Raw genomic sequence first — 68,136 nt, forward strand, 5'->3', positions numbered from 1 at the left:
ACGCGTGGATCTGCTGCCCCTCGGGGGTCTCTTCCAAGTGAATGTTGCAGAAATAGAGGTGGATGTAAGGAGCTCCTGGCCCTTCCTTGGGATGTCCCCTCTTTTCTCTGCCAGCTAGTGACCAAAGGGCAGGGCCGCCCATTAGATAATAGTTAACTGGGTCTGAGGTCCCATCTATAAGGAGGCCACCGAGCTGGCCAAGATTCCACAGGATGCAGTGGGTGAAGGTGCTGGGAGGGGTGGTGGCGGCCGCTGCCCTCTTGGGGCTGGGGATCATTGTGGGTCACTTTGCCATCCCCAAGGGGGCTGACTCACCAGCCCCCAGTGCCTCAGCCTCCCAGGACGTGGACCTGAAGATCCTCGAGACTGTCATAGAACAGCTAGATGCCAACAGGATCCGGGAGAACCTTAGGTGAGAGGCCTGCCTTTGCACCTCTCCCGTGTGCCAGAGGCCCCTCCCTGACCCTGGACCCACCCCTCTCTGGCCCACCCTGCAGAGAACTCTCCAAGGAGCCACATCTGGCCACCAGCCCCCGGGATGAGGCGCTGGTGCAGCTGCTGCTGCAGCGCTGGCAGGACCCGGAGTCAGGCCTGGACTCAGCCAGGACCACTGAGTACGAAGTGCTGCTGTCCTTCCCCAGCGGGGAGCAGCCCAACCGTGTGGATGTGGGTGAGTCCCGGCCCTGGCTCCGGGATTCCCGTGGGCTGGGGGAGCCGCCGGGCCCCGCTCCGACACCGCCCTCTCTCAACAGTGAACTCCACTGGGGCCATCCTCTTCTCCTGCCGACACAGTGAAGAGAACCTGACTGGGGAGCAGGGGGGCCCCAATGTGGTGCCGCCCTATGCTGCCTATGCTCCCCCCGGAACCCCACAGGTGGGCCTGGGATGCCCTCTCCCCACTGCCGGCCCAATTCCCCCTTGTTCCCACCTCAGCTGCTCCCATCCTGACCCCAGGGGCTGTTGAGAAGTGCCTCAACTGGGGCTCAGCCCCCACCCAGAATGTACTCGCTTCCACACTCCATTACTACTCCTTTTGCCCATTGCTTAGTCATTCAACAAACACTAACGGGCCCTGCTCCAGGCCTGGCCTGATACAGGGTACCTGGACACAGAGCGCAGAGAAAACCAGGTGTGACTTGGTCTTGGAGAGCTGAGAAGCTCTGGGTGAGGTGGGGGGCACGGGATCTAAACCCTTCATCCCGCCCTTCAGCCTTTCCCTCTCTTTCCTGGGCCTGGCTTCAAGTCACCTTCTCTTGGGAGTAGGGCCCCCTCGTCTATGCCAACCAGGGCTCGGAAGAAGACTTCAAGGAACTACAGAAAAAGGAAGTCAAACTCCAAGATAGCATCGTCTTGACCCGCTATGGGGGTGTAGGGCGCGGAGCTAAGGTAAGCAGCAGCCCCCAGTGCAAGGGGCTGGGTGGGGAGAGGGGCTGGCAGTGGACAGGAGGAGTGAGGGAAAGGGGATGAGCAGTGCTGAGTGGGGCACCAAGCCCTGGGCTTGGGGCAGAAGAAGGGGGTGATTCCTCCTTCCACCCACGATGGCTGCTATGGACTCCGCCCACCCAGATTCTAGTCCATGGGTAGGCCCAAAGAATACTTCTGTGCTAAGTAACCATGTAACCATGGGTGCCTCCCCCAACATCCCTGAGCCTTGGGAAATAAAGGAATTGGGGAAAATTTTCAGCTTTCATATTCTGGAAGTCTAAGTCCTCCTGTAAATATCTCCTGTGAAGTTCTCCTGAATATCTGACTTAAATCCCTCCTGTTGTCCCCTCCCACCCACCAGTTTGCTTTGTGTCAATACAGAATTTTGACAGAGGATTCCATGCCTATTGCTATTCATTATTTTATTTATTTATTTATTTATTTTTAGCTGCACTGGGTCATGGTTGCTTGGTGCTGGCTTTCTCTAGTTGCGGGAGCAGGGTGGGAGGCTATTCTTCATTGCGATGCACGTGGCTTCTCCTGTTGTCTAGCACCAGCCCCAGGGCACTCGAGCTTCAGTGGTTGCAATGCATAGGCTCCACAGTTGTGGCTTAAGGGCTTACTTGCCCTGCTGCACGTGGAATCTTCCAGACCAGGGTTTAAACCAGTGTCCCCTGCATTGCAAGGCAGATTCTTAACCACTGGACTACTAGGGAAGCCCTGTCTATGGTTTTTAAATGTTTATTTACTTACTTATTTTAAATATTAAAAGGTATATAACAAGAGATGGGACTAGGGAATTAATGTTTAGTGGGTTAAGAGCTTCAAATTTGCAAAATGAAGAGAGTTCTGGAGATAAATGGAGGTGATGGTAGCACAGTAATAGAAATGTGCTTAATGCCACTGAACTGTACTTTTTTTTTTCCTTAATATTTATTTGTTTGGCTGTCCTGGGTCTTAGTTGTGGCACTCGGTACTCTTTAGCTGCAGAATGCGAACTCAGTTGTGGCATGTGGGATCTAGTCCCTGAACTGTACACTTAGATACTAAATTTTATGTTATGTGTATTCATCACAGTTTTTTCTACAATAGTAAAGCATATTTATCAGTTTTCAGAATCAATAGCTAGGAAAAAATAAAAGATTATAATTGCAAGCCATAATGAGAATATGATTAAGCTAACAATATAAAGCATCTGCCTGCAATGTGGGAGACCTGGGTTCAATCCCTGGGTTGGGAGGATACCCTGGAGAAGGAAATGGCAACCCACTCCAGTATTCTTGCCTGGAGAATCCCATGGACAGAGGAACCTGGTGGACTACAGTCCATGGGGTCGCAAAGAGTCAGACACGACTGAGTGACTTAACTTTCTAAATTTCTAACAATATAAAATAATTACATACAATTTGGGGGGTCAAGCAGAGTGATGTGGTAAGAAGAAGTGATGTGGTAAGACCCAGCCAGTCTATATCTCTTGGTTGGTGCATTTAATCCATTTACATTTAAGGTTATTACTGACATGTATGATCCTATTACCATTGTCTTAATTGTCTTGGGTTTATTTTCTGTAGATCTTTTCCTTCTGTTGTGTTTCCTACCTAGAGAAGTTTCTTTAGCATTTGTTGTAAAGCTGGTTTGGTGGTGCTGAATTATCTTAACTCTTGCTTGTCTGGAAAGCTTTTGATTTCTCCATCAATATGAATGAGAGTCTTGGTGAATATGGTATTCTTGGTTGTAGGTTCTTCCCTTTCATCACTTTAAATGTATCATGCCATTCCCTTCTGGCTTGTAGAGTTTCTGTTGAGAAATCAGCTGATAACCTGATGGGAGTTCCCATGTATGTTATTTATCAATTTCCCCTTGTTGCTTTTTAAAAATATATATATAATATTTATTTATTTGGCTGCCCCAGGTCTTAGTTGCAGCACATGAGATCTTCAGTCTTCATTGCAATCTATGGGATCTTTAGTTTCCATGTGCAAACTCTTAGTTGTGGCATATGGGATCTTTGTTCCCTGACCAGGGGTCTAACCTGGGCCCCCTGCATTGGGAGCGAGGGGTCCTAGCCCCTGAACCACCAGAGAAGTTCCTCCCTTGTTGCTTTTAATATTTTATCTTTGTCTTTAATTTTTGTCAGTTTGATTACTATGTGGTTCAGTGTGTTCCTCCTTGGATTTATCCTGCCTGGCACTCTCTGTGCTTCCTGGACTTGGTTGACTATTTCCTTTCCCATGTTAGGGAAGTTTTCAGATATTTTCTCAGGTCTTTTCTTTCTTTCTTCTCTTTCTGGGACCCCTATAATACAATTGTTGGTGCCTTTAATGTTGTCCCAGATCTCTTAGGCTGTTTTCTTTCTTTTTTTTTCATTCTTTTTTCTATATTCTATTCTCTGGCAGTGATTTCCATATTCTATCCTCCAGATCATTTATCTGTTCTGCCTCATTATTCTGCTATTGATTCTTTCTACTGTATTATTCATCTCTATTTCTTTGTTCTTTCGTTCTTCTGTTTCTTGCATCTTCTCCATTTTCCCAAGATCCTGGATCATCTTCACTATCATTATTCTGAATTCTTTTTCTGGAAGGTTACCTAACTCCACTTAATTTAATTGTTTTTCTGGAGCTTTATCTTGACCCTTCATCTGGGATGTAACTTTCTGTTTTTTCATCTTGATTAACTTTCTGAAATGTGGTTTTTGTTCTAACCAATTGTGGTTCTTCTAGCTTCTTTTGTCTGCCCTCTGATGGAAGAGGCTAAGAGTTTTGTGTAAGCTTCCTTATGAGAAGGACTGAGTCTTGCTCTGATGGGCAGGGCTGTGCTCAGTAAAGCTTTCAGATCAGATCAGTCGCTCAGTCGTGTCTGACTCTTTGCGACACCATGAATCGCAGCACACCAGGCCTCTCTGTCCAACACCAACTCCCGGAGTTCACTGAGACTCATGTCCATTGAGTCAGTGATGCCATCCGGCCATCTCATCCTCTGTCGTCCCCTTCTCCTCCTGCCCCCAATCCCTCTCAGCATCAGAGTCTTTTCCAATGAGTCAACTCTTCACATGAGGTGGCCAAAGTACTGGAGTTTCAGCTTTAGCATCATTCCTTCCAAAGAAATCCCAGGGCTGATCTCCTTCAGAATGGACTGGTTGGATCTCCTTGCAGTCCAAGGGACTCTCAAGAGTCTTCTCCAACACCACAGTTCAAAAGCATCAATTCTTCAGTGCTCAGCCTTCTTCACAGTCCAACTCTCACATCCATATATGACCACAGGAAAAACCATAGCCTTGACTAGATGGACCTTTGTTGGCAAAGTAATGTCTCTGCTTTTGAATATGCTATCTAGGTTGGTCATAACTTTCCTTCCAAGGAGTAAGTGTCTTTTAATTTCATGGCTGCAATCACCATCTGCAGTGATTTTGGAGCCCAGAAAAATAAAGTCTGACACTGTTTCCACTGTTTCCCCATCTATTTCCCATGAAGTGATGGGACCGGATGCCATGATCTTTGTTTTCTGAATGTTGAGCTTTAAGCCAACTTTTTCACTCTCCACTTTCACTTTCATCAAGAGGCTTTTGAGTTCCTCTTCACTTTCTGCCATAAGGTTGGTGTCACCTGCATATCTGAAGTTATTGATATTTCTCCCAGCAATCTTGATTCCAGCTTGTGCTTCTTCCAGTCCAATGTTTCTCATGATGTACTCTGCATATAAATTAAATAAGCAGGGTGACAATATACAGCCTTGACGTACTCCTTTTCCTATTTGGAACCAGTCTGTTGTTTCATGTCCAGTTCTAACTGTTGCTTCCTGACCTGCATACAAATTTCTCAAGAGGCAGGTCAGGTGGTCTGGTATTCCCATCTCTTTCAGAATTTTCCACAGTTTATTGTGATCCACACAGTCAAAGGCTTTGGCATAGTCAATAAAGCAGAAATAGATGCTTTTCTGAAACTCTCTTGCTTTTTCCATGATCCAGCAGATGTTGGCAATTTGATCTCTGGTTCCTCTGCCTTTTCTAAAACCAGCTTGAACATCAGGAAGTTCACGGTTCACATACTGCTGAAGCCTGGCTTGGAGAATTTTGAGCATTACTTTACTAGTGTGTGAGATGAGTGCAATTGTGCGGTAGTTTGAGCATTCTTTGGCATCGCCTTTCTTTGGGATTGAAATGAAAACTGACCTTTTCCAGTCCTGTGGCCACTGCTGAGTTTTCCAAATTTGCTGGCATATTGAGTGCAGCACTTTCACAGCATCATCTTTCAGGATTTGGAATAGCTCAACTGGAATTCCGTCACCTCCACTAGCTTTGTTCGTAGTGATGCTTTCTAAAGCCCACTTGACTTCACATTCCAGGATGTCTGGCTCTAGGTCAGTGATCACACCATCGTGATTATCTGGGTCGTGAAGATCTTTTTTGTACAGTTCTTCTGTGTATTCTTGCCACCTCTTCTTAATATCTTCTGCTTCTGTTAGGTCCGTACCATTTCTGTCCTTTATCGAGCCCATCTTTGCATGAAATTTTCCTTTGGTATCTCTGATTTTCTTGAAGAGATCTCTAGTCTTTCCCATTCTGTTTTCCTCTATTTCTTTGCATTGATCACTGAAGAAGGCTTTCTTATCTCTTCTTGCTATTCTTTGGAACTCTGCATTCAGATGTTTATATCTTTCCTTTTCTCCTTTGCTTTTCGCTTCTCTTCTTTTCACAGCTATTTGTAAGGCCTCCCCAGACTGCCATTTTGCTTTTTTGCATTTCTTTTCCATGGGGATGGTCTTGATCCCTGTCTCCTATACAATGTCACGAACCTCATTCCATAGTTCATCAGGCACTCTATCTATCAGATCTAGGCCCTTAAATCTATTTCTCACTCCTACTGTATAATCATAAGGGATTTGATTTAGGTCATACCTGAATGGTCTAGTGGTTTTCCCTACTTTCTTCAATTTAAGTCTGAATTTGGTAATAAGGAGTTCATGATCTGAGCCACAGTCAGCTCCCGGTCTTGTTTTTGTTGACTGTATAGAGCTTCTCCATCTTTGGCTGCAAAGAATATAATCAATCTGATTTCGGTGTTGACCATCTGGTGATGTCCATGTGTAGAGTCTTCTCTTGTGTTGTTGGAAGAGGGTGTTTGCTATGACCAGTGCATTTTCTTGGCAAAACTCTATTAGTCTTTGCCCTGCTTCATTCCGTATTCCAAGGCCAAATTTGCCTGTTACTCCAGGTGTTTCTTGACTTCCTACTTTTGCATTCCAGTCCCCTATAATGAAAAGGACATCTTTTTTGGGTGTTAGTTTTAAAAGGTCTTGTAGGTCTTCATAGAACTGTTCAACTTCAGCTTCTTCAGCATTACTGGTTGGGGCATAGACTTGGATTACTGTGATATTGAATGGTTTGCCTTGGAAATGAACAGAGATCATTCTGTCATTTTTGAGATTGCACCCAAGTACTGCGTTTCGGACTCTTTTGTTGACCATGATGGCTACTTCATTTCTTCTGAAGGATTCCTGCCCTCAGTAGTAGATATAATGGTCATCTGAATTAAATTCACCCATTCCAGTCCATTTGAGTTTGCTGATTCCTAGAATGTCTACATTCACTCTTGCCATCTCTTGTTTGACCACTTCCAATTTGCCTTGATTCATGTAAAGCTTTAATCCAATTATTTGCTAATGGGTGGGGTTGCACTCCCTCCCTGTTAGTTGTTTGGCCTAAGAGGACCTAGCCCTGGGGCCTATGGGCTCTATGATAGAGTTAATGGCAACCTCCAAGACAGCTTATATGAAGGGGGGCCTTCCAGGAGTGCTCCTGCCAGCGCCCGCATCCCTTGGTGACCCCCTGCTGACCATCGCCTCCACAGGAGACCCTGCAATACTAGCAAGTGGTTTAGTCTCCTGTGGGGTCACTGCTCCTTTCCTCTGGGTCTTGGTGCCTACAGATTTGGTTTGTGCCCTCCAAGACTGGAGTCTGTTTCATCCAGTCCTGTGGAACTCCTATAATCAAATCCCACTGGCCTTCAAGGTCAGATTCCCTAGGGGTTTCCAGTCCCTTTGTCAGATCCCCAGGCTGGGAAGCCTGACGTGGGGCTCAGAACCTTCACAACAGTGGGAGAACTTCTTTGGTATATCGTTCTCCAGTTTGTGGGTCAACCACATAGCGGATATGGGATTTGATTTAGTCGTGATTGTGCCCCTCCTACCCTCTCATTGCAGCATCTTCTTTGTCTTTGGAAGCAGGGTATCTTTTTTTGATGGGTTCCAGCGTCCTCCTGTTGATGGTTGTTCAACAGATAGTTGTGATTTTGGTGCTCTAACAGGAGGAGATGAGTGCATATCCTCTACTCCACCATTTTGAACCAGAAGCCCTCTCATCACAATTTTAAAAGAAGTAAAAATAAATACATATGTACATACATACATAAAAGAAGTGCCCTTGATAAGAGCTGGTGGGGAAAAAAAAAGAAAGGAAAGGGGAACAGGTGTGGTAAAATGATACAGACAATGAAACTCTCAGTTTTTAAAAAAACATATAGAATGAGAAAAGTTTTCTCATAATGCTACCCTCCAAAGAGGTAGCTTTGTTTGTTTGTTTATGGAATGTGATCCAGAGTTTCCTTGGGAAGAAGAACATATGAAGGTATATTCTTCTTTCTCTTTTTTTATATAAAAATAGTGTACAATACCCACTGTTCTGAACTGTGCTCTTTTCATATTAATATATCTTAGAAGAAATTCCCTGGTGGTCCAGCAGTTAGGACTCCTTGCTTCTACTTCAGAGGGCCCGAGTTCCATCCCTGGTTGAGAAACTAAGATACCGAAAGCCACTCAGCCTGGCAAAAAAAACAAAAAAACAAAACCAACCCCAAACCAAACAACCAAACAAAAAGTCATCCTGGTGATCATTCTCAAGTGGTACATAAACTCTGTCCTTGATCTTCTTTTTTAATGTACTGTTTTGTTTTCATTGACTTAAAATATATGTAACATAAACTTTACTATGTTAACCATTCTTTAATGGGCCTTTGTTGCTGTGAGGGCTTTTCTCTGGTTGCAGTGAGCACAGCTTCTCATTACAATAGCTTCTCTTATTGCAGCTCCTGGGATTTAGGGCACAGGCTCAACAGATGTGGCACACAGGCTTAGTTTCTCTGAGGCATGTGTGATCTTCCTAGTTCAAGGATTGAACCCGTGTCCCCTGCATTGGCAAGCAGATTCTTTACCACTGAGCCACTAGGAAGCCCAGTGAACTGTTTTTTAATGTATGTTGCAATTAAGAACATTCACAGTGTCAAAAAAAAAAAATTCACAGTGTCGTGCAGCCATCGCTATGACCCATTTCCAGATTGCTTTCATGGTTCCAGGTGAAACTCTGTACTCATTTAACACCCTTATTCTCCCTCTGCAGCCCCTAGTAACCTCTATTTGACTTTCTTAGCCTATTCTAGGAAGCTCACGTAAGAGGAATCATGCAATATTTGCCTTTTCATGTCTGGCTTCCTTCACTTAGCACAGTGTTTTGAGGTTCATTGATGTATCAGAGCTTCACTCCTTTTTAAGACAGTAATTTACGTTTGCATGCTGTATAGTAGGTTTTGCTTATCTGTACATCAGTGACGGATAGTTGAGTTGTTTCTATCTTTTGGCTACTATGAATAGTGCTTATATGAATAGGGGTGTAGGAGCACATTCTCCTTCCTTCTTGCAGCTGCATGTTACTCCTCTGCAGGGTACCTCAGTCTAACGGCCCCACTGATGAGCCGTTGTCTACACTCAGCAGTCTTCTGCTGTCTCAAGCAGCACTGCAACAAATGACTTGCATAAGAGTCATCTTGCTGGTAGGAAGGCAGACCTGTACTGGCTTCCACAGTGATGAAGGGAAGAAGAGGAGCAATGTGAGATGTGCCCCCCTTTCACCTCCCTTCCCTAAACACAGCCTCCTCTGCTTCCTGCAGGCTGTGAATGCTGCCAAGTACGGGGTGGCTGGAGTGCTAGTGTACACGGACCCCAAAGACATCAATGACGGGAAGAGCTTGCCAAATGAGACCTTCCCACACTCCTGGTGCCTGCCTCCCTCGGGCGTGGAGCGAGGCTCCTACTTCGAGTATTTTGGGGACCCCTTGACTCCTTACCTTCCAGCTATGCCCTCCTCCTTCCGCCTAAACTCTGACAATGCCTCTGGATTTCCCCCAATTCCCATTCAGCCCATTGGCTTCGAGGATGCACAAGTCCTTCTCTGGTGAGCTTGTGTCCTGGGGTCTCCTGCCCACTCTCCGGTGGTGGCCCCCAACTTCAACCCCACGTCCATATTTGCTCTGAAGGGCCTCCCCCTCCTCCCCAGTAACCTTGGAGGAAACCTTGCGCCGGCTGACTGGCAGGGAGGACTGGGCTGTGACTACAATTTGGGGCCAGGCTTCCGGTCGAATGGTATCTTCCCAGAAGACGGGTAAGATGGAGCCCCCTCCTCCCCCAACACTCCCATTCTCTTCCCTTGTTATACTTTCTTTTTTTTTAAAAAAATGTATGTATTTATTTTTTTATTTTTGGCCGTGCTGGGTCTTCGTTGCTGCATGTAGACTTTCTCTCATTGCAGCAATCAGGGGCTGCTCTCTAGCTGTGGCGTGCCAGCTTCTCATTGTGGTGGCTTCTTTTGTTGCCAAGCACAGGCTTTCGGGCATGTGGGCTTTAGTAGATGCGGGCTCAGTAGTTGTGGCTCACAGACTCAGCTGCTCCATGGCACCTGGCATCTTCCTGGACCAGGGATCAAATCGGTTCCCTTGCATTGCAAAGCGGATTCTTGACCGCTGGACAACCAGGGAAGTGGGTTATGCTTCCCTGACCCTAGGCTTCCTCGCTGCTCACTTCGAGGCCTGGTCCTTCCCTTTCTCCTCTCTCCCAACCCCTCCTTGATTCCAAAACACCTGTCTTGTCCTGGGGAAGCCTGTGAATCAGTTGTGTGCTCCACAAGGCTCTGTGGAGTCCCCCGACCTCACCTTGGACCTCCGTTCTCCAGCCACCCCCTCTCTTGAACGCACCAAGCTCCTTTCCAAATCAGGGCCTCTGGACTTGCTGTTCCGGCTGATGGAACACTCTTCCCCAAGCTCTGCCATTCCTGGCCTGACCTAACACCCCACCTGCCACCAGGCACCTTGTCAGTGTCCCCCCAAGCTCCCTCACTGCCTGCAGTTGCTCACTTCCTTGGGGTCTGGCTGCTCCAGGAGAGGGAGATCAGACGAGGGTGGGGTCCATGTCTGTCTCAGCCATTGCCCAAAGCTGGTACGATGCTGACATACACTAAGTATCCAGTAACCGAGTGAGTACAAAGAAGACTTGGAGTCAGAAGAGCTGGGCTCTAGCCTCGCTGTCTCTCCTGGTATTTCCAAGCAGGTGACTTTTCCAGGTTCCTTTCTGACTCTGGGCCTCAGGTTTTCCTGCATTTTGGAGGGGGAGTGGGCGGTGCCGAGACTGCTGTCCCCCTCCAGCCAGGTGAACGTGAGTGTCCACAACCGCCTGGAGCTGCGGAACTCCTCCAATGTCCTGGGGATCATCCGCGGGGCTGTGGAGCCAGGTGAGCGCCTCCTCACGGCTCCCGGCGCCCCCAGGACCCCGCCCAACTCTTGGCGCCGCTGACCACGCCCCCTCGGCCCCGCCTGGCTGCCCCTCCCACCCACGCTCCTCTGAGGTTTCTGACTCTGCTCCTCCTGCCAGACCGCTACGTGCTATATGGAAACCACCGGGACAGCTGGGTTCACGGGGCCGTGGACCCCAGCACTGGTACTGCCGTCCTCTTGGAGCTCTCCCGCGTCCTGGGGACTCTGCTGAAGAAGGGTGAGCGGCCCGCCCTGCCTCGGTCCAGGGACTCGCTCCCCAAGAGGGCACCTAAACCCAGTGCTCCCTGAATTTTGGGCGCTGACACCCCCTCCACTCTTGCATTCGCCTGTGCCCAAGCCTAAGGGCCCTCGGGACAGACATTCATGACACTAGCCCTGGCTTCGCTCAAGCAGCCCAGTGCGGTACAGGGAACTCTTGCAATACCTTCTGAGGGTCTTCTGCACCCTTCCAGTGAAGCGAGATCAGGTGTGGTCGGGAGCAAGGCTGTGCCCAGGCTCTGCCCTCGGGGAGTCTCAGCTTGGTTGAGGCAGGGGGACAGACAGTCGTTAACTCTACAACCACTTAAGCCATGCCTACTGTGTGCCAGGCCAGCTCTAGGCACTGGACGTCCCCCCAGAGAACCCCAGAATTGACTGTAATGACAACTATGAAACATGCTATTAGGAAAAATATCTACCAGGCTTTCCAGGTGGAAGCCAGAGCTCAGGGAGGTGGCAGTTCCAGGTGGGGGTGGGGGTCCAGGTGGGAAAGAGTGGCTGCACCAGGTGGCAGAACTGTGTATTTCCTAAAAATAGGGACATTTTCTTTCATAACCACGCTACAATGATCAGAATCAGAAAATTAAAATTTTTTCCAGTTGTTCCAATAACTTTCAAAAATGATTTATTTATAGTTTGGCTGGTCTGGGTCTTCACTGCCCCTTGAAGGCTTTCTCTGGTTGCAACGTGCAGGCTTCTCTTGTTGTGCAGCACAGGGCTTAGTTACACTGAGGCATGTGAGATCTTAGTTCCCCGGCCAGGGATCGGACTTGTGTCCCTTGGAAGATGGATTCTTAACCACTGGACCACCAGGGAAGTCCTTCCTTTAACATTTAGAGCAAAAGAATGTTCTGGTCCAAGAGTCAATCCAGGAGCACAGGTTGCCTGTGTAGTAATCGCATGGGTCATCTGTAATAGTTTCTTAGCTGTTCTTTCTTTCCTGATCCTGATTATTTAGTTTGTTGACTGTCTCTCAATTTCGGTTTGTCGGATTAGATTCAGGTTATGCATTTTGGGCAGAAAAAAGCGTGGGAACTTTCCACTGCAAGCATATAATCATTTTATACTTAAAAAATTTTTGATTTAAAACAAAAAGATGAGAAATGATCAAAGGGGACTGAGTTGCAGCCAGAGATGGGAGTACAGCCCAGAGCACACAGTGCCATGGAGGGTGAGGGGAGTCTGAAGGAGGTGAGGGGCAAGCAAGGACCCCGAGGCTCCCAGGAGGTGACTGAGGACTGTGGCAAGAGCAGTGAGAGCATGAGGCGGAGATGGGAGCCAACCTGCAGGAGGCTATGAGAGCGATATGGGGCATTGGTTAAGCCCCTGGATTCTGGAGCCAGATCCTGAATTTGAACTCTGGCTCTGCTGCCTACCAGCTGTGTAACCCTGGGCAAGTCATTAAACCTCTTTGTGGCTCCATTTCGTCAATGGAGACAATGAGAGTCTGTCTCTCAAGACCTTCTTGTAAGGACTGGCTCAATATGGATAATGCTCTAAGGACAATGTGTGTTTCATCACCAAATGAATAGGAGTAGGGGCCGGTTTTGCATAAGATGCCAGGAAGAGAGTTAGGGGATCCAGAGAAGAGGGGCAGGGCATTCTGGCAGAACGGACCACCGGACTGAAGGAGATTGTTGTCGGGGGTGGGGGCCAAAGTTGAGGTGTCACAGCAGAGGAGAGGCCCTGGTAAAAAGAGGGCGAAGCCTCAGCGAAGGTTTGGCCGGGGAGGTGCCAATACCTAACTCCAATGGCCAGCTGCCCTGTGGGTTCCAGCCCTCTCTCCCTTCACATGCCCAACCTTCCCCCTAAGCCACCCCGAGATCTGGGGGATCTTGCCCTCCAGCACTTTATCCTTCTCCCCAGGCACCTGGCGTCCCCGCAGATCAATCGTGTTTGCGAGCTGGGGGGCAGAGGAGTTTGGTCTCATCGGCTCCACAGAATTCACGGAGGTGAGTGAGCCCCGCAGCTGGGCACTCGAGGGGATTCCCGGGGCGGGCCGCGCGGGGCTGACGTGGTCGGGTCCACCTGCAGGAGTTCTTCAGCAAGCTGCAGGAGCGCGCCGTGGCCTACATCAATGTGGACATCTCGGTGTTTGGTATGAGGGGCGGCGGGGCTGACTCGGGGAGCGGGGACACGAAAAGGCGGAGCCCGAATAGTCTTCCTTGGATCCTCTCACAGCCAATGCCACCCTGAGGGTGCAGGGCACGCCCCCGATCCAAAGCGTCGTCTTCTCCGCGGCCAAACAGGTGGAAAGGGGAGGGGCTGGGAGCGGGGTGGGAGGAGGCTTGTCGGGGGCGGGGCTACACGGGGTAGGCGGAGCTGATACTTCGGAGAGGGGCCGGCGGTGGGACTGAGGCTGCGGGGAGGGCCTTGAAGAATCTAAAGGATTGCGCAAGGGCCGGTGCGGAGGACCTGCCTGGCTGTTGGACCTGGGGAGGAGCCAGCGGCAGACTAGATTCCCCTCCACTCAGATCTCCGCACCGGGCTCCAGCGGTCTCAGCATCTATGACAATTGGATCCGATATTACAACCGTAGCAGCTCCGTGTACGGCCTGGTCCCCAGGTGAGCCCGGGACCGGGATGGGGACTCCAGGCTGGTGAGCTGGCCCAGCGCCCTGCAGCCTGACCATATTTCTTCCCATAGTGTGGGGACTCTGGGCGCTGGCAGCGATTATGCCCCTTTCATTCACTTCTTGGGCATCTCCTCCATGGACATCGCCTACACCTATGACCGGGTAAGCAGGCACCCCTTAGTCCCCAGCCCGGGACTTAGCTCCACTAGCCCCCTCCTCTCTCGGGCTGCTCCTGTGCAAATGCATCCATCACTCAGTAGTTGTGCTACCTCGACCAAGTTTCTTTACCTCTCTTAAGCATGTTCATCCTCATCTATATTATTTTATCAAATTTAAGACACCACTGAGTATAAGATGCACTGTTGTGATATGCATTATTCAGAAGGGAAAAAATACACGGTCAGTTGATTGCAGGATGACATTGACTGTAAGAAGCATCCTGATTTCAGAGATCTTAAAATGTGAAAAAAAGTTTGTCTCAGAGTACATTAAAAAACAGTATAAAACGGGTGATTTGATGGTAAAATGAGATAAGGGCTGCAGAGTGCCAGACTGTTTCCCTGTTTGATGCTCCAAAATACCCTTTCTCCCCTCCATGGCCATTCTGCTCCTGAGTGGTGGAGCTGGGATGTGAATCCTCCTGTTTGACTGCAAAGCCTCAGGTTCTTCTCCTTCATGCAAAACAGGAAGCTGGCACCTGACCCAGCTCTGCCACTTAGTTGTGTGATATCAGGAAGGTTACTTAACCTCTCTGAGCCCATTTCCTCCTCTGTAAGGTGGGAACCCTAGAACCTGCCTCACAGGTGTGGTGACAACTGACTTGAGATAATGGCTCTACATTGAACTCCTCCTTCCACTTCTCATCCCAAGCCTGTCACCCATGGGTCTTGTTTCCTCAGAGCAAGACCTCAGCCCGGATCTACCCCACCTACCACACAGCCTTTGACACCTTTGATTACGTGGACAAGTTTTTGGACCCTGGTGAGGAAGGGGGCAAGGGGTCTCCTGCGGCGGGAGGAGGCAGGGCTGAAGGCTGAGCCTGGCCTCATCACCCTCCCCACCAGGTTTCAGCAGCCATCAGGCCGTGGCCCGGACTGCGGGAAGTGTGCTTCTCCGGCTCAGTGACAGCCTCTTCCTGCCGCTTAACATCAGTGACTACAGCGAGACCCTCCGCAGCTTCCTGCAGGCTGCCGAGAACCTCAGGGTCCTATTGGAGCAGCACGGCATCAGCCTCGGTACGGAGACCCCGATATCGAGGCATGGGGAGCCTTATGCCCCCAGGGCTAAGATGCTGGCTGTTCTCCCACAGGACCTTTGGTGACTGCGGTGGAGAGGTTTGAGGGGGCAGCCACGGCATTCAACCAACGCATAGCAACACTGCGAGAGGGCACCCCTGAGTAAGCAAGGGTTGCAAGCAGGTGTCTGGGAGGGCAGCATCCAGGGCAGGATGCAGGCTGGCAGCTGGGTGGTTGTAGGGTGACCAGAGGGTCTTGTCACCCTCAGTCCCCTGCAGGTGAGGATGATCAACGACCAGCTGATGCTCTTGGAGCGGACTTTCCTGAACTCACAAGCCTTCCCAGAAGAACGCTACTACAGGTGAGCCTGTCCAAAGCTCTTGGGAGGTGCGGTGAGATGAGGCTGGGCAATGGGTACCCATCCAAGGGAGGAGAATGTCACTTTTTCTGGCCTTTAGAGCACAACCCAGTCCCTTGAGATGGCTGGGGAGTGAGGCTCAAAGATGGGGAGGCAAATCAGTTAAGGTCACCCTGGGACTACAGCCTACATCTCCTCCTACTACCAGCAGAGAGGTGCATTTGTCCCTAGCTGTATACAGGAGCTGTTGCAGGCTGAAGCTCTGCTCATTCTTGGCCCCTGCATGACCTTGATCCTCCTCCATTTCTCCCTTCAGCCATGTGCTCTGGGCACCCCGCACCGGCTCTGTGGCCACGTTCCCTGGCCTGTCCAATGCCTATTCCCAGGCCCAGAACGCAGGCCACGAACCTGCAGCCTGGGCTGAGGTGCAGAGACAGCTCAGCATCGTGGTGGCAGCCCTGGAGGGCGCGGCAGCCACCCTGAGGCCTGTGGCTGACCTCTGACCCCACCCTCATTCTTCAGCTCCCACCTACTCTCTATCCTACTCACTCCCCCTCCAGGTTTCTTTGACTATGTCCCCATCTCCCTTCATGCTAGGAAAGGGCACGACCACAGGACCCTCTCAAACTTCGGAGGGGTCCCACAAGTGTGGACGCTTGAAGGGAGTGACAAGCCCCAGATGAAAATTTCCCTCTTGCTGGATCTTGGTTGGCAGAGGGTGAACAGGAGACAGGGATGAGGGGAATGACAAAACCACCAACTGCTCTTGGTAGCAGATGAGTGAAGATGGGACGCATAATGCCAACCTTAAATGTCAACTAAGAGACACCAGAGCCACCCCCCAGTGATCAGCAGGGAAACTAAGGCCCAGGGTGGACAGGGCATAGTCCAATTTGGGTTCCTCTTCCCCCACGCCCCCAGCACGTCTCAACTCCTCCCTGCCCTCCCCAAATAAATCAATCCGAGCTTTTGTTCCTTGTACTGTGCGGGAATCATGAAAAAAGAAACCCGAGTGGTTCAGCCCCAGTCTCGGGGCTCTGGGAGACCACACAGTCCTCTTCATACCTCTGTTGTGGGTCTGTCCACAGCCTCATCTTCCTCCTCTGCCATGACCACGTCTTCCAGAGTGCGCCCTCCAAGTTTGTTCCCCACCAGTATCTGGCAGGTCCCGGCAGGTGGCAGCCCCTCCTCAGTGTAACGACCCCTCAGGAACACCACTCTCTCCTGTCCATCTAAGGGTAGTCCGTGGGCCTGGCACAGGTCCCGTGCCTCCTTGGGCCCATCCAGGGCCAGCAGGTGGACCATGAAGCCCAGGGGCAAGGTCTGGCCCTTGTGGGTGCTGAGTGCACGAGCAAGGCGGGCCAGGGCTCCCCGGCGGGCACGGCCCACGTGGCACTGCACAGCGCAGCTCTGAAGGTAGGGCAGCATCCTGAGCAGGCGAAAGAGGCGGGCGGCATTGCCTTCCCGGAAGGCAGAGTCAACTGCCAGGGCGGTGCGCAGGGCCGGGCAGGAACGCAGAGCTGCAGGCAGCCGCAGAACCTCGTGAAGGGCCTCTACCGAGCCTGGAAGGGCGAGAAGCGCGAATGAGGATGCTGAGTCCGGGACCAGGCCCGCCTTCCGTGCCATCCCCTTTCAGTGGTGTCTGACTCTTGGCAACCCCATGGACTGTAGCCCACCAGGCTCCTCTGTCCATGGGATCCTCCAGGCGAGGATACTGGAGTGGGTTGCCATGCCCTCCTCCAGGGGATCTTCCCAACCCAGGGATAGAATCCCTGTCTCTTACATCTCTTACATTGGCAGGCAGGTTCTTTACCACTGGTGCCACCTGGGGAGCCCATCCCCTTAGGTTTCCCCATCCCCCTCCCACCTTCATGAATCTTCAACCACCTTCTCTGGCCTTCTCCCACCCCCAACTCACTCCTCCTCCACCAGCTCCTGCTCTGGCCACGCCATATCCCAAGCAAAGCCAACCCTCCCTACCCCTTAAGGTGAAGTCGCTCAGTCGTGTCCGACTCTGCGACCCCGTGGACTGTAGCCTGCCAGGCTCCTCCGTCCATGGGATTTTCCAGGCAAGAGTACTGGAGTGGGTTGCCATTTCCTTCTCCAGAGGATCTTCCCGGCCCAGGGATCGAACCCAGTTCTCCCTCATTGTAGGCAGACGCTTTACCGTCTGAGCCACCAGGGAAGTCAGCCTACCCCTTAGCCCATTCCTGATCCTTATCGGAATTTGTTGCCAGTGATTCTAGAATCCCATCAAATAGTCTGGGTCCTCATAATAAAGTGAGGCTGTGTTTACAGATGAAGGAAAGAGGCTGTGATCATTTAATGACTTGCCTGAGACTGTCCTAGAGCTCATGTATATTTAAGAAGGTGACCCAATCAAATCCAAGTTTTCTGACTTAAAGCCCAGCCCTTTCTCCACTGCCCTAGCTGCCCCAAGGTTTGGTAGTTGGCTCTGCCACACCTTCTGCTGTCCACCTGGTAAGGCAGTTTCTTTTACAAATTCTGCTTCTCCCCTTCCAAGGAGAAAGACAACACTGGGACCTTGGGTAAACCGAAGCTTCTGACCCATCTGCTGTTCACTCACTGTTGTGTCTGACTCTTTGTGACCCGGAGGACTACAGCACACCAGGTTCCTCTGTCTTCCACTATCTCCCAGAGTTTGCTCAAATTCATGTCCATTGAGTCTGTGATGCTATCTAACCATCTCATCCTCTGCTGCCCCCTTTTCCTTCTGCCTTCAGTCTTTCCTAGCATCAGGGTCTTTTCCAATGAGTTGGCTCTTCACATCAGGTGGCCAAAGTATTGGAGTTTCAGCTTCAGCATCAGTCCTTCCAGTGAATATTCAGAGTTGATCTCCTTTAGGATTGACTGACCCATTAGTGGGCCGTTAACTCAACAGCATTTCATTAAATTAAGTAGAATTAATTCAAAAGCATCATCCATCTATAGGAAAAAATCTAGTCTTGAACCTTCTATCTCAGATATATTTGTTGGCATATGTGTTCTTGGCTGTTTTGCAATACTGACTGAAATGGAGATTTAAAAGAAAAAGCTTGAAAATCACTGCTGCTACTGCTGCTAAGTCACTTCAGTTGTGTCCGACTCTGTGCGACCCCATAGACGGCAGCCCACCAGGCTCCCCCATCCCTGGGATTCTCCAGGCAAGAATACTGGAGTGGGTTGCCATTTCCTTCTCCAGTGCATAAAAGTGAAAAGTGAAAGTGAAGCCGCTCAGTCCTGTCCGACTCTTAGTGACCCCATGGACTGCAGCCTACCAGGCTCCTCCATCCATGGGATTTTCCAGGCAAGAGTACTGGAGTGGGGTGCCAGTGCCTTCACTATCTAGGTTCAATTGTCACATTCCAACTCTATCCCCTCCACTTTCATAATGAGAAAGCCGAGACACAGAGAAGGGAAGGGACCGGTCAGAAGGTTCATGTAGGGGCTCAGTGGATCTTGTGCAATGGCTGAGATACACATTTAGGAGACATTTAGGATGGAGAGGGAGCTAGTGGTGAGGTTTGAAAGCTTCTCCTTCCTTTCTTGGCCTCCACTGTCCCGGCCTCTGCTCTGCCGCGGGGACCCTGACTCACCTAGGTTATACAGCAGAAAGAGGCCCTGGAAGGTGGCCTGGCGGGGGTGGGGACCGGCGCCCAGCGCGTAGCAGCGGCGCAGAGAACCGAAGCTCTCCTGGACCTGGGCTTGCAGCAACATTGGGTCCACTGGCCCGTGCGTCGCGTTGGGTCCGAGCCGCGCCACCACGGCCAGCAGCACAGCCAGAGCCGATTCCAGCACCAACGCCGTCTCGACGTCGCTCGCGCTTTGCAGGGCCAAGTCCAGCCGCACCGCGCGCAGCCGGTCCGCCACGAAGCTGGCCACCTCCGCGCAGGAAGCATCGGTGCGCTCGGCCACCTCGCTAGCCAGGTAGCGCACGGTGGCCAGCAGCACGGACGGCGGACGAAGCTGACTCGGAGGGGGCCGGATCTTCCCGGCGGCCGGCCGACTGTACTCCTTCACCGCGCGCTGCGGGTCGGCTCGGGGCCTGTCCCCGCGGCACCCCGGCACCACCTCGAAGCGGTGCAGGCGGCGCTCCTTTTCGCGCTGTGCGCGCTCGGCGGCCGGACACATGTCCAGGCACGTGCCCACGGGCAGCTCGTAGCCGGGCATAGGTGGGCTGGGGGGAAAGGACGGGCTCTCAGCATCCGGTGGACAGCGGCGGCCCCTCGCCCCATTCTGCGGGAGAGCACGCCAAGGCTGGCGAAGGCGGGGCCAACCCCTCTCGGCCCGCCTCCCTGCCCTGGTCTGAACCTTCCCGCCGCCCGTCTGGCCGCCGCAGTCCTCACCGAGTCCTGTCGCCTCCCACAGATCTCCGTGCAGGCCTCCCGAGATCCTCTGCGTTGTAGTTCAACGTCACCAACACTGTTCCTCACGTTCAGGTCCCACTAAAGCCCAACCACAGTGCACCGCTATAGTCGGACCACTCCCATGATGCACCACTTTTTAGTGCCCTTCCGCAACCAATCGCTTTGCAGGAGAGGCGGGGCAAGTGTGGAGCCACGCCTTCCCGGGCTCCCGCCCTCTAATCCCATCATTGTTTAGCTCTGAACCAGCTGACCCAAGCGGGTACACCCACTTTGGTTCTACACCCGATAACCTGACTCAGTCGGCCTTACTGCCGTTCTTTTCTGTTTTCCTTGAGGACTCTTCTCCCTGTTTTCTAGATCAGGGGTCAGCAAACTTTTTCTACAAAGAGCCAAAATAGTAGTTACTCTTGGATTTACAGGTCACAACCAATCACTCAGCCTTGCCGGTCTAGTGAGAAAGCAACGGTCGACAACACTAAATGAAAAAGCCTGGTTGCGTTCCTATAAACTTTTATTTTTTAGATACTTAAATTTCATTATAATTTTCACCTGTCACAGAATATTATTATTTTGGATTTTTTCAACTATTAAAAAACAGTAAAAACTCTTCTAGTTCATGGGCCTTACAAAAAAAGGCAGTGGGGCATATCCGGCTGTGGGCGGTAGTTTGCAGACCCCGGTTCTAGATGGATAAACAGATGGCTTACGGACCAGAGCTGCAGCCTCCCATATCAAGATAGAGACAGGCAGGATCAGACATGTGAGTCCCTGATTCCAAGGTGGCAGGTATTGTCAGGGAGCTGAGAATTCATTATTTTTCTCATTCCTGGTCCAGTTACATACAGAAATAGCCAGTTACAGGACCAGGAGATCAGGCACCAGGGAGAGAAGAGGGTGGCTGGCAGTGCTGGAGCCAGAGTCCCGGGAACGGGTCCACTCCCATCTCGGGGTGGGAGTTAGGACAGATGCAGATGCAGGATTTCCTCTGCCCGCTTCAGGTACTCGGCCGCCTTCTTCTTCACACCCTCTCGGCGGGCAGGTGATGGGTCACCTGGGAAGACAGAACGGCTCAGCGGGTACCTGGATTCAGAACCCCTGGTCTAGCTCTTTACTGTCCACAGAACATCACCATGTGTCTTTCCCTGTTCCTTGGGAGTCAGATATATGCTCCCCATTTTACAAATAAGAAAACTGAGGCCACAAGAGATAAAGCAGCAGCCCAAGGTTACACAATTGGTCAGTGAGGAGCAATTGTGATCCTTGTTTTTCACTTTCCTCTCCCTTCACTGTACCATCCAGGATCCCAGGCCTGACCCTCCAGCCTCCAGTCTTGCTCACCAGGAACTCCCTGGAGCAGGATGTGCACGCCGTCCCGGTAGCCCTGCAAAGCGGCAGGGTAGGCGCCTGCCTTCTCGTCCCGTAGGGCCTGGGTGATGAGTTCTGTGGCTTGGCTCAGATAGGCAGGGGCGGGCTCTCCGTCCTCGTCGTCCTCCTCTGCTTGTCCGCCTGGCTCCCAGGGTTCCTGGTCCGGCCTTCCAGATTCTGCTTCCAACGCTGCCAGCTCCCCTATGTGGGTAGGACTGGGTCCTGCACCTTCTGTCATCAGATGTGGAGGACTCAGGTCAGATGGGCCCTCTTTTACCCTGGGCCTGCTGCCCAACCCCAGACCTCTCTGGCCCACCAACCTGCCCTGGGTTTCTCAGTGCCTGAGCAATCCAAAAGCCACTTGTGCATAGCACACTAGCCATGATCTATTTGGTTGGTGGAGTTTGTGTGCTTTTGTAAAAATAGTCTTACTTCCCTAATTCTTTGTTTATAGTGAGATAGAGTTGATTTACAATATTATATAAGTTTCAGGTGTACAACGTAGCCTAACTCTTTGTGTGCGTGCATGCTCAGTTGTGTCTGACTCTCTTGAGACCCCAAGACCCGCCAGGCTCCTCTGTCCATGGGATTTTCCAGGCAAGAATACTGAAGTGGGTTGCCATTTCCTACTCCAGGGGATCTTCCCAACCCAGGGATTGAATCCAGGGGTCCTGTGTCTCCTGCATTGCAGGTGAGTCATTATTAACATTTTACCATTGAGTCATCATTAACATTAATTTGCAAGCTCCGGGTCACTGGTTCTACTTCCCTCCCGACTACAACAAATCCAAGAATTTCCTTCACAAAGTTTAATTGAAGGATGCTAGGCCAAGCATGCCAGGTCAAGGGTAGAAATGCTCCAAGCTTTGGAATCTTAGAATAATGGATCCAGAGAACCTCCAGGCTTTTTAAAGTCTTTCAATTTCAGCTGAGGCCCCAAATGGGAAGAAGTGGGTGGAATATATTCACACATTCCAGAGAGAAGGGCTCATATATCCTCTAGGACTGGCAAGGAGATGGTCAAAGATTCCCTCTGTAGATTCCACAAAAGAAGGCTAGCGATCTGGTGAACCTTGGATAAAAGGGCCTTTAAAGGGAAGGTGCAGGACTAGGAACCACCACTGCACACCACTGGCCTGGAGAGGGAAGGGTGGGCCTCTCTAGAGCCCCACCAGAGGGACCCCATGTGGAGACCAGGGGCCTTATAGGAAGGTAAGGTGACATTTCACTTTACAGTTGGGCTACAGCCCTTCCTGTGTTGCTCATGAAGCAGAAGACAGAAGAGATCTTGGGACACCCTAGTACTTGAGTTCAAGAGCCTGGTGTATGTGATGAAGAGAGAGAGAGATGAGTGCCAGCCCCTCACCTGGAGAATTCTGATGGTAATAGGTTGGCTGGACGAACCCACAAAGTGGGGCAAAGACAGGAGGCAGCATCTGAGCAAAGTGCCCCTCCAGCTTGGTGGGGGTGAGGATTTAGGGGTTTTTCCATGGGCCGAGGGAACATCTTATGGGAGCTGCCTTTGAAGAGTCTTGCCAGGCTCTTGCCTAAGTACCTGGGCACTGGGCATCCCAGAAGGCTTGGCTGGGGCCAGGCAGAGTGCCTGGATCCTGCCTCTCTGTAGCTGGGTTCATCGGCCATGGTGACATCACCCCTGCCTTTCTCCTCCAAAGGACATTCCTCACACCCTGGTTACCATGGCCGGGGGCCCAGCCACCAATCAGGCCCGAGTTGCGGGGGCAGGGGGCGCAGGGTGAGGCTGAAAACTGGATGCAAGACTGAGGTCCTGGTTTGGATCGGACCCCAGAGCAAGAGAACTCAAGTGCCTGAAACAATCAGAAAGCCAAGGGGCTGCCCAAGAGGTCACCAAAGGGTAGAGAAGGCAAGCCAACAAAACAGGCTGAAAAAGACAGCTGAGGAAGCCAAAATGAAACTGTCATGATGATCCAAAGTGCAATTGACCACTTCAACACCCTAGCTGCAGTAATAGCATAAACTCAGAGAATTTTAAAATGAAAAGATCCTGAGTCTCAGAGCTGGGGACTGTGAAGCTCCTGATCTGACAAGGAGCTCAGGACCAGGGCCTCCATGGGGGGCCCTTCCACGTCTGGTGCCCTCACACGCCAGAGGCTGCCCCAGGGGCTTCCTCTGCTGTCCTTGGAGCCCAGACCTCACTGCCCTTCACTGACAGGATCTACAGCCTTCAGATCTACAGCCAGACCCTGAGCCAGCCAGGAAACCTTCACCTCGAGCTTCGAGTGAAAGAAGTCAGACCCTCCCAGAGCAGTGTGACACCCTGCTGGTTCCAAAGCATTCTCAGGGAGAGGATCCATGGTGGGAAGCGGCTCATTTCCTCTACAGTTGCTCACTGTGCTGGAGTACCCAGCTGCCCAGGGCAGCAACAGCACCTGGGAAGGGGCAGTTCAGTTCAGTTGCTCATTCATGTCTGACTCTTTGCAACCCCACGGACTGCACCACGCCAGGCTTCCCTGTGTATCACCAACTCCCAGAGCCTACTCAAACTCATGTCCATCACGTCAGTGATGCCATCTCATCCTCTGTGGTCCCCTTCTCCTCCTGCCTTCAATCTTCCCCAGCATCTGGGTCTTTTCAAATGAGTTGGTTCTTTGCATCAGGTGGCCAAAGTTTTGGAGTTTCAGCTTCAGCATCAGTCCTTCCATGAATATTCAGGACTGATTTCCTTGAGGACTGACTGGTTTGATCTCCTTGCAGTCCAAGGCACTCTCAAGAGTCTTCTCCAACACCCTCCTTGGGAAGGGGCACTGCTTCTAATTCTCATCAAAGCCACCTTTCGCCCACAGGGGGCGCCTTTCTCGGATTTACACAGGCAAGGTGCAGCTGGTGGCTATGCCTCCCTATGGTAAGGACCTCCTGCCCAGCTCCAACCCCTCACCCTACCCCGACCCGATTCATCCCAACTTGTTACCTTCCTTGGAGAAGGGGTCGAACAGGGCAAGCTCAGCCTCGGTGAGGGGGCCTCGGGCAGGGGAATTGGATGCCTCCTCCGTGCTCCCACAGTTAAAGAGGAGATCCAAGGCCTCCTGAGCAGGGCTGGATGGTGGCGGGTCCGCTGAGGAACAGATCAGTGGGGACATTCATGCCTGCTTTTATTATTTCCCAGCTTTCAAAATGTCATTACCCGCTTACTGAAGCCTTGCAGCAACCACGGGCATAGACAATTCCATTCTTAAAGTTTGTGCCCATTTTACAGATTAACAAACTATAGCCCTGAGAAGGAAAATGACCTGGGCAGAGTTCACCAGCAGGATAGTGGTAGAGGAGTCGGGAAAGGCTTTTCACTGAGGACAGAGTGGTTCCCACTCCCCATACAGACAGGCTTTGGACCCTCCACCCTGGCTCGCTCTCCCGCCCCACGTACCTGGCACCTCCAACTCCTCAAGGCCCCTTCTCTCTGCAGGAAGCGGCTGGGGCAACCAGGTCTCATGAGGCTGGACCCGGGGCTCGTCAGGCGGTGGTGTGGGAATCAGAGGGGGGGGCAGGATGTGCAGGTCTCTGGACACCTCGGAGGGCCGTGTCACCTCCCCACCCTGCACGAGAGAAAGACCAGCTGGGGGAGTCACAGGGGACAGCCTGTGGGCAGGTACGCTTCCCAGGTGCTGAGGACCGGGGAAGAGCAGGCGCACATACCCGGAAGAACTCCTTGAGTTGGGGGCTGTTGTTGAGCGCGGGGATGTGCACAGTGAAGCGAAGCAAGTCCTCGGCCCCCTTTCGCCGCTCCTCAATCACCGAGGCTTCAAACCGGCCTGCACCCGCCAGGACAAGGGACAAGGAGACAACAGTGACCCACGGGGACTTCTGGCCTCCAGGCCACTTTTCCTGGTCCTGCCTGAGAGGATCTGAGCAGCCCCCTGGCCCCTACCCCATTCTCCCAGAAATCCACCTTGGCTCTGCCTGGGGCAAGGGTCTCGCAAGGAGGGACCTATCTCCCTATTCATCCATTTACCAGATGAGTATTAAGCACCTACTATGTGGTTGGTTCAGGAGGCAAATGAGAGCAAAGCGAGGTCTCTGCCCTCATGGTTATTACATCCCATACAGGGGGAAGCAGGCAACCAACAAGAAACAAATAATTTCAGATGGTTTCAATGTATTAGGGAGGAAAGTAAGACTCAGAGCGGGGAAGTGACTTGCCCAAGGTCACACAGAAAGTAGCCCCGTGTTTACAGCTTCTCTGCTCGGTTCCAGGCATCATGTAGAGTTATTTAACGCTGGGCTAGTTATCGTGCTGCCAGGGGGAGTTATCCCACTGCCTGGCATAATTTGCTAGCGAGGACCTTTCACCTTGCTACACAAGAACATCTCCTGTGAGTCCAGAGACACAACTAACAGACCAGCCCTGTCTGGGAGAAATATAATATAAGCCTCATATGTAATTTACAATTTTCTAGGAGCTGCATTTAAAAAAAAAATTAAAAGAGACAGATTAAATTTTAATTATATATTCTGTTTAACCCAGTATATCCAAAATAGTCTCATTTGAATATATAATCAATATATCAACTATTGAGATAGTTTACACTGTTTTTTCAGTGTATTTGACCCATAAACACATCTCAGTCCAGACTAGCCACATTTCTGGTGCTCCTCAGCCATAGGTGGTTCATGGCTGCTCTTTCTAGACAAGTGCAGATCTAGAAGAAACACCAGGTTGTGGCTTGGAGTTCTGGCTCAAGCCCCTTCATCCTGAGCCTTAGTTTCCTCATCTTGAAAATGGGGCTAATGAGGACAGGAATTAATATTAAAGGGCTCAACACACAAAAAGGGCAGAGCCATTTTCCCATGTGTAAAATGAGACCGTCTCTAATGATCCCTGGGTCAGGAAGGTCCCTTGGAGGAGGGCATGGCAACCCACTCCAGTATTCTTGTCTGGAAAATCCCATGGACAGAGGAGCCTGGCGGGCTGCAGTCTATGAGGTCACAAAGAATCAGATACAACTGAAGTGACTTAGCACACACACACACAAGGGCCCTTCCAGTGGTCTGAAACACATCTTTGCCAGGAGTTTCAGACCCGTTCCATCCAGCCCTCAGCAGCAAGTGTCCCCTTTGCCCAGTGCTGTCTCCATCTTTGGCCTGAATGCCTGAATCAAGACTCACCAAACACCTGGCCGCGGGGGAAGGCTGGGAACTCCTCGAGGCGGCGGAAGAGGTTGCGGTGGGTGTAGGCCAGGTCTCCGTGCAGCTTTCGAAAGTCACTGTACCGCTTCCAGACCACCACCTAAGAGGGACACGTGACTTGACTGGGCTGAGCAGTGGTGGGACGCGGCCTTCGCCAGCCCCAGCCGGGCTCCAGGCTGTGTGCGCGTTAGGGCACAGCAGCCCCTCCTCCCAGGGAGAGAGGGGCGCTGGTCTGTGCAGTTACCAGTGTCCCTGCACTGGTTTTGGATCTGGAATCGGGAGATGGTCCCCTTCCTCCTATGAGGCTCACCTCTTTGACATCCTCCGGGTCCCTCTTTGAGATGAACTGAGGAAGAAAGGCAAAAACCAGTGAGACCGACATCCATCCCCTGTGAAAGATGGCCCAGCTAGCTCCCAGTCCCCTTCAGAAGAGCAGAGCCCTTCAGCCAGTGGTATCAAGGGGTCCTGGTTTAAGGCCCTGAGTATAACTTTGAGCAGTTTTTGTACCATGTACCTTAGTTTCTTCATCTGTCAAACTGTTACCGACCTGGGTCCTTGGACTCTTTAATCAACAGAAACTGATGAGGCTGGCCGAGAAAATCAGGCAAGGCGTTAATGGAACCCAGATGCAGCACAAGGGATGGAAAACAAGCGACAGGGACCCTTATGCACTCTCTCCGAGGAGGGCTGGCTGGTTCCTTAAATGGTTTGGGCCCGAGGGGTGGCTTGAGTGATCAGCTCATCCCCTTGGTGGTGCGGTGTGCAGGCACCATGCACAGCACCCTGCTTTTGCGCCAGAGGCACCTCTGAAGTGGCAGTAGGTTTATGGCCTTATTGTATCTCATGGTTCACAATTGCTTAGACTTAGCATGCAAGCAGTTATTTTGAGTCCCTTATAGCTTCTTTTTCTTTTTAAAAAATATCTATCTAACTATTTGGGCTTTCCTGGTGGCACAGATAAGAAAGAATCTGCCTGCAATGCAGGAGACCCGGGTTTGGTCCCTGGCTCGGGAGGATCCCCTGGAGAAGGGAATGGCTATCCACTCCAGTATTCTTGCCTGGAGAATTCCATGGACTGAGGAGCCTGGCGGGCTACAGTCCATGAGGACGCAGAGAGTTGGACACAACTGAGCGGCTGACACACACCTTCTGTTTACGTGAGTATTTACCTGGCTGCACCAGGCCTTAGTTGCAGAACACGGAATCCTTTAGTTGTGGCATGCAGATTCTTAGTTGCTGCATGTGGGACCCAAATCCCTGATCAGGGATCGAACCTGGCCCCCTGCACTGGGAGTGTGGAGTCTTAGCAACTGGACCACCAGGGAAGTCCTAAAAGTTTCTTTGTATTCTGTTTGTCTAAGGGCAAGTGTAAGTACTCCAGTACAGGGTCCCAGGTCCCAGCCAGTCTCAAAATGGGGGGAGCCCTAAAGGCCCGTCTAGAGGGCTCCATCCTCAACCCGGCTTTTATCTCACTTCCTTCAAAGGGTAAGCCCCTGCATCTCTTTCTGAAACCAAAGACCTCCAAGTTCTCTAAAGAATGAGGTTCTGTCCCAGGAGCCACCCCTCCGTTCAAGGAGGAAGCTGCTGTGGGTGAACACTCCTGGACACGGAAGAAACCTCACGGGGGTTGTGAAGAGCAGACTGGTGTCTGAGACGGAAAAAAGACTCCATTTTCATTAGGGCATGCTCATAAGAATTAAAAAATAACATCCTACAGCTTGAAGTAGCTCTGACAGTTTCCAAACATCTCCAATTCATTATTCTACATCCCAGGGAGGCACGTATGATTCACATGCCCATTTAGGAGATGAGGAAATGGAGGCTTAGAGAGGGCTTCTGACCTGTGGGGGGACTGCTAGCATTGAAACCCTGGCCTTTGCTTTTCACAACAGGCTTGCTTAAAATATTTTGGGTAAAATAAACTATATTGAAAAACCATTGAGGAATATATACCTGACAAAGGACTCCTTTCCACGATATATAAATAACTCCCATGTGTGTGCTTAGTCATTCAGTTGTGTCCGACTCTTAGCAACCCCATGGACTGTACCCCACAGGCTTCTCTGTCCATGGGATTTCCCAGGCAAGAATACTGTAGTGGGTTGCCATTTCCTTCCCCAAGGGATGTTCCCAACCCAGCGATTGAACCCATATCTCCTGCATTGGCAGGATTCCTTACTACTAAGCCACCAGGGAAGTCAAAAGTACCCCTATAGGTACATATATACACAGAATATTACTCAGCTATAAAAAAGAATGCAATAATGCCATTTGCAGTCACATGGGTGAACCTAGAGTTCATCATACCAAGTGAAGTAAGTCAGAGAAAGACAAATATTATATGACATCACTCATATGTGGAATCTAATTTTTTTTAAAAAGTTGCAAATGAACTTATTTACAAAACAGAAATAGATTTACAGATATGGAAAACAAACTTATGGTTACCCAAGGGGAAATGGGGGAATAAATCAGGAGCTTAGGATGAACACACACACACTGCTATATATAAGATAGATAACCAACAAGGACATAGTGTATAGCACAGAGAACTCTACTCAATATTCTGTGATAAACTATAAGAGAAAAGAACCTAAAAAAGAATATATGTATCTGTGTAGCTGAATCACTTTGCTGTACACCTGAAACTAACACAACATTGTAAATCAACTATACTTCAATAAAATTAATATAAAAAACAAACAAGAAGGGGAAATCTTGTAGTTCATGTAAGGATTATTGGAAACAAAGTATAGAAAATAGTAAATTAAAAAAAAGAACGTTCTATAAATGAATATCAAAAAGACAAACAACCCAACTTTACAAAATGGACAAAATACTTGAACAGGCAACTCCCACAAAAGAAGATATTTGAATGGCCAAAAAGATAATGAAAATATGGTCTTTAGTCCTAAGAGAAATGCAAATTTTAATATCCCAGTGAAATACTACACACCCACCAAGAATGGCTAAAATTAAAGATGCTGATGATATCAAGTGTTGGTGAGAATGAGAGTATAAAATGGTACAATTACTTTGGAAAACTGGCAATTGCTAGGAAAAGTTACACATATGCCCAGCAAATGACCCAGCAATGCCCAGGTACTCTCTTTTTTTCAACTCTTACTTATTATTGAATTATAGTTGATTTTGAACTTATTTTTAACTGTGGTATTGGAGAAGATTCTTGAGAGTCCCTTGGACTGCAAGGAGATTCAACCAGTCAATCCTAAAGGAAATCAGTCCTGAATATTCACTGGAAGGACTCATGCTGAAGCTGAAACTCTAATACTTTGGCCACCTGATGTGAAGAACCGATTCATTGGAAAAGACCCGGATGCTGGGAAAGATCGAAGGTGGGAGAAGGTGACAACAGAGGATAAGATGGTTGGATGGCATCACCGACTTGATGGACATGAGTTTGAGTAGGTTCCAGGAGCTGGTAATGGACAGGGAAGCCTGGCATGCTGCAGTCCATGGGGTCGCAGAGTCTAACTGAACTGAGATAGCTGATTTACAATATTCAGGTGTATACACATACATAAATAATCTTTTTCAGATTCTTTTCCATTATAGTTTATTAGTTTATTACAAGATGGGATCCTGGTGGCTCAGACGGTAAAGAATCTGCCTGCAATGCAGGAGACCTACGCTTGATCCCTGGCTGGGGAAGATCCCTAGAGAATGAAATGGCAACCCATTTCAGTATTCTTGCCTGGAGAATTCCATGGACAGGGGAGCTTGGCGGACTATAGTCCATGAAGTAACAAACGGTCGGACACTACTGAGTGACTAATACTTCTTCTTATTACAAGATATCAACTATAGGGACTTTCCTGGCAGTCCAGTGGCTAAGATGCCAGGCTTCTATTGCAAGGGGCATGGGTTTGATCCCTGGTCAGGGATCTAAGACCCCATATGCCTGGGGGTGAGGCAAAAAAAGAAAGATATAGCCTATAGTTCCCTGTGCTATACAGTAGGGCCTTGTTGCTCATCCTTTTTTTTTTTTTTAAGATTTATTTATGGATTTTTGGTTGCGCTGGGTCTTCATTGCTGGGTGCAAATTTTCTAGTTTTGGGGAGTGGGGGTTACTCTCTAGTTGCGGTGCGCAGGCTTCTCATTGTGGTGGCTTCTTTCATTGCAGAGCATGGTCTCTAGGGCACACAGGCTCAGTAGTTGTGGAGCACTAGCAGCTGCTTTGTGGCATGTGGCATGTTCCCAGACCAGGGATCGAACTCGTCCCCTGCTTTGGCAGGCAGATTCTTAACCACTAGACCACCAGGGAAGCCCTAATCTATTTTATATGTAGTAGTTTTGTATCTGCTAATTCCAAACTCCTAATTTATTCCCCACCCCCCTTTCCCTTATGGTAACCATAAGTTTATTGTGAGTCTGTTCATTTTAAAATAAGTTGATTTGTATAATTGTTTTAGATTCCAGATATAAGTGATACACCATATGACATTTGTCTTGGGATTATCTTTTTATTTTCATTTTGTAAAATTTTTTTTTAATATTTGCATTTTTTAGATACAGGAATGACACAAAAGATTTGAGGAAAGACCATTTTAAACATCTAGGATTCTGCATTTAAATCATTTCGGAAGCCTTTACATTTCTGCTTTAACAGTTATTAATGCACCTGTTTAATAGTTGCCTACTTCAAAATTGTAAAAATACAAAAAAATTTACAGTGAAAAATCTTCCCCAATTAGTTCTTGTATGTCATTCTACAGATAATATTATACTGTTTCTATTTTTAATCCCTTTCATGATATCCTCTGTCTCTATACACTTATAACGTTATTACTACTTCATATACCAACTTTCCTCTTTATCTACTGACTTCCTGCTGTGACTGTGAAAAGACTTATTCCTTTATATCTTTTCAAGTGTATGAATTTTTAGTCACACACAGGCATAATTTTTTGAAAAAATTTATAAAGTAATTCAACTCCTTAAAGAGTTTTCATATAAATATCAAACAAACCAACAGACAAAACTTACTCCAAGAGACTGGAGACCTAATCAATATTTGGGATGAGCCAGTTTTCAAGTTAATTTAAAGAAATTCACAGCCTGACACCAAGCTGCCACTAATTGGGCGTGGACACACCTCACAGTCTGGGAACTGCCGTCACGCCCTTTTAAAAGAGCAGCGCCCTCCTGTGGCCCCGCCCCTTGATGGCTAAAGAAGTAAACTAAGGCCGGTTAACCACCCCCCCTCCTTAAAGGGGAAATCCATTCTGTCGTCTAAAATGGGAGCCTCCAGCAGCGTCTTGCCTTAAAGTAAAACACGGCCCCGCTCTTGTTAAAAGGGTAAAGTTCCTGCTGGGCCCCACCTTACCTGCGCCGTCACTTTGTATTCAGTGTAGCCCTTGGGGTGGGTCCGGGGGTCGGAGACTGTGTAGTGTCGCAGAAAGTCGTCTTTCGCCTGCCGGGACATGGCAAACAAATTGGAGCGGAGCTGACCGCCGGCCTCCGCCTCCTCCACACCGCCCCCGCCCCCGCCCCCGCCCCCTCCCACTTCCCCTCCAGTTCAGTCTTCCTGAGTCGCCGCTACGCCCGGGCCTGCGCCCTTCATCCTACGGCCCAGGGAGCTGGTCGCAAGTGACAGCGCAATTCTCAGCCAGGCGCTTGGCCAAGGGAGCGTCTAAAAAGTTCTCGATGGTTGGTAAAGCTGGAACCAAGTGATTTGGGAATGGATTGGGGAAGAGTACGGAAGGCAATGGCAACCCACTCCAGTACTCTTGCCTGGAAAATCCCATGGGCGGAGGAGCCTGGTAGGCTGCAGTCCATGGGGTCGCGAAGAGTCGGACACGACTGAGCGACTTCACTTTCACTTTTCACTTTCATGCATTGGGGATGAGTAAGGAAGGCAATGGCAACCCACTGCAGTGTTCTTGCCTGGAGAATCCCAGTGACGGGGGAGCCTGGTGGGCTGCCGACTGTGGGGTCGCACAGAGTCGGACACGACTGAAGCGACTTAGCAGCAGCAGCAGCAGCAGCAAGGATTGGGGAAGCTGGATCACTCAGGTCTGCTTTGAGGTAAACCCACCCCATGCGATGGTAAACCCTCATCACATATCAATGATTTCTTTGCTTCCCAATTCCCTCCTTTTATCCATTCCCCCAATTTTATTGTGTTCAATATGTGCCAGACATTGGCAAATCATTTCCCTTTCTCCTTCCCTGCTGCTGCTGCTAAGTCGCTTCAGTCATGTCTGACTCTGTGCGACCCCACAGACGGCAGCCCACCAGGCTCCCCCGTCCCTGGGATTCTCCAGGCAAGAACACTGGAGTGGGTTGCCATTTCCTTCTCCAATGCATGAAAGTGAAAAGTGAAAGTGAAGTCGCTCAGTCGTGTCCGACTCTTAGCGACCCCATGGACTGCAGCCTACCAGGCTCCTCCTCCGTCCATGGGATTTTCCAGGCAAGAGTGCTGGAGTGGGGTGCCATTGCCTTCTCCTTCACTAGGATTCGCTAAATTCACGTTTTCTGTAAGGGTTCAGTTCAGTTCGGTTCAGTTCAGTCACTCAGTCGTGTCCGACTCTTTGCGACCCCATGAATCACAGCACGCCAGGCTTCCCTGTCCATCACCAACTCCTGGAGTTCACTCAGACTCACGTCCATCGAGTCAGTGATGCCATCCAGCCATCTCATCCTGTCGTCCCCTTCTCCTCCTGCCCCCAATCCCTCTCAGCATCAGAGTCTTTTCCAATGAGTCAACTCTTCGCATGAGGTGGCCAAAGTACTGGAGTTTCAGCTTCAGCATCATTCCCTCCAAAGAAATCCCAGGGCTGATCTCCTTCAGAATGGACTGGTTGGATCTCCTTGCAGTCCAAGGGACTCTCAAGAGTCTTCTCCAACACCACAGTTAAAAAGCATCGATTTTTTCGGCGCTCAGCCTTCTTCACAGTCCAACTCTCACATCCATACATGACCACAGGAAAAACCATAGCCTTGACTAGGTGGACCTTTGTTGGCAAAGTAATGTCTCTGCTTTTGAATATGCTATCTAGGTTGGTCATAACTTTCCTTCCAAGGAGTAAGCGTCTTTTAATTTCATGGCTGCAGTCACCATCTGCAGTGATTTTGGAGCCCAAAAAAACAAAGTCTGACACTGTTTCCACTGTTTCCCCATCTATTTCCCATGAAGTGATGGGGCTAGATGCCATGATCTTTGTTTTCTGAATGTTGAGCTTTAAGCCAACTTTTTCACTCTCCACTTTCACTTTCATCAAGAGGCTTTTTAGTTCCTCTTCACTTTCTGCCATAAGGGTGGTGTCATCTGCATATCTGAGGTTATTGATATTTCTCCCGGCAATCTTGATTCCAGCTTGTGCTTCTTCCAGTCCAGCATTTCTCATGATGTACTCTGCATAGAAGTTAAATAAGCAGGGTGACAATATACAGCCTTGATGTACTCCTTTTCCTATTTGGAACCCGTCTGTTGTTCCATGTCCAGTTCTAACTGTTGCTTCCTGACCTGCATACAGATTTCTTAAGAGGCAGGTCAGCTGGTCTAGTATTCCCATCTCTTTCAGAATTTTCCACAGTTTATTGTGATCCACACAGTCAAAGGCTTTGGCATAGTCAATAAAACAGAAATAGATGTTTTTCTGGAACTCTCTTGCTTTTTCAATGATCCAGCAGATGTTGGCAATTTGATCTCTGGTTCCTCTGCCTTTTCTAAAACCAGCTTGAACATCAGGAAGTTCATGGTTCACGTACTGCTGAGGCCTGGCTTGGAGAATTTTGAGCGTTACTTTACTAGCATGTGAAATGAGTGCAATTGTGCGGTAGTTTGAGCATTCTTTGGCATTGCCTATATTTGGGATTGAAATGAAAACTGACCTTTTCCAGTCCTGTGGCCACTGCTGAGTTTTCCAAATTTGCTGGCATATTGAGTGCAGCACTTTCACAGCATCATCTTTCAGGATTTGGAATAGCTCCACTGGAATTCCATCACCTCCACTAGCTTTGTTCGTAGTGATGCTTTCTAAGGCCCACTTGACTTCACACTCCAGGATGTCTGGCTCTAGGTGAGTGATCACACCATCATGATTATCTGGGTCGTGAAGATCTTTTTTGTACAGTTCTTCTGTGTATTCTTGCCACCTCTTCTTAATATCTTCTGCTTCTGTTAGGTCCATACCATTTCTGTCCTTTATCGAGCCCATCTTTGCATGAAATGTTCCCTTGGTATCTCTAATTTTCTTGAAGAGATCTCTAGTCTTTCCCATTCTGTTGTTTTCCTCTATTTCTTTGCATTGATTGCTGAGGAAGGCTTTCTTATCTCTTCTTGCTATTCTTTGGAACTCTGCATTCAGATGTTTATATCTTTCCTTTTCTCCTTTGCTTTTCGCTTCTCTTCTTTTCACAGCTATTTGTAAGGCCTCCCCAGACAGCCATTTTGCTTTTTTGCATTTCTTTTCCATGGGGATCGTCTTGATCCCTGTCTCCTGTACAATGTCATGAACCTCATTCCATAGTTCTTCAGGCACTCTATCTATCAGATCTAGGTCCTTAAATCTATTTCTCACTTCCACTGTATAATCATAAGGGATTTGATGTAGGTCATACCTGAATGGTCTAGTGGTTTTCCCTACTTTCTTCAATTTAAGTCTGAATTTGGCAATAAGGAGTTCATGGTCTGAGCCACAGTCAGCTCCCGGTCTTGTTTTTGTTGACTGTATAGAGCTTCTCCATCTTTGGCTGCAAAGAATATAATCAATCTGATTTCGGTGTTGACCATCTGGTGATGTCCATGTGTAGAGTCTTCTCTTGTGTTGTTGGAAGAGGGTGTTTGCTATGACCAATGCATTTTCTTGGCAAAACTCTATTAGTCTTTGCCCTGCTTCATTCCGTATTCCAAGGCCAAATTTGCCTGTTACTCCAGGTGTTTCTTGACTTCCTACTTTTGCATTCCAGTCCCCTATAATGAAAAGGACATCTTTTTTGGGTGTTAGTTCTAAAAGGTCTTGTAGGTCTTCATAGAACTGTTCAACTTCAGCTTCTTCAGCATTACTGGTTGGGGCATAGACTTGGATTACTGTGATATTGAATGGTTTGCCTTGGAAATGAACAGAGATCATTCTGTCATTTTTGAGATTGCATCCAAGTACTGCATTTCGGACTCTTTTGTTGACCATGACGGCTACTCCATTTCTTCTGAGGGATTCCTGCCCGCAGTAGTAGATATAATGGTCTTCTGAGTTAAATTCACCCATTCCAGTCCATTTGAGTTCGCTGATTCCTAGAATGTCAACATTCACTCTTGCCATCTCTTGTTTGACCACTTCCAATTTGCCTTGATTCATGGACCTGACATTCCAGGTTCCTATGCAATATTGCTTTTTACAGCATCGGACCTTGCTTCTATCACTAGTCACATCCACAGCTGGGTATTGTTTTTGCTTTGGCTCCATCCCTTCATTCTTTCTGGAGTTATTTCTCCACTGATCTCCAGTAGCATATTGGGCCCCTACTGACCTGGGGAGTTCCTCTTTCAGTATCCTATCATTTTGCCTTTTCATACTGTTCATGGGGTTCTCAAGGCAAGAATACTGAAGTGGTTTGTCATTCCCTTCTCCAGTGGACCACATTCTGTCAGATCTCTCCACCATGACCTGCCCATCTTGGGTTGCCCCAAGGGCATGGCTTAGTTTCATTGAGTTTGACAAGGCTGTGGTCCTAGTGTGATTAGATTGACTAGTTTTCTGTGAGTATGGTTTCAGTGTGTCTGCCCTCTGATGCCCTCTTGCAACACCTACCATCTTACTTGGGTTTCTCTTACCTTGGGCGTGGGGTATCTCTTCATGGCAGGGGAACATAAAGAACTCCAGAGAAGTACAGTAGTGACATGGGTTCTGAAGTCACACATCTTACTAACTACAAGAGTTTTCCTTAACTACTTGAGCGACAGTTTCTCATCTCTAGAATGGGGATGTTGATATAGAATCTACCGCAGTGGCTGTTTCTCTTTTTCCTTTGTGGGTCCGTCTAGCATTCGCCCCTGCCTCTTTCTGTTAGCACCATAGCACCAGATCTTTCGAGGTAGTTCACTAGGATGTGCAGCCCTCCAGCCTCTTAGCTCAGAATCCAAAGGTGCCAGCTCCTTTCCCTGCCCCAGGTGCCAAGTAGGGGTCGGGGACTCCCTCCTGAACGACTTGACTCTTGAGTGAGGGACAGGCACAGTGCCTGGTGAGGGGACAACATTCCTCGAGTACAGTGTCAGCTGTGGGTTTGGCTGCCCAGCCTTTGGAGCTGTCCAATCTCCATTGACGTGCCCTGAGTTCCCAGTATCTGCCCAAGAAACGTTCTTTCTGCTGAAGGCAGTGATCTGTGTCTGGACAGCGTACCCAGGACCCCGAATGATCCCACCACCACCACGCTGTGAAGCCTAAATGGAGTAGCAGGGGTGGCCACTCTTCTTACTGGAACTCAGATGAGTGGGTGCTGTAACTTCAGAAACACAAAGCAAACTCCCAAACCAGACTCTTGGGAGCAGTGGAAACAGGGTAGTTCATCCAGAGGTGTTCGTGAGGAGGCTGGGATGGGGTGTGTCCCCTCTTACAGCATACACAGGGCTTCTCTGAAGACCCCTTTCTTGGTTGGGAAGACCCCTGGAGAAGGGAATGGCTCCCCACTCCAGTATTCTTGCCTCAAGAATCCCATGGACAGAAGAGCCTGGTGGGCTACAGTCCATAGGGTCGCAGAGAGTCAAGACAGGACTGAGTGATTAACAGACATGCACACCTGGTTTTCAGAGTTCTCTTGGCAGAGCCCTGGCTTCAGGTCCCCTTCTCTCCCATCATTCCCTCCCCTCCCTTGCCCAGCAGCTCCGCATTCTCCCATTTCTGCCTTCTTCATCCATCGAAGACCTTTCCCACCTAGGTCAGCTTAGCCTCTGGCCTTTCTCCTTCCATTAGGAGTTCCGTCACTGGTAGAAGTGAACAGAAGAGCCTTCTCAGAAGGCAGAGGAGAAGGAAAAGCTGCAAATGCACAGGGGCAGGGCAGGGGGTCTGCTCCCCACATTCCCACTGTGTCGGCTTGACCACGTGATGCAGACTTTCTGCTGCAGCTCATCCCCCACATTCAGGGGACTTGTGATGACTGTAACCTTGTTATTTTTCTTATTTGTCTCGGGACTTCCCTGATGGCTCAGATGGTAAAGAATCTGCCCGAAATGTGGGAGACCAGGTTCGATCCCTGGTCAGGAAGATCCTCTGGAGAAAGGCATGGCAACCCACCCCAGTATCCTTGCCTGGGAAATATTTGTCATTAACCATGTATAATTCACCTTTGAATGAAAGCATGCTGCTTACTAAGGGCCCCTAGGAGGGCTTGAACACTGGGTTGACTCACCCAGATCAGTGGATGTCTGAACTCACATTGGATCTGTTTGAACTCCTACTGGTTCAAATAAAAATAATTATAGCTGACCTATAGTGCATACAACGCACAAGGCAACCCACCCATTTGATTCTCCTCCCAACCCTAGGAAGTAGGTGACACTATCTTCAACCCAGGTGGGGACCCCAAGGCAGAGACAGGTTAAGCAACTAGCTCTTCATCAATCAGTGAGTGGGAGAGCCAGGGTTTGGCTCTGGAGACTGGATATGTCTGCTCCCCATAGGGATGAGAGCCTGGGACATGGTGTCTATCTTGCACAGAAGACATGGCAGGTGGTTCTCAATTTCTATGGTGATGGACAGTTTATACTCTTAAAAAAAATACTGATTTTCTTATTTTATTTGGCAGCATCAGGTCATTTGCCACATGGGGTCGTCATTGAGGTGTGAGGGCTCAGTAGTTACAGCACCCGGGCTTAGTTGCCTCACAGCATGTTCCCCAAACAGGGATCGAACCCGCATCCTGTGCACTGGAAGGCAGATTCTTAACCACTGGACCACCAGGAGTGTCCTGCAAGTTTATATTTTAAGGTTGTCTACCCAAAATCCATTTCTCTTCTTCCACTCTAACAGAGTGCAGATTTGCGGAGGTCTCCACCCTCCGGGGAGGGCTCCTGGAGCAGTGAATCTGTGTCTGTTTCTCACCTGTCCCTTAGGAAAACTCACCTTCCCTCATAAACATGTTATGCCAAATTCCATCTGGCACTGGAATTCTGAGCACAGAAACAAAAGCAAAATGGTGAGCAGGGTGTAGTGGCTCAGTGTGCTGGGTTCAAATCCCAGCCCCACTACTTCTTAGCTGAGGGGGGTTTAAGTAAGTCACATCACCTCCTGGAGGCTTTGTTCCTACATAAATGGGGCCATATATGGTTGGGCTTATAATTCAATGTGATGGTAAGTGAGAAGTGCTTCAAACAGAGCCGTGCAGAGTAAGCCCCTACTGGAAGGACTACAAGCAGGGCGCCCTGTCCAAATATCCATTTATCCTGCCACCTGGATGGGGGCCCTGGGTCCTCCTGGTTCCCATCCTTTCCCACCCTGGCCCTTGCCTCAAAGAGTGCCCGGTAGCCTTCAGGGAAGGTCCCTTCCCAGCCCTGTTCTCAGTTAGCTAACCAGCCTGATGTCCACACCCTCCTACACCGGAGTCATCACCCCTCCGTTTCCCAAGAGCCCTTGCTCTTCAGGCCTCTGTCCTGTGAGTCCCTCTGCTTGAACCAGCGCTGCCTCACACAGCCGTGCAGGCTGCCCACTGCGCAGATTCCTGGCTGCCAGTGGGAAGCTGGGAGCTGAGATTCAGCCCCTGTTCCGTTTGACAAGCTGAGAGCCCTGACGTCGGGGTGCCTTCCTTTTTCTCATTCATACCTCTGAGGGCAGCAGTTGCTCCAGTGAACTGTCCTCCCTCCTCTGGCCGGAAAACTTCTACTCATCCTTTACTCTCAGCTTTCACGTCACCTCCTCTGGGAAGCCCACCTGAACTCTTCCACATGGAATTCCAATGCCCTGTCCCGTGCTTCTGTAATTCTCTGCCACTTCCTTGACACAGCGACAGTTGATCCTCTGACTGAAATGATGTCTTTTTCGTCTCCCACTGGGCAGTGGGCTCTAGGCACCCTGCAGGGCTGTAGAATCAACAAATGACTCAGCCAGGAACGGGAGTGGGGAACAATTTATTCTCACAGCTGAGCAAATGGTGAGGCCCACAGCCTCGATAGCAGCAGAGGCAGCCCCCTCCCAGCCACAGCCCTCTCTTCCTGGTCCCGCAGCTGCAGGCGGGCAGGGTCAGGAGCCAGGGGGACAGCCAGGGTGACAGGCCTCCCGCCTCGGGAGCCGGCTGGCCACAGAGCAGCAGTGGGCAGCAGTAGCAGCAGCAGGGTATGGAGGGGGGCGGGGGCTGTTAGTTGGGCTGGTGGACTCCCACCCTTCCAGGGATGGTGCTTGGAGGCGGGGTGGGGGGTGCCTGGACTGTGAGCTGAGTGGGGGGGCATCACAAGCGGCTCAGTCGGCCATGAAGATGCGGCTGGAGATGTCATCCAGGAGCCAGTCGATGCCAGGCAGCAGGTTCTCCCCGGTGACGGCGCTGCAGCCCTGGATGCGCCAGTGGTGGCTACGGATGGAGTCCAGCTCCAGGGCCTGGGAGGGCGGGAGGTGATGGTGGCCTCGGGGACCACAGGCCCTGCCCACCCTCCGCCCCTTCCCTCCCCTGCCCAGGGGAGATCCAAGCCCCCATGAAGGGCCTGCTTTGGGAAGCCTCCCCTGGCCCCTGGTGAAGATCCGCTGGCCTCCCAGGGCACCCGGGCTCTCTGCCACCACCATGCCAGCACTACCCCTTATAATATGATCACAACAAGGGCCCCTGACATCGTGCTATGGGCCCTACAAATGTCCTCTTATCCATTCGCCCCATGGCCCCGTAAGCCAGGGATTGTGATTGCCATTTTACTGAGGAGAAAACCTCAGAGAGGTTAAGCAGCCTGCCTCAAGTCACACAGCTAATCAGTGGCAGAACCTAGATTCTAACCCCACTCTTTCTCATTCTGGTATTCAAGCTTCAGAGTCAGATGAAGATGCAACCTGCGGTCACATAGGCCTGTGTTTAAATGGCTTGTCTGCTTCTTGGCTGTGTGACCTTGAGGGAGTTACCTAACCTCTCTAAGCCTCCTTCACCATCTGTAGAATGATGATAATGGTTCCTACCTCAGGAGGTTGCTGTGAGAACTGAGTAAGTTAATCCATGCAAAGAGCCTAGCACAGAAAAAGCGCCCACTGCCTGTTGGTTACTGTTATCCCCGGGATAATCTACTTGCAGATCTGCCGTCCCCCAGGCTGTGGAGCACAACTCCATCTTCTATCACTGACTCTCCAGTACCCTGAATACACACAGCAGGGGCTAATAAATGCTTTCTAAATAAATGAACAAAGAATTACAGGCCCCTTTTCCTCTGTGAGCTTGTGCCAAGGCCTGGACTCACCTCGCGGATGGCGTTAGAGGACAGTGCTCCGGGCAGGTCTTGCTTGTTGGCAAAGATGAGGAGGGTCGCTCCGGCCAGGCGCTAGAGAAGAGAAACAGAGAGTAAGGGGAGGCGGGGTGGAGGCTCAGAGGGCAGCCCAGCCTCTGCACTAATCACCCAGAGCAGCTGGGGTCAGAGAGCAGTCTGGAAGATTAGAGCAAGGTCCCATGGTGGTTGCAAAGACACAATTAGTGTGGGCAGTGTGAACACGGCTTCCTGTCCAGCCATTATGGGCTGGAGGGAGCTGGGCTGGGCTGAGACCCTGGTTCCAGCACAGTCACACCCAGTGGGCACCTCTCTCCTCTGTGCATCAGATTCCTCTTCTATAAATGGGAGGGGGTGATGGACAAGGGGAGGGGGTGATGGACAAGGGGAGGGGGTGATGGACAAGGGGAGGGGGTGATGGACAAGATGATCCTCAAGCCTCTGCTTCTAGATTGCTGTGACCTGATGACCTGACATCAAAAAACGCGACTATCCCAGGGGCTGTGGCGGCTGTGGGCAATGAGCTTCCCCTCCTCCAAGTTCATACAGTCCCCTGACTGTCCCATTACCCTGACAGGCCTTCCTCTCTGCCTGTGATTCCAGCTACTTCCCTCTGTGTGTTTGTGACCGGGAGTCCCTCCATGTGGATGGCAGCTCTACCCCTTAACAAGGGCCTTGAGGTGCCAGGCCAGGGCTGAACATTCAACAGCCAGGACCTCACTGGACCTGCTTGACTGCTGTTTAGGCCTATTGTCCCTAAATAATTATTAACAACTCCCTCTTTAACTCTCAAAAGTGTCCTGAATTTCAGCTAAATGCAGTGGAGTAACCTGGATTAAACCCTGGAACAGAGAAAGGACATTAATGGAAAAACTGGTGCAATCCAAACAAAACCTGTAGTTCGGTTAACAGTAACTTGTTAATTTCTTATTAAATAGTTTTAACAAGTGTTTGGCAGTTCTGTGAGATGTTCACATTAAGGGAAACCAGGTGAAAGATACATGGGTAACTTTTCACTATCTTTGCAACTTTTCTATAAATCTAAAATTTTATTTAAAGAAAAGCATTTTGGCTCAGACAGTACATTTTAAGATCACCGTAATTATTAATATAATGCCCATCTGAGAGATGCAGTGGCAATTCAGAGAAACTAAGTGCCTTGCCTAAGGTCACAAAGCAACAGCCCAACTCCTGAGCCAGGCTCCACTGCCTGCCAAAGCTTCACACACCAGCCTCAAGTCATCCTCCCCGAAGCCTGACTCAAGGTGCAGAAACTGAAGCTCAGGGTGGTGAAGCAGTGACGCTGCAGGGGTGTGAACCGCATCTCAGACCACATGGACCCGTGTTCTGCTTATGGCACTGTAAGCCTCCCTGGGGCGGGTGTACTGGTTGTCTCTGCCTCCCCAAGGGTGCTGGACACGTGGTGAGGGCTGGGTGAGGGAACAGACCCCAACTGAGTGTCCCCCTGGGATCACAGACCCCACAGGGAGTCGGCTGAGGGCAGTGTTCACACACCCACACAGGTGCGCGAAGCACCGGGACCCAGGAGCTGGGGGAGCCCCCTGCCCACCTCCTCCACCAGCAGGTTCTGGAGCTCCCGCTGGCAGTCCTGCATGCGCTGGCGGTCGGCGCTGTCCACCACCCAGATGAGGCCGTCGGTGCTCTCAAAGTAGTTCCGCCAGTAGGACCGCAGGGACTTCTGGCCACCCACATCCCAAATGTTCAGCTTGAATCTGGACAGGGAAGTAGGGGCTGCAGGGTCAGTCTGGCCCCCGCCCGCCCTCCCTGCCCTGTGCTGGGCAGGCCCGCCCTTGGGGACCCCGCTCACCCTCGGTGCTCCAAGGTCTTGATGTTGAAGCCCAGTGTGGGGGAGATGGTGTCGATGTCTTCGCCGTTGAACTTCTTGAGGATGGTCGTCTTGCCGGCATTGTCCAGGCCCCTGGGGGCACGCCGGGTTAAGGAGAAGGCCCCAGGCTCTGCGGGCTGGTGACACCATCCCAGGGTGTCACCCTCTCTGACCCACCTCTCTGACCACATATCAAAGTATGTTGAGTACCTGCCTGACCTACACGATAAATGTGAAAATATATCATCTTCTGACCAGATGCTCTTAATTCATCCCACAACATATACTGTTGGCCAGGCTACCCTGGTTGCTCAGTGGTAAAGATTCCACCTGCCAATGCTGGAAACTCGAGTTCGATCCCGGGTCTGGGAAGATTCTACATGCCAAGAAGCAACTAAGCCCGTGCACGACCACTGAGCCTGTGTTCTAGACCAGGAGCCAAAACTACTGAAACTTGTAGAAGCAGGCCCTAGAGCCCCTGCTTCACAAGAGAAGCCGCCACCAGGAGAAGCCTGCGCACCACAGCTAGAGAGTAGCCCCCACTCACCGCAACTAGAGAAAAGCCTGTGCGGCAAAGAAGACCCAGCACAGCCAAATAATACAAAAAATAAAAATGTACTGTTGGCCAAAAAGTCCCTTCGGTTTCACCACAGATGTTACAGAAAAACCTGATGAACTTACTGGCCAACCCCATGCTTAAGGCCTACACTGCTCCAGAATACCTCTGGCGCTGGGGGTGCCCTGGAATCACGGTCCCTGCCCTGTGCGGCTTCCACTTCAGTGTGAGACGGCTGGACTGAGGCCCAGACTGCAAGGAGCCGGCTTTTTGAAGGACTAGGGGAAGAAGATCATTCCAGGGAGCAAGTATCTGGAGGCAGCCACCCTTGCCCTTTTGTTTCTGGAATATTCCAAACCCTTTGCTGCTGAGTGTGCAAACAAATGGGTAAGTTCACCAGCTGGAGAAAACCACCCTCCTTTTTCCTTCTAACACCCAAGGGGGCTTACAGCTGGGACTGGAGGGACGGGGGTGAGAGGATCTCTCCCGAGACCCGGCTTTAGTCCCTGATCACTGGTGGCTGATTGCTCTCCTCATCGCCCCCCACCCCAGCTCCATCATCCTGCTTCCTTCTCCACTGGATCATTTTCATCAGCTGATGCGTGGATGTCTCTCCCACCAAGAAGAAGTGAACACCACCCTCTCTTGACCCCTCCCCCCCTGACTTTTTCCTTTATTTCGTTCCCTTTATAGCAAATCTCAGAACTGTTGTCCATACCCACCCTCTCCAGTTTCTGTCTTCCTGCTCCTTTGTGAACCCATAAGACCTCTGCTCCCACTGCTTCCCCGAAACTGCTGTGGCAAGGTCAGTCCTTAGAGACGCCTTGCTCTCCACTGACCAGGTAGTCCTCAGCCCTCTTCCTCCTGCTCCTGGCCAGCCCCCTCCTCTACTCCGGGACACGGGCTTGCCTGGCTCTCCTGACTTCCCTGGTTACCCTTCCTCATCGCCCTGGCCTTTTGATCTGAGCTCAGCCCTAGGTTCTCTTCCCTGTCCACACACACTCTCTCAGTGGTTTCATCCAGAATTATGGCTTCAAATACCATCTTTATGCTGATGACTCCGAAATTCGTACGTCCCACCTGGCTGCTCCCCTGGGATAGAGAGACATTGGTCTCTATACCCAGCTGCCAGGGTGACATTTCTAGGATGTCTCAGCAGCATCTTACAGGACCAGTCTGAGCTCTCATCTTCCCCCTGAATGTGTTCCCCACCCGCTTCTATAATACCTGTCAGCAAGTGGCTCCTCAATCATCCTATCACTAGGAACCACACTTGACACCATTCTCCTAACGCTCACGGCCAATCCAGCAGCAACTGCTGCTGGCCTTACTATCAAGATTTAAATCAACGTCTGTCACTGCTTCCATCCTGATCCAAGCTACCATCCTACCTTACCTGTGTTATTGCAGTGGCCTAACTAGTCTCAGCTCTCACTTCCTCTCTGCACTTCTCATTAAAGCAAACATCCCCTACTCTATAGTACGGGGAACTCTACTCAGTATTCTGTAATAACCTATACGGGAAAAGAACCTGAAAAAGAATCAGTTCAGTCACTCAGTTGTGTCTGACTCTTTGTGACCCCATGGACTGCAGCATACCAAGCTTCCCTGTCCATCACCAACTCCTGGAGCTTACTCAAACTCATGTCCATCCAGTCAGTGACGCCATCCAACCATCTTGAAAAATGGATGGAAAAAGAATGTGTGTGTATATATATATATAACCAAAACACTCTGCTATACACCTGAAACTAACACAATATTGTAAATTAACAATGTGCATGTGTGTGCTTAGCCACGTCTGACTCTTTGCAACTCTATGAATTGTAGCCTGCCAGGTTCCTCTGTCCATAGGATTTCCCGGGTAAGGATACTGGGAGGGGTTGCCATTTCCTGCTCCAGGGGATCTTCCCACCCAGGGACTGAACACCTGTCCATTTCGTCTCCTGCATTAGCAGGCAGATTCTTTACCACTTGCACTACCTGGGAAGCCCAAAAATCAACTGCAAAATAAAAATTAAATTAAAAATTTTAATTTTTAAATTTAATGCAAAATTAAATTAAAATGCAAAAATAATTTTAATTGAAAAAAAAAATAACAAAAATATGGGACTTCCCTGGTGGTCTAGCGGTTAAGACTTCACCTTCCAATTCAGGGGCTGTGGGTTCAATCCCTGGTCAGGGAGCTATGATCCCACAGGACTCAGAGCCAAAAAACAAACAATATAAAACAGAAGAAATACTGTAACACATTCAATAAAGACTTTAAAAATGGTCCTCATTAAAAAAAAAAAACACACACACACAAAAATAAATACATAAATAGAGGAAAAGTTTAGAACTAAAGGACCCACCTGAAATACCTCTTCCATCTGACCTAGCCTTCCAGTGTTCTCACTCCATCAGCTCACACTTCCCTCCTTGACAGTCCTTTGAACACACCAGTCGGCTTCCTCCTCGGAGAGCTTTACACTTGCTGTTCCCTTTGCTTAAACATTTTCCCCCAGATCTCTACATAATTCATCCCTCACCTGTCTAGATTCAACTGTCACTTTCTCAGTATGGTCTTCTTTGACCACCGTATTTATGCAGTATTAACTTTGTTAACATTTTCTTCCCTTAGTATCACACAAAATGTCCGAAGGTAGGATTTTTGTTTTGTTTTGCTGTTTTCCCTAGCCGCCCAGGACAGAACTTAGCACCTAACAGTGAAGTGAAGTCGCTCAGTCGTGTCCGACTCTTTGCGACCCCATGGACTGTAGCCTATCAGGCTCCTCCGTCCATGGGATTTTCCAGGCAAGAGTGCTGGAGTGGATTGCCATTTCCTTCGCCAGGGGATCTTCCCAACCCAGGAATCGAACCCGGGTCTCCCACATTGCAGGCAGACGCTTAGCTCAATAAATGTTTATTGGATGAGTGAATTCTCTGTGCCCGTCTCAGAGTTCTTAAAAACAGACATGATGTAAATATTACCAAGTTATTTGTGCACATAAATGTCTCCTCTCTGCTGGGGGTGAGGCCGGCCCAGCTCTTGGATCTCAGCTTGCCCCCCACCCCGCCCCAGCCTGGCACGGAGGGGGAGAAGGGATGTGCACGCCTGCGAGCGAGACTCAGAAAGTCGGCAAGGCCCTCGGGCCTACAAGCGGTCAACCGCGGGGACTCCGACTGGCCGTGAGACAGCAAAGAGATGGACAGTCGGACCCGCGCGAACCTAACGACCGCAGACGGCGCCCCTCCTCCTCCGCCCTCTACTGGGAGAGTAGGGCGGGGCCCGCACGCCCCCGAGAGGCCGACCCTGAGGGCGGGGCCGAGGCCTGGCACCCTCCAACTAGGGGAGGAGGCGCCCAGGGCGGGGGAGGACGGCGGCCCCACGCTCGGGCCGACGGGTGGTAGCGTTCGAGTCACCAGCCCCGCCTCCCCTTATATTGGGACACCTGGTCCGGCCGCCGCGCCGTGACGCCCACACCTTGGAAACGAGGCCCCACCTACCGCGTCGAGCCAGTGGTACGGCCTCCTCCCGGCTCCCCCCCGCCAAAAGCGATGGTAGGGCCCATGAGCGTGACGCACAATGGGCAGTTGGTACAGGCCGGCCGGCCGTACAGGCAGCGCCCGGTAGGGGGCGCCTGACACTGCCCGGTCGGCGGGCTCCCCACCGCACCGCCGCTACCCTCGCGGCTCCGGCTCCGGCGTCAGGAAGGATACAGCATGAGCAGTCGCAGCTCCCGCTCTTTCTGCTTCATCTTCTTCAGTATGGTCAGAAGCCCCATGTCCCGGTAGCCCCCTCCCGGCCGCCGTTTCTTCGTATCCCGGGACCCCTTTCCCTGCTCCTATTGGCTGTCACGCCCACGGACAGCACAGCCTATTGGCTGGCTCTTCGATTGGTCCCGCCCTCGCTCCCACGTGACCGCGAAGGCGCCGGGAGGTGCTGGGATGCACGATCCTTCTAGCCTGCCGGGGGTTGGGAGGTGGGGGCGCGCTTCTGGGTGGCCATTCGCGTTAACTCTTCGCATCCCCAGTTCCTGGGTGACCATAGCACCGCCCTTCTGGGACCCCAGGCCCGACTGGAACGGAAACCTGAAGTTCCGGTGCTGTGTCTTAGCTGAAGAGGGAGTCGGAGTTCTGGAGTCAGAACCGAGAGCCCCAAGGCCGTTGACGTCACCCTGGGGCTACCGTAGGGCTTTGTTCCGCGGAAACAGGATCCAGATCCTGCTGTCTTGGGCCTTGAAAGGCGTCACCCTAAATCTGCCAGTGTTAGGGCTTCCCCTCATTCCCTGGCTTCCGAAATCAATCGTAGAGGGTAGGCTGGGGATTCTTCATCCAGGGTGGAAATGCCCCTGAGGAAATGTGTAGGCCTGTCAGTGGGTTGTTCCAATTTCAAGGCAGAGCCCCTGTCGTCTAGAGGTCATTGGACAGACTTGCACAAAGAATTGTTCCGCCCAAGATGCCCATTGTTCTCTGTTGAGAAGCACCATTTTTCATTTTGCCAATAAGAAAATTGACGCTCACATGTGCTTAGCATAACTGACATGTAGTAGGTGCTCAATAAATATTTGTAGTTTAATGAATGACTTTGTCCAAGAGTTTGGTTCTTTACGTCAGTGCTCAAGTCCAGAATAAGTGAGGAAGCTGAGACCAGGGACTCCGCAGATTGTAAACTCAGATGGATGAGTTTGGGATTTTACTGGCAGTCCAGTGGTTAAGACTCCCTGCTTCCACTGCAGGGGGCAGGGGTTCTATTCCTGGTCGGGCAACTAAGATCCAGCATGCCACTCAGTGCCCCACTCCAAGAAAAAGAAAGGTGAGCCTTGGACTTCCCTAGTGATCTAGTGGTTAAGACTTCTTTCTTCCATTGCAGGGGGTGCGGGTTTAATCCCTAATGGGGGAACTAAGATCCCTCCTGCTGTGCCAGGAGGCCAAAAAATTAAAATAAAAAATGAAGGGTGAGCCTTAGTGTCTTTGTTTTGAGCCCTTCCCAAGGGAGCTATGGGGTGAATGTGAGTAGGCAGTAGAAGAAGCTGTGTCTAATGATTGCGAAAGACCCGTGCAGCACTAGCTGAAAAGAATGACTCATTGCTGTGACATCTTATAAAGCATCCACATTTCCTACTTTATCTTCCCTGCAACCCTAAGAGATTATTTCCTTTTTGTAGATGTGATACTGGAGTCCCCAGAGTTTAAGGAACTTGGGCAGCAATTTAAACTATGTCTGGTGGGCAGTACAGAGTGTTGTTTTTCTGGGTTCCTCCAGGGTGTTTGTCTGTAGAGGGAGAAGTCTGGGGTGAGCTGGAACTTCCCATCTTGCAGAAGAAGGTTGTAGAGAGATGAGGGCTGGACAGAAAGGGGTGCCTGGTGGGGCCCCTCAGCACCACTTGCTCTCCACCAAGCGCCCCCAAGGGAAAAAAGTGACAGTAATTTTTCTTCAGAGGCTTTAAAATACAGCTAAGATCACAGTGTGTTTCCATCCTGCCCCCCTGAGTCTACACTGCAGAAATTCTAGCACCAGCACATGAACATTTATGACAAGGAAGTTCACTTAGGCATGGTTTGGAACAGCAAGACATTGGAAAAAATCTAAGAGTCTTCAGTGGACATCAGTTACCTAAGTTGGGGTAATCATGTGTGGTGGTTTCTATTAAGCTTTTGAGAAAGGTGTAGTATTGGGTTGGCCAACAAGTTTGTTCAGGTTTTTTCATAATGTTACAAAAACCCGAATGACCATTTTGGCCAACCCAATACCTACATGGAAAGATGTGCATGCCATATTAAGTAAAAAAAATGAGTTTCAGGCCCATTTTAATTTTTAAAATGACAATAACCCCTAAACAATGTTGTTTTCAAACTATGGGATACTAAGTAGCCCATTAAGTAGATTGTAGAGTTACTTTAGTGTCACAAATAAATTGGACCATATGAAATTGCCCATAGTTGACCGTTTGGACCACACAGATACCAGTTTCATATAGCTCAGCCAGGTAGCATTAGCAAAAATTAAATAGAATGAACAAAACAGAAAACATGTGGGATTTCCCTGGTGGTCCAGTGGCTAAGTCTCCTTGCTCCCAATGCAGGGGGCCCGGGTTTGATCCTTGGTCAGAGATCCCACATGATGCAACAAAAAATTGAAGATCCCATGTGCTGCAACCAAGACCTGGCACAGCCAAATAAATAAAAAAGAAAACAAAACATTGCTGCCTGTGCCCTTGAAGAGAAGGTAAGTGGTATTTGTTAGCATGTTTGTTTCTGATACTTATATCAGATTCTGATTTATATCAGAATATATGTACTCACAAGGTCATAGTCACAGAAGTTTGAAAATGGCTGCAACTCAGCTGTTAACGCTGGAGCAGGTTTGAGGGAAACTTAATTATTACTGTAAGCACTTCTGGGTGATTTTACTTCACTGCTACTGTTGTTGCTGTTATTAAGGCAGTAAGTCGTGCCCGACTCTTTGTGATCCCGTGGACTACAGCACGCCAGACTCCTCTGTCCCACTGTCTCCCAGAGTTTGCTCAGATTCATGTCCACTCAGTCGGTGATGCTATCTAACCATCATCCTCTTCCACCCCCTTCTCCTTTTGCCTTCAAACTTTCCCAGCATCGGGGTCTTTTCCAAAGAGTCAGTTCTTTGCATCAGGTGGCCAAAGGATTGGAGTGTCAGCTTCAGCAACAATCCTTCCAATGAATATTCAGGACTGATTTCCTTTAGGATTGACTGGTTTGATCTCCTTGCAGTCCAAGGGACTCTCAAGAGTCTTCTCCACACCACAGTTCAAAAGCATCATTTCTTCAGTGCTCAGCCTTCTTTATGAGTCCAACTCTCACATCCAGACACGACTACTAGAAAAACCATAGCTTTGACTATACAGACCTTTGCCAGCAAAATGATGTATCTGCTTTTTAGTATGCTGTCTAGGTTTGTCTCGCTATAGTAGTTGAAATCCTTGTATAAATGTCAGGCTTTAGAGCCCTGTCCTGTCCAAGCTGTTGTTGTAGCTCCCCTGGGGCTAGAGTAGAATTTCAGTGGACACCTGTTTGATAAAACCTCATAGCTTAATGAAACATTAGGAGACCAGGGGGTAACTGTGTTTAACTTTTTTTTTTTTTTTTTTTTTGCAATTATCATTTTCGCAACTTGTTTCTTTTTTTTTTTTTTAAGTCACATTTAAATTGATTTTGAATAGTAATTGCTAGTAGCTAGAAGTCAGGGGTTGGGGAGTGGGGGTGGAGGGGCTTTTAAAAATCTGTTAGGGGCCTGCATGCATGCTAAATCACTTCAGTCATGTCCAGCTCTTTGTGACCCCATGGACTGTAGCCTGCTAGGCTCCTTTGTCCATGGGATTCTCCAGGCAAGAATACTGGGGTGGGTTGCCATGACCTCCTCCAGGGAATCTTCCTGACACAGGGATCAAACACAGGGATCAAACCCACATGTCTACTGTCTCCTGTGTTGGCAGATAGGCTCTTCAGCACTAGCACCACCTGGAAAGCCCTGTTGGGAGCCTAGTGAAAAGTATTTTCCTTTGCTTCACGGAAAGGAGGAAAGGTTGCTCTTGAGGAACTAAATCTTTGGGGAATACCTTTGAAAGAAAACTGGGAAAGAAGATCTCTAGAGCTGTAGTTATATTTAACTGTGAATATATATATCTTTTGAATATATACATATTCACAGGAAAGACTCATGAGCTTAAAATAACCCAAATCCTGACAGCTCTGAAACTGGCTTTTGAAGGGAGAGTTTCTTGGAACTAAGTAAGTGAATTTTAATTTGTGGATAGAGTTCTAGATGCCTTCTAAAAGGGAATATTTACCCAATATCTGAGGAGGAAAATTTGGCCTTATGGTTTTAATTTTAAGACATGTAAACTTTTTATTTTTTTCTACACCCCATGGCATTTGGGATCTTAGTTCCCCAACCAGGAATCAAACCTGTGTCCCCTACACTGGGAGCATGAAGTCTTAACCACCAGATGCCAGGGAAGTCCCAGAGGTGTAACCTTTTGGATCCAGGTAGTCCACTTACTGCATCACCTTTATAATCATAAAGGAAACTTTGTTATCATGGAACAACAACAACAATAATAATAATAATCATAAAAGCTGAGGGAAAAGACTCTACTTAAGTATAACTGTTGATCATTAAGCATTAGCACCGAGTATTATTGTTGTTGATGAAGACAGACACTGAGACACCAGGACACTAAGTCGTGTCTGACTCTTTGCGACCCCATGGACCAGCCTGCCAGGCTCCTATGTCCATAGGATTTCTCAGGCAAGGATACTGGAGTGGGTTGCCATTTTCTTCTCCAGGGGATCTTCCTGACCCAAGGATCAAAGCCGAATCTGCTGCATTGGCAGGCGGATTCTTTTTTTTAAATTTTATTTATTTATTCCTGCACTGGGTTTTTGCTGCTTTTGCCCAGGCTCCTCACTGCGGTGGCTTCTCTTGTTCCAGGGCACGGGCTGTAGGCACTTGGGCTTCAGAATTGGCGGCACTTGGACTCAGTAGACGTGGTGCACAGGTTTAGCTGCTCTGAGGCATGTGGGATCTTCCCAGATCAGGGGTTGAACCTGTGTCCCCTGCATTGGCAGGCGGATTCTTATCCACTGCACCACTGTGGAAGTCCAGCAGTCGGCTTCTTTACTGCTGAGCCACCAGGGAAGCCCAGCAAGGAGTATATATCAAAGTATGTATTTTATTTATTTGTATATATATTTAAGGTTGCTCCAGATCAATTTCCTATTTGATTCTTTTAAACTGTAATGTTCAATTGAGGTTGTTTAAAATGAAGTTACAGGGACTTCCCTGGTGGTCCAGTGGTTAGGACTCCATCCTTCCGCTGCAGGGAGAGTGGGTTCAGTTCTTCATGGGGGAACTAAGATCCCACATGCCATGGGGAGTGGCCAAAAAAATAGAGTTAAAAAAAAGTATGAAGAAGCTTACCATCTTATATATATATTTTAAAAAGTTACAGTTTTGATAAAAGGAATCCTGTTTTTCTCTCTGGTGAAACATCTGTGATGCAGGTTTTATTTTGGGGACCACACGTGTATGACGAAAGCACCACCCAGCACTTGGTGGCAGCAAACCCAAGGGCAGCTTTTGTCCTTCTAACGAGTAAACAAAGACCGGGAGGGTTGAATACACGGCTTAGTCACCGACAGCTGCCTGTGGACCACGGTCCTACTCTGGCTTGCTCCTGTACCCCTGCCCCATTTCCCCTGCGGTGGTGGTTTAGTGGGCCTGAAGTATCCACAGGCCCCCGTGTCCCCGGTGCATGTGCGTGCAACGTGCAAGCCACAGTCGAAGGCCCTGAATGGCAATCAGAGTGTCCGAGCATCCTCATTATAGATCGCAGCCCAGATGCCTCTCATGGGAGCCAGGGGAGGTATCTTCTCCAACTCCCAGATGACAAAATGAGCTGTTACAGCCCAGTCGTCCTCCTCAGGGCACATGGCATCCTCAGACCTTTCCAGAATCTTGAGAATGATTGTGTGTGTGTGTTACTTGTTCTGTCGTGTCCGACTCTTTGCGACCCCATGAACTATATGTAGCCCTCCAGGCTTCTCTGTCTATGGGATTCTCCAGGCAAGAACGCTGGAGTGGACTGCCATTCCCTTCTCCATAAGAATGATTAAGAACTTGAAAATCTGAGCTCTTCCACGTCCATCTGACCCATGCCTTGGCAACCTCTAGAGCAAGGCCGTGCCTGCTGCTTCTTGTTTGTCTCCCCAGGGCCTGGCCTGGTGAATGGGGTGGGGTGGGGGAGTGGGGAAAGGGGCCAGGGAGGAGCTGCAGTGCCTTCACTCAGCAACCTGAGAGGCAGGTACCACTCTTATCTCCACTAGACAGATGAACCAGGGCTCGGCTCACCCGGATGGCCGCAGCAGTCTCTCGAGCAGTTTTGCTGCTCCTCCTCCCCAGGGTAAAGGGACCTTTATAACCTCTGGTCAGATCATGTCCGTCCTTTGCTCAAAGCCTTCCACGGTCTGCTGGGCGGAGCCCAGGGGCTTCAGTGGCCTTCATGAGTGCTCCCCATTCTCTGTGCTCCCATTGCCTGTTCCTCCCCTGCTTGTCAGTCCTCCAAATGACCAGCGCCCTTAACGCATACCTCCTTGTCACCTCTCTTCAATTTTTTGCTCAAACGTTCAACGTCTCAAAACAATTTTAGCGGGGCATTCCCTGAGGGTCCAGCGGTTAGGACTCTGTGCTTTTCACTGCTGAGGGCATGGGTTCAATCCCTGGTGGGGAATTAAGATCCCACAAGCTACAGGGTATGTCCAAAAAAAAAAAAAGATTAAAAAAAAAACAAAATTTTTTTTTGTTGTCCAAATAGCACAACTGGGTCCAGTGTGACCACCCTTGTTAAGTTTGAAACAGCCCAATCCCCCACCCACATTCTCCAAATCCTTTGTTTTGCCTGTATTCCCTTGTGACACCTAAGTCCTCCTATCAGCCTATGTAATTCCCTTAATTGATCACAATTTATTCTCCCCTATACCTCCATTCCCTCAAGAACGGAAGCACCGCGAGGCCACGGATTTGTTTCTGCTTGGTTTGCTTTTTTATTTTGGCTGTGCGGGATCTTCGTGTGGCTCACAGGCTTAGTAGTTGTGACACACAGGTTAGTTGCTCTGAGGCCCGTGGGATCTGAGTTCCTCGACCAGGGATTGAACCTGCGTCCCCTGCATTAGCAGGCAGGCGGCTTCCGTGCTGGCTCAGTCAGGAAAGAATCAGCCTGCAATGCAGAAGACTGGCTGCAATACAGGAGACCCAGATTCGATCCCTGGGTCAGGAAGTTCCCCTGGAGAAGGAAATGGCAACCCACTCCAGTATTCTTGCCTGGAACATCACATAAGACAGAGGAGCCTGGCGGGCTACAGTCCATAGGGTCGCGGAGTCAGACTCAGTGACTAAACCACCACCACCACCTTTGTGATTTGGGTCAAATCATTAACCGTTTTGAGTTTCTGTTGTCTCCTTTGTAAAAACAGTATAATAATTATGTTTGCCATGCAAGGCGGATCTGAGAATTCAAGAAACTACCATATATCAGTATAAAAGGAATGTAAAGAAGGCTTCACAATCCCCTGCATTAGAAGGCAGATTCTTTAACCACTGGACCACCAGGAAAGTCCCAACAGCAGGGTTTGGATTATTTTTTTAAGCTGTTCACAGTACCTGGAACAGGGCCTACCACATAATAGATGCTCAGTAAATATCTGTTGAGTGAAAGGAACGGGACAGAGGGTTCACTAACTGCTTTCTAGCTGCTCACGTGGCCCGGAAGCAGCAGAGCCTCATCAGCCTAGTTCCTAACCACCAGGCTTCACAGCCCAGGCCTAGCCCCCACCCTCTCCTCTGAGACCCCACAGAGCTCAACGCCCAGACCAGGCCCCAACCAAGCAGGGTGTCTCACAGGCAGCCTGCCCGCGGGTGTCGAGTGGGAGCTGGGGCCTGGCATGGAAGGCAGGCAAGTGCTGGGTCTCCGGTGCCCATGCGTCCACCCTCAGTTCAACACTCAGCCCCTGGTTCAGTAAAATACTGGCTCTCTTCTCTCAAATGGCAGGAACTCGCTCCAGGTTAGAGGTGTTGCCTCCCCATAGGCCTCAGGCTGTTCCCAACCTCCACCCAGAGCAAAAGGACTCTCAGAGGTCAGTGGTCACATTCCTTCGTTTTACATATGAGGAAATTGAGCCCCAGAGAGGGCGAAAGTCTGCCGGAGGCCTGGTCCCTGGCAGTCCCTGAGCTGCAGGTGAACCCAGTTCTCCTGGGACAACTTCCTGGGCTTTTTCTGACTGGGGGCCCCCACCTGGCTTTAGGAACCCTGGCCCAGGAACTGTGGGAGGCCCTGTCTTCAACGGTGCTTCAACGAAGGTCAGAGTTCTTCTCCCAAGGACCCACGGCAGGTTTCTGCCACAGGTGTGAGTGCTCCCTGCTCTTCTGAGGGTGCCCTGTGTTCCTGCTATTTCCACAGCAGAGCTGGGAGATGTTAGCTGGATAAGTGAGAAGTCAGAGGGGACAAGAATCCAGGGCTGCAGCAGAACCCTGCTCTGCTGCCTCCCTACCCCGGGGCAAGTCCCCTCCCCGACTGAGCCTGTTTCCCCAACTGTAAAACAAGGAGACTGGATGACAATCTCTAGAATCTTCTGACCATGACAGACTGCCAATCTGCCTTGCCAAAGCTCTTGGCACCCTTGGTATGAGTCCTGGGCTGGGTCAGCTATGGTGAGCGCTCTCTGGTTTGTGCTTGTGAGTCGCTGGCCACTCTGGGCTGGGCTTTAGCCCTCATCCTACCCCAGTCCTCCAGGCCCTTGCTCATGACCCTGGCTGCCCACCTCCCAAACTGGCCTCCTAGTGAGAGTTTCCTGCGTCTCAGAGCTCTCATGGGAACTGACACAGAAGCTCAGCGGAAGAGAACCGTTTGAAGAAGGGAAATGCTCCCTCCAAGGCCAGGGAGACTGTCTTTGCTCTCCAGTGTCCAAGATCTCAGCAGGGTGCCCAGCCTGGGCTTCTCCACCATCCAAAGTGGACAGTCTAAATGTGACATCACCAGGGAGGCCCAGCCAGGGACACGGGGACAAGAAAGAGCTCTCCGGTGACTGCTGTCCAGATGTGGTTTCAGTTATCACCATGGCCCATTATACAGATGAGGAAACTGAGGCCCAGAGAAACTAAGGGCCCTATCCAAGTTCACATGGATAGAAGATGCAGAGTGGGGATTTGAACTCAACCTGTTTGGGACTTGGGCCACCTGGGGAAATCCATGTGCTGTGGTCGCTGTTGCCATACCCGAGAAGCCCTGGGAGGCTCGCCCACTCTTCAATGCTCAGTTGTTTACTATTTATAGTCCCTGCCCTCTTCCAGAGGTTTGAGTCAGCTTCCCAGAAAGACTTGTACGTTCAAGAAATAGCAGAGAATCTGAAGCGTAAAGCTTTGGAGGCCCCAGGGGACCTGGCAGGATTGGGAGGTAATGGCATCACAGAGCCCCCGTGCAGTTGCCCTCTCCCTTGGAGGCCCAGCTATTTGCAGATTCCAGCTTTAATGAGAACCCCCATGGTCAAGGTGCCGTGCTGAAGTGAAAGTCAGTCCTTTTCTCCCTATGCCGTGGTTGTCCCCACGACATTCTTGCCCGCTATTGTTCATCTGGAGTCGTCCGCTTAGCAAACCTTTCCTTTCCCACTTACAGGTCCCTGTGAGGCAATAAAAGGAGAAAGTGCTGGGCTTGGTGTGAGAGACACGTGGGGCTCGAGCCTGTCCCAGCTGGGGACATGACCCAGCCAAGGGATGTACTGCGGAAAGGCAGCTTCCTCATATCTGAATCTCAGCCAAGGTGGTGACATCAGCCCAGCATCCGGTCCCCCTTCTCCTGCCAACAGTGCCCCAAGCCCTCTGCAAGTTTCCCCTCCCTCACCCCTGGCCCCCAGGGGACCCCAGCCTTACCTATCTCACCTTGTCTCCTGGCCACAGTGACTGATGTCAGGAACAGGCACATGACTCAGGGCAGACCAAGCAGAGCCAGGTCTGATATCTTTGTTGGAAATAATGGGGAAGTAGCAGGGACGCCCCTCTTGGGGCAGCTGAGCTGGTGTTTCTAGTGGCCATCTTGCCACCATGAGCAGGACCTGCCTGAGAATGAAGCCAATCAGGGACAGAGCAGATAGGGTGAAGCACTGACTCCTGATGACCTTGTTTGGGCATCATGATCAAACCATGCCTGAAGCTGGTATACTCAAAACTTGTCAGTAACTTAAGCCTAGCTAGATCATTTATAAACTAAGAAGCTAGAGACAGCTCATTTCCCATCTCTTATTGAGACTCCTTTGTAAGCATGAGAAATTTTGAGCAGTTTTCATCAAATATTACGTGCTGCTCTTTACATATGGACACAATCACTAACCCTCTTTTCACTAAATGTATTTCATTAGAATAAAAAACCTCATGCCTGATCTTGCACTCTGCCATTTTTTTCTTAAAATTAATAATAGTAATAAAAGTAATAATGAAAAAACAAAATACAAGCCTGCGATGTGTGAACAAAAAATTCATAAGTTTTTTATTAAGTGCATCTGTTAAAAGCTTAAAAGATATTTATGGGACTTACTGTGCGCCAGGCTGTGTTCTAAGCACTTCACATGTATTTCTTCTAGATACTTATGTTATTACCCCCATTTTACAATAAGCCAGAAAGAGGTTAGTTTGTTTTTTTTTTTGTAATTAAGAATATTTATTTATTTACTTGGCCGCATTGGGTCTTAGTGGAGGCATGCAGCATCTTTGTTGCGGTGCACAGGCTCAGTAGCTGCGGCTCGTGGGCTTCGTTGCCCGGCAGTATGTGAGATCTTAGTTCCCCGACCAGGGGTTGAACCCACATGCCCACCATTGCCAGGCAGATTCTTAACCAGTGGACCACCAGGGAAGTCCTGTTAGTTAAATGACTTGCTTGAGATCAAGTTCCAGACCCTGGGTCAAGTCCCTCTCCCTGTTCTTCAATGTCCTTCCCAAAGACAATGTTCTTCCTTTCTTTCTCTGGAAAGCCTCTGACCGCCCCAACAGGAAGTGCTCTCTGCCTGCCACAGACGCCTTCACAGAGGCAGGCTGTCACCCTCCTGCCCTGCCCATCAACATGCTGGGCATGCGTCCTACACCCCATTCAGTTGTGAACCCCTCCCAGCTGAGCTTAGCTTCCACGAGGGCCCATCCATGCTCAGGGCAGGAAGTCAATAGCCAGCCTCAGCCCCACCAGCTGGCACCTGGCCTCTTTCTCTCCTTGCCATCGTCTAAAGCTCGCTTGAGGTGCCCTAGAGAGGCCAGGCCTCAACTGAGGGGTTCACATGGACAGGACCTAGAAAGAGGGGATGGGTGACTGAAGACCCTGGTCATCTCTCTCATGCTAGGAGGTGTGAGAGGGAATTGGGACAAGGTAATCAATGCATCCCGGCCTCTCCCAACCAGCTGTGTGACGGTCCCCTCCTGGTACCTCAGTTTCCCCACTGGTAAAATGAAGAAGTTGGTTAGGGAGAGTCCCCCAGGAACCTAGGAATGAGGAAAGCGAAAGTATTTTACTCATCCAGGAAGTTGGTGCGGTTCCCTGATGGCAAGCTGCCTGCCTGCTGGACTTTCACTCATGTGTTCGTTGCTGCTGCTGCTGCTGCTGCTAAGTCGCTTCAGTCGTGTCCGACTCTGTGCGACCCCATAGACGGCAGCCCACCAGGCTCCCCCGTGCCTGGGATTTTCCAGGCAAGAAAGAATACTGGAGTGGGTTGCCATTTCCTTCTCCAAGTATGTTCATTAATCAAGTGCAAACCAGTCAATCCTAAAGGAAATCAACCCTGAATACTCATTGGAAGGACTGATGCTGAAGTTAAAGCTCCAGTACTTTGGCCACTTGATGCAAAGAGCTGACTCGTTGGAAAAGACCCTGATGCTGGGAAAGACTGAGGGCAGGAGAAGAAGAGGGCAACAGAGGATGAGATGACTGGATGGCATCACGACTCTATGGACATGAGTTTGAGCAAGTTCCAGGAGATGGTGAAGGACAGGGAATTCTGGTGTGGTGCATCCATGCAGTCGCAGAGTCGGACATGACTGAGCGACTGAACAGCAACAACATTATGTGGAGGCAGTGTTTGAGGTGCTGGAGATGCTTCAGAGAGTAAGACAGGCAGCGATCTTGCTGCCCAGGAGCTCACTCTGTCACTCTGGTTTGGGGAGGCCTCTAAGCCTTCACCCATGGAGGTGCTCCAGTCTTGGGACTCAGGGACTGGGACCTCCCATGTGGGGTGTGAAGACAGACAGGGCTTGGAGGAAGGTGGTGTGTCCCTCTCCAGCTCCGCCCCCTTCCCCCAGATGACCTTGCCTCTCTGGGCATTGATTCCTCACCTTCTAAGTAAGAAGTTGGACTGGGTGGCCCTGAAGCCTACTCTGCCAGCCTGGCACAGCCATCCATGGTTAAACATTACCCACTCTGTGTCCCTCCCTCCCTGCCACTCCTCAGGGACATCAAGCCATAAATGCTGCCTTCTTTGATTTTCCTCCGGGGCTGTGGCCTTCTGAGAGGGGTCACAGGAACACTTGCTGTCTCCCTTCCACCGGAAGCCAGAGTCTTGAGGGGAACACTGGGGTCCATGTCTGGGGCCGGGAGCTTGAGGTGGGGATACCTGGGCCGTAGCCTTATTCACCCCTTCCTCCCCACCTCCAGGTGTGTTTTCCTTGGTTACATCATGCCTGTGGCTCCCCCGGAGGAGGAGCCCCTTCCCTGAGGAGCTTATGGCCTAATGAGCCCCTCAGGTGCCCGCCTCGGGCAAGAGGCCTCAGCTCTCCTGGTTTCTGGGAAACAGAAGTAATTCAGAGTAGTTGGGGCAGCCTCACTGCATGGGGTGCCCCCACTTTAGCCTCCTCCCCCAGGCCCTTCACACACAAGGAGGGCCAGGCCCAACCGTCATGCCCAATCCCATGTATACACAGGCATTTAAAATTATGAGGTGGCATAATTCCTCCTGTGTCCCCACAAATCTCAGGAATGGGAATGGATTCTAACCAGATAGTACTTCACAATATGCAAAGAGCTCTCTTCTTATTTCATTCATTCCCATCTTCAAATCAACTTTGTAAACAGGTATGATTTCCTGGTCATCCACAGCATATATACAAGAACGCTGAGATCCCAGGTGCTAGACCTGGTGAGGAGAGTGCCAGGTGCCAGATTCCAGTCTGACTCTAAAGCAGAAACAGGTTTCATGCCCACTTCTGGCATGAAAGTGTTATGAAAGTGTTGGTCGCTCAGTCCTGTCTGACTCTTGGCGACCGCGTGGACTGCAGCCCACCAGGCTCCTCTGTCCATGGAATTCTCCAGGCAAGAACACTGGAGTGGGTAGCCAGTCCCCTCTCTAGGGGATCCTCCCAACCCAGGTATTGGACCTAGGTCTCCTGCACTGCAGGCAGATTCTGTACTGTCTGAGCTACTGGGGAAGCCCAAGTCTCTCAGTCATGTCTGACTGTCTGTGACCCCATGGACTGTAGCCCGCCAGGCTCCTCTGTCCCAGAATTCTTCCAGCAAGAATACTGGGGTGGGTAGCAGGGGACTATTGCTCTCAATGCCCTGCTCATGACAGGCATTACTGATCAATTATGGCATGGCAGACATTGCTAATCAATTGTGGTGTTCTTTTCTTTTTCTCTCTTGGCTGCTCATGAGTCTTGTAGGGATCTTAGTTCCCCCACCAGGGATTGAACCCAGGCCACGGCAGTGAAAGTGCCACATTCAAAGCACTGGACCACCAGGGAGAACACCTGACAGTGTTCTTTTCTAATAAGCTCAGAGATAGCTGTGAACTCCTCAACACATTGTCTCAGGACACCATTATCTGTCAGAAGATGGAATCCACAGTATTTACCCACACCATCAGCCTTGAGCCCTTGAGACTCAGGCACAACCCCCAGATGCTCTGGTCAGCAGACCACAGGACTCTTCACTGTATATCAGTTATGATGCTGTTCTTGGACAGGGATCAGTGGCTCCACCATCCCCTGAACTTCTGTCACTCCCAAGCATGGTCTGTTTTAGAGATACAGCAACCATACAGATTTGCCTGGGGCTTCAGGTTTTTTTAGGTCTTTAACAAAAATTTTTATTATGAAACATTTCAGGACTACCCCAAAGTGTGGTGGTGGTGGTCTACTCACTAAGTCGTATCCGACTCTTTGTGACCCCACAGACTGTAGCCCACCTGGCTCCTCTGTCCATGGGTTTCCCTCTCCAGGACCCCAGAGTGTAGCTAATAATACTATCACAAGACAACTGTGTTCCTACAGTTGAAGCACTGATATGTCCCAGACACACTGAAGTCTCTGTGGGTCCCCTTTAGTCCCTCTCCACCTCCACCCCCACCAAGCCACCACTCTCTGAATTTTGTGTTTCTGATTCTCATGCATATTTTTATGCTTTTCCTACATAATCACATATCCGTATTATTCACCATTACAGAAATGGTGTTATTCAGATCTTGTTGCCACTTGTCATTTTCATCCAAGTGGGTGGAATGAACTTTTAGACATGATGATACACGCAGCTTTGACTCTTCGCCACATCACAATTGTATTTGTTGGGCCCTCGTTCTGCACCAGCCATGTTTTCAGGTGCCTCACCTGCCTTCATGTACGTAACCTTCGCAACAAAATTATCTTTATCCCCACTTCACAGATTTGGAAACAGAGGCACAGAAAGGTGAAATGACGAACCTGAGTCACGTAGCTTGGGAGCTGTGCTCTTAACTGCTAGACGTCTCTCTCTCTACTGCTGCGTGGTCTGTTGTATGAAAACACAGCCATTAGCCATCTGTTCGTCTATTTAAGGGCCGTTGCTTATTTTTGCAGACTTGTCTCAACATTATTAGTCTCACAGGGTTGGGGGAGGTGGTTATATTATCTTGCTTAGTTCCTACATCAAGCCTGTGAGTGGATATCTGTATTATCTCCCTTTTCAGACGAGGAAACTAAGGCTCAGAGAGGGTAAATCACCTTCTGAAAGCTGCACAGCTCCAACGAGCCAAAAGTGAGCTGTGAACCTGGCTCCTGCAATTGTGGAGCCCAGGGGTCCCCCCACATCCCTGGTGAGCCCTCGGTGGCCCACTGGCTTCTTCTCTTGGCTCTGTCGTTGGCAGCCTGCCTGCCCTCTCCTACAACAGCCTCCCCACACCTGGCCTTCAGCCCCCCTCCTCTGGCCACCCTCCACCGTCCTCATCCCAGAGAAGGGGCCCAACCGGAAGGCCCGTTCGTGTGAGGAAATTCCAGCCACGTGAGCCAAGCCGAGCCTGGGATTCTGAGCAGCCGGTGGCTTTAGGAGAAACTGAAACTTGGCTTGTTGGGGGCGGAGTGGTCACCGGGGATTTAAAGAGCTGCCACTTCCTTGGGCCCCAAGAGGGCACTGGGAGGTCACAGCAGCTGAGGGACGCCCCGACCAGTGTGAGCCGGGTTCTCCTCCCCACCATGCACCTCTGCGGGGGCGATGGGCCTCTGACCAGGACGGTGAGTGCAGGGGAGCAGGTTCGGGGGCTAAGAAGGGGAACATGCCTCAGGGTGCCGGGGGCCGGCTCTGTTCGCATGGGCTTGGGGGCGGAGGTCTCACACACCCCATCTCTGGGCCTCAGTCTCCTTAGGGGTTTGGCTTGAGGGCTTTCCTGCTTTCACATTGCAGATCCTGGCTTTAGTTTAGAACTTGGCCTCTGATTACAGCTCTCTCCTCACCTACCTGTCCTACGCTGCCATTACAGGAGCCTCCTCTTTCCTCCCCGAGCTGTCTGGCCACGCTTCCCCTGGAGGCCTTGCCTCTAGTCCAGAACCTAAGTACCAGAGGCCCAAGGCCTTCTCTTATGGCGGCTCTTTCCCCTCCAGACTCCAGTCTCTCAGGCCCCAGCACCTGCAAGGGGCCTGCTGTGGCCATGAACCTAGGAGTTGCAGAGTCCTCAGCCAGGGCGGCAGGGTCTTGCCTGAGGTCCCCACACTCAGAACACGCCTCCCAGAGTGACCTGAGGGAGGCGGTTGTGGGGTCTCCGGTGTTCCCTCTTGTCTGATTTTCCGGAGCCCTGGGCATCTGGGTTAACTATTTCATCTAAGCTCATGGACCCAGTGTAGGGAGACGGTCACCGCTGTCACCCTCTGCGTCCGCTCTTCTGTCACAGGGGACTCATTCTCTCGTCCTAGGCTGCTGGCCCACTAGAATGCAAGTAGCTTGAGGGCGGAGAGTACTGCCTCTTACGTTTGCCGCCGTGTCCCCTCAGCTCAGTGTGTGGCACATAGTAGGTGCACAAATGTTTGTGGGATTAATGAATATCAGCTTTGGGCCTGAGCTGGGCAAGGGAACACAGAGTAGAATCAGAATCACGCCCCGTCTCGTCCTCACAGAAAGAGCTCAGGGCTACAGAAATCAACACCTTAACGGTGGAAACAGTAGTGATTAGAACAACAGCGACTTTTATTAACCCCTGCCAGCTTTCCAGCCGGTGAGGAAGGCACCTGTGCCTCCATTTGGGGCAGATCAGGCAATGAGGCTCAGGGAAGTGAGTGATCTACCCAGAGCAACATGGTGCATAACGAGGCTGTAGGTGTGAAGCAGGTTGTCTGGGGCGTGTGCTGCCCCGTCATGAGCTGTGAGTGGTACGTGTGTGAGGCTGGCATTCCACTGGGCGGTGCTGTGTCTGTGATGGGGTGTGTGGACACCGACGGAGCCAGAGAGGGCTTCTGGGGGAAAGGGGACCCTCGGGAACTTGATTCAAGAAGGATATGGCTGAGACTTCCCTGGTGGTTCAGTGGTTAAGTCTCCAGGCTTCCAATTTAGGGGTCATGGGTTTGAACCCTGGTGGCTCCCCCTGGCTGCTCCCTCTACCTTTAGACAGCAGCCCAGCTAGACCCTCACTCCTTGCTGGCTGTTTGGCTCAATTGTCACCGCCTCAGAAGGAGAAGGTCTTTCTAAACACCTGAGCTAAACTAAGATCCCACAGGCTGCACAGCACTGCCCCTCCCCAAAAGAGAAGGGAATGGCTTTACAGCTAGCCCACCCCTGTCAGGCCCCCTGAGCCCTAGTCTCTCCCCCTACAGGACGCTGAGGAGCATCAGAGGCAGCTGAGGAAGAAACAGAAGAACCGGGCGGCTGCCCAGAGAAGCCGGCAGAAGCACACGAACAAGGCGGATGCCCTGCACCAGGTGGGGGTGCCTCCCTTCCTTTCCCCGACGTCACTCACCTGGCCCGGCCACCTCTTCTGCGTCCCACTAATCAGCAGTTCCCCTGCACTGCTGTAGGTGCCAGGGGCCCTGAACTTGGGGAGAGAGAACGGCTCTCCTGCTGAGATTCAAAAATTCCTGAGTGTTGAGCGGAAATTGTGTGCCAGATACATGCTGGGCTCCAGGGGCATGACAGTGCATCCTCAGCCCAGGCCTGCCCTCAAGGCACCCCCAGTCTAGAGGGAGGAGACAAGAAGTGGAGGGAAACAGGGAGAACCTGGCCCAGTGACCAGGTGAGGCCTTCATTCAAAGGTAGGTCCCTGAGCCTTGCCCATCCAGAACCTAGCTCAGAGGTGCTGCACTGCGGTGATCACCCTGCCTGTCTGGGTTCTGATGCAAGTGGCCAAGACCGTCCGTGAGAAACTGGTTCAGGGTTAAGACAGGCTGGCTTTAGAGTCCCAGCTGCTGCATTCCGTAGCTGCAGGTCATTTCCTTCACTGAGCTTCACTGTCCTCATCCGAAAATCCCTGCCCCCTGGCAGGACCCTTGTGAAGACTAAAGGAGGCCAAGGAGCCTGGTGGGGTGGAGGGTGGGGGGCTCCACTCACACTTGATGGCAACCTGACCTCAGATGGTAACCTGACCTTCTTCCTCTGTGCAGAAAGGACACACCTCGGGGGGCCCTTTAAGAGCTGGGTTCAGGACCTGGCCTTTGGTTGGGCTGCATACACGATAGTCCTTACTGCAATGAGTAAACTTCGGATCCCTCCACACCCAAAGGTCCTACGCTCTCTGCGACCCCACCCGCATTGTCCATGTTCCTCTCCTAACATCCTGCACCTCGTTCTCTCTGTTCCTTCCTTGGTGGAGCATGTCCAGCCTCAGGGGCTCCCCCGGCTGCTCCCTCTGTCTTCAGACAGCAGGCCAGCTAGATCTTCACTCCTTGCTGGGTGTTTGGCTCAAATGTCACCGCCTCAAAAGGAGGAGGTCTTTCTAAACGTCTGAGCTAAAGAGACCTCACCTATTACTCTGCTTTATTTTTCTGGTTAGCACTGACCTTGCATCACAAGTTTAGATGTTGACCATTGCTTGTCCTCATCCCCAGACTGTAAGCACCCTGAAGGCAGGGAGCTCTTCTGCTGCCTACTGTCTCCCCATCACCTGGACCAGTGCCTGGCAGATAGAAGGAACTCAGTATTTCTCCGTGGAGTGAATAATAGAGTCAAAATAAAGTGGGAACTCATAGGAACAACACACAGGTAGTTGGGTTAAGGTGGTACAGAGATGAAGTCTGAGCTGGTTTTGAGGGATGAAGAGGAGTTTTCCAAATGGATGAAGGTAAGAAAAAGCATTGCAGGCAAATGAAATAGGGCTGGCATGAGCATAAGAGAGTAGCACCCTGTACAATGCATGAGAATGAGGGCTGATACCCAGGATGGCATGCCTGGAAGCAGCTGAGACTTCATGAGCTCATTTATTCCTTCCTTCCAGAAATGCCTACTGAGTATCTCTCGTGCGGCAAGCACAGTTCTAAGCACTGGAGATACAGCTGTGAAGACAGCAGACAAAAGTCCAGTTCACCCTCCTCAGGGCTCGTATTTTCATGGGGGAGCTGGATAGACAAATAAATGACCCATGAGGTATTTGGGATATCAGATAGTGATAAGTGCTCTAGGAAGGATTAAAGCAGGGAAGAGGGAAGGGAGTGAGATATGTGGGGTGATGGAAACCTACCTAGGGAAGCCCTCCCGGAGGAGGTGACAGTTGAGCAACCTGAGGGTGGTAAATGAATGAATAAGTGACCCAGTTTCTGGAGGTGAATTGATGCCTTTGGAGAATTTAGGTAAAGAGTGACCTAATGACATGTTTTTAAAATGTCTTTCCACCTTCCACAGCAGAAACCAGCTTGGGAGTGGTGCTGTGGGTGGCTTTGAGGCCTGTTAGAACTTTGAGTCCATGGCTTAAGCAACATTTTAATATAAAACACCCTTGCAGCTTCTTCTTTTAGAAAGTGTCCATAAGAGGCAGGGCAAGGGGCGCAAAGGAAGTCACTGAGCCAGCTGCTGCTGCTGCTGCTAAGTCGCTTCAGTCGTGTCTGACTCTGTGTGACCCCATAGATGGCAATCCACAAGGCTCCCCCATCCCTGGGATTCTCCAGGCAAGAACACTGGAGTGAGTTGCCATTTCCTTCTCCAATGCATGAAAGTGAAAAGTGAAAGTGAAGTTGCTCAGTCGTGTCTGACTCCTAGCGACCCCATGGACTGCAGCCTACCAGGCTCCTCCGTCCATGGGATTTTCCAGGCAAGAGCACTGGAGTGGGGTGCCATTGCCTTCTCCGAGTCTGATGAGCTGTGGAAATAAAGTTTCTTCTGCATTTTCCACCACTGTTGCCATCATACTAATAAATGATTGTTTAGAACTTCACATTGATTACTGTCCCACCGAGTTCCCACCCATCACTCAGCAGAACAGAACCTAAATGCCGAAAAGAGCACACCTGTGCTGCCAACCTGTAAAGCGTGACCCTGGACTCCGCCCACAGTGCCTCGGTGGGCAAGTGCTGGATGTCGAGGCGGTCTGGGAGTGGCACTGAGCAGCCTAGAAGTGTCCAGGACAGAGGACATCGAAGTTGTCACAAGAAGGCCATGTCAGGATTAGACCGGGGAAGCGGTGCTGGAATTGTCCAGGCAGAGGAGACTGCAAGTGTGACGAGGAAGCAGAGTCCATTTGAGGAACAGGAAGTGGAGGCATCAGGAGCAGTTGGAGAGATAAAACTGGAAGTGTGAGCTGGGGCCCCCACACATGGGGAGTCACGGGAGACTTTAAAGGGCTTTAATGTTCCATTAGCACTGCAGCCGTCGAATGTCTCCTCTGGGCCAAGAGATCAGGTAGTTTGAGAGGCGCACCAGTTAGGAGGCTGGTAGAGCTCCCGGGTGAGCGGAGATCCCAGGCTGGCTGGCTCAGGGACCTGGCACTGGGGAGAGAGAGCAGACAGGTCTGAGCTGGTGGTCATGAATGTCTGGCCAGAGAGCAGCCAAAGGGCATTGAGGTGGCAGGAGTATCTTTCCTCCTGAATTGAGGACCCTGGGGCATTGGGAAATAGGGCTCAAGCTGGGCCTCTGATTCTGGCTGACATAACCCTCCCCACCTGTATCTGCTTCTCCCCCCAGCAGCATGAGTCACTGGAGAAGCAGAACCACGCCCTGCGGAAGGAGATCCAGGCCCTTCAGGCCGAGCTGGCCTGCTGGACTCAGGCTCTGCACGTGCATGAGCGCCTGTGCCTGCTGGACTGTGCCTCCTGCTTGGCTCCGGGGGCCGCTGGCTGCTGGGACCAGGCCGAGCGGCCCCCAGGCTCCGTGCCCCATGGACAGCATGGCTGCCAGGAGCAGCTGGGCCTGTTCCGGACCCCAGTCTCTTCTCCCTCAGCTCCGCAACCCTCTCCAGACCCACAGCCTCATGGTTTCCTCGGCCGCCTCCTGTCCCCTCTGCCCTCACTGTCCCTCGGTCCTGCTGCAGTCACTGCATCTCCTGCTCAGCTGTCACCCAGCCCTGCCCAGTCCGCCTCCCCTGCTGGCTCTGGCCTGCTGAGACCTTCCTCTAAGCTCAACACCTTCCTGCCCAGCCCCACAGCCCAACCTGCCCCTCTAGAGTTCCTCAGGCTGGAGCACCCCAACGGGGGGAAGCCAGGGTCCACACCCCACAGCCCCTCAGCTGCTACAGGGCTGGGGTCTCTGCAGGGCAGGGAGCATAAGCCAGCTTCCTCAGCAGCAGATTGGCAAGGGCTGGGCATGGATCCCAGCCCCCACCCCCTCCTGGACTTCCCTCTGCTCTCTTCTGCTCAAGTCCACTTCTAACCTGGCCCCCCGAACTGGGTTAGCCCCTTCCTTGGACCCAGGAAGCAGCCTCAGCACACAGGCATCTCCTCTGTTGCTGCTGGGGGCTGCCTTTCTTGGCTGACCAGCTAACTAGGAGTGGAAAGGACATAGAGGCTCAGAGAAGCCAAGTGACTTGTCCAAGATCACACAGCCTTTCTTGGGACCCAAAACATCACAATCTGCTCCTCCTTCTCCTGGTGGGATCCTGGCCCAGGCACCCTAGGGGCTGGGGTCCTGGAAACCTAGAGCCGGCATGAGAGGTTTAAGTGCTGGGAGTGGGGAGGGACTCTCCCTTTTGCTCTGTAATTCCCAGGGCCACAAAGCCCTGTAATTTCTGAAAGTTTGCCTTTACTGGGGCTGGTCCAGAGCCCAAACCCAGGTGGGGAAGGGCCAA

At 50.6% G+C, this 68,136-nt stretch overlaps 5 protein-coding genes across 9 annotated transcripts in view; 2 read left to right on the forward strand and 3 right to left on the reverse strand.

Annotated features, from left to right (window-relative positions):
- The first annotated feature begins 212 nt into the window (after window positions 1–212).
- Window positions 213–15,951, forward strand: NAALADL1 (N-acetylated alpha-linked acidic dipeptidase like 1). Its single transcript, XM_055580860.1, has 18 exons — window positions 213–412; window positions 498–670; window positions 753–874; window positions 1,264–1,386; window positions 9,366–9,649; window positions 9,752–9,856; window positions 10,893–10,978; window positions 11,119–11,238; window positions 13,146–13,231; window positions 13,314–13,377; window positions 13,461–13,528; window positions 13,754–13,845; window positions 13,927–14,017; window positions 14,755–14,836; window positions 14,920–15,090; window positions 15,165–15,252; window positions 15,359–15,451; window positions 15,765–15,951. Exons 1-18 carry the CDS (start codon window positions 213–215, stop codon window positions 15,949–15,951), a joined length of 2,235 nt encoding a protein of 744 aa, XP_055436835.1.
- Window positions 11,087–20,170, reverse strand: SAC3D1 (SAC3 domain containing 1). 3 transcript variants are annotated; one of them, XM_055580862.1, is made up of 3 exons: window positions 19,795–20,170; window positions 19,045–19,684; window positions 11,087–17,010 (listed from the first exon to the last, which is right to left on the reverse strand). In XM_055580862.1, exons 2-3 carry the CDS (start codon window positions 19,616–19,618, stop codon window positions 16,508–16,510), a joined length of 1,077 nt encoding a protein of 358 aa, XP_055436837.1. In that variant the 5' UTR covers window positions 19,619–19,684; window positions 19,795–20,170; the 3' UTR covers window positions 11,087–16,507. The 3 variants fall into 3 exon arrangements, with proteins under 3 accessions (XP_055436837.1, XP_055436838.1, XP_055436836.1); XM_055580861.1 differs by having other exon boundaries at window positions 13,541–17,010; window positions 19,045–19,625; XM_055580863.1 differs by lacking the exon at window positions 19,795–20,170 and having other exon boundaries at window positions 19,045–19,777.
- Window positions 20,171–20,308: 138 nt separating this feature from the next.
- Window positions 20,309–31,839, reverse strand: SNX15 (sorting nexin 15). Its single transcript, XM_055580864.1, has 8 exons — window positions 31,688–31,839; window positions 26,651–26,686; window positions 26,320–26,440; window positions 24,850–24,965; window positions 24,581–24,749; window positions 24,128–24,271; window positions 21,154–21,411; window positions 20,309–20,866 (listed from the first exon to the last, which is right to left on the reverse strand). Exons 1-8 carry the CDS (start codon window positions 31,784–31,786, stop codon window positions 20,772–20,774), a joined length of 1,038 nt encoding a protein of 345 aa, XP_055436839.1. The 5' UTR covers window positions 31,787–31,839; the 3' UTR covers window positions 20,309–20,771.
- Window positions 31,840–39,408: 7,569 nt separating this feature from the next.
- ARL2 (ADP ribosylation factor like GTPase 2) lies at window positions 39,409–47,008 on the reverse strand. Of its 3 annotated transcripts, none has more exons than XM_055580866.1 (5): window positions 46,855–47,008; window positions 42,579–42,689; window positions 42,321–42,483; window positions 40,727–40,807; window positions 39,409–39,887 (listed from the first exon to the last, which is right to left on the reverse strand). In XM_055580866.1, the coding sequence occupies exons 1-5, from the start codon at window positions 46,917–46,919 to the stop codon at window positions 39,753–39,755; spliced, it is 555 nt and encodes a 184-aa protein (XP_055436841.1). In that variant the 5' UTR covers window positions 46,920–47,008; the 3' UTR covers window positions 39,409–39,752. The 3 variants fall into 3 exon arrangements, with proteins under 3 accessions (XP_055436841.1, XP_055436842.1, XP_055436840.1); XM_055580867.1 differs by lacking the exon at window positions 46,855–47,008 and adding an exon at window positions 46,642–46,750; XM_055580865.1 differs by lacking the exon at window positions 46,855–47,008 and adding an exon at window positions 46,642–46,722 and having other exon boundaries at window positions 42,579–42,815.
- A 15,004-nt stretch (window positions 47,009–62,012) lies between these two features.
- Window positions 62,013–68,136, forward strand: part of BATF2 (basic leucine zipper ATF-like transcription factor 2) — a 6,994-nt gene continuing 870 nt past the window's right edge. The window contains exons 1-3 of the mRNA XM_055583336.1: window positions 62,013–62,176; window positions 63,746–63,850; window positions 67,038–68,136. The exon at window positions 67,038–68,136 is cut by the window's right edge and continues 870 nt beyond it. Coding sequence (XP_055439311.1) covers window positions 62,138–62,176; window positions 63,746–63,850; window positions 67,038–67,721 — 828 coding nt within the window. The 5' untranslated portion in view covers window positions 62,013–62,137 and the 3' untranslated portion in view covers window positions 67,722–68,136. The remainder of the gene's footprint in view (window positions 62,177–63,745; window positions 63,851–67,037) is intronic.

The sequence above is a fragment of the Bubalus kerabau genome, chromosome 5 (assembly GCF_029407905.1).
Source record: "Bubalus kerabau isolate K-KA32 ecotype Philippines breed swamp buffalo chromosome 5, PCC_UOA_SB_1v2, whole genome shotgun sequence".
NCBI classification, from domain to species: Eukaryota; Metazoa; Chordata; class Mammalia; order Artiodactyla; family Bovidae; genus Bubalus; species Bubalus kerabau.

What these genes read in the sequence shown, in the direction of transcription:
- ARL2 (XM_055580865.1), bottom strand. Translation starts at nt 46,706, where the DNA reads ATGGGCCCTACCATCGCTTTTGGCGGGGGGGAGCCGGGAGGAGGCCGT. An exon ending in AGAACCTGCTGGTGGAGGAG is followed by an intron (nt 40,808 to 42,320) that starts GTGGGCAGGGGG and finishes TCTCTTCTCTAG; the next exon opens with CGCCTGGCCGGAGCGACCCT. An exon ending in CCTCTAACGCCATCCGCGAG is followed by an intron (nt 39,888 to 40,726) that starts GTGAGTCCAGGC and finishes CCGCCCTCCCAG; the next exon opens with GCCCTGGAGCTGGACTCCAT.
- NAALADL1 (XM_055580860.1), top strand. Translation starts at nt 213, where the DNA reads ATGCAGTGGGTGAAGGTGCTGGGAGGGGTGGTGGCGGCCGCTGCCCTC. An exon ending in TGTGGACATCTCGGTGTTTG is followed by an intron (nt 13,378 to 13,460) that starts GTATGAGGGGCG and finishes ATCCTCTCACAG; the next exon opens with CCAATGCCACCCTGAGGGTG. An exon ending in CTGCGAGAGGGCACCCCTGA is followed by an intron (nt 15,253 to 15,358) that starts GTAAGCAAGGGT and finishes TGTCACCCTCAG; the next exon opens with TCCCCTGCAGGTGAGGATGA.
- SAC3D1 (XM_055580862.1), bottom strand. Translation starts at nt 19,618, where the DNA reads ATGCCCGGCTACGAGCTGCCCGTGGGCACGTGCCTGGACATGTGTCCG. An exon ending in CTTTCTGCTGTATAACCTAG is followed by an intron (nt 17,011 to 19,044) that starts GTGAGTCAGGGT and finishes TCGCCCTTCCAG; the next exon opens with GCTCGGTAGAGGCCCTTCAC.
- SNX15 (XM_055580864.1), bottom strand. Translation starts at nt 31,786, where the DNA reads ATGTCCCGGCAGGCGAAAGACGACTTTCTGCGACACTACACAGTCTCC. An exon ending in AATACAAAGTGACGGCGCAG is followed by an intron (nt 26,687 to 31,687) that starts GTAAGGTGGGGC and finishes TTTCTTCCTCAG; the next exon opens with TTCATCTCAAAGAGGGACCC. An exon ending in CCTGCTCCAGGGAGTTCCTG is followed by an intron (nt 20,867 to 21,153) that starts GTGAGCAAGACT and finishes CTGTCTTCCCAG; the next exon opens with GTGACCCATCACCTGCCCGC.